At 38.4% G+C, this 71,852-nt stretch overlaps 2 protein-coding genes and 2 long non-coding RNA genes across 7 annotated transcripts; 3 read left to right on the forward strand and 1 right to left on the reverse strand.

The window, feature by feature from the left end:
• Positions 1-1,141: 1,141 nt before the first annotated feature.
• LOC136286039 (interleukin-5 receptor subunit alpha-like) lies at positions 1,142-15,123 on the forward strand. Its single transcript, XM_066177479.1, has 10 exons — positions 1,142-1,244; positions 1,582-1,736; positions 1,871-2,018; positions 2,645-2,753; positions 2,839-3,026; positions 5,036-5,172; positions 6,494-6,638; positions 10,407-10,491; positions 11,692-11,779; positions 13,999-15,123. Exons 1-10 carry the CDS (start codon positions 1,142-1,144, stop codon positions 14,119-14,121), a joined length of 1,281 nt encoding a protein of 426 aa, XP_066033576.1. The 3' UTR covers positions 14,122-15,123.
• A 6,947-nt stretch (positions 15,124-22,070) lies between these two features.
• LOC136285387 (uncharacterized) lies at positions 22,071-39,911 on the forward strand. 2 transcript variants are annotated; one of them, XR_010719439.1, is made up of 6 exons: positions 22,071-22,575; positions 27,108-28,923; positions 29,411-29,583; positions 29,863-29,949; positions 38,222-38,476; positions 39,842-39,911. It is a non-coding gene; the product is annotated as an uncharacterized lncRNA (long non-coding RNA). The 2 variants fall into 2 exon arrangements; XR_010719438.1 differs by having other exon boundaries at positions 38,222-39,842.
• On the reverse strand, positions 25,581-49,913 carry LOC136285388 (uncharacterized). Its single transcript, XR_010719440.1, has 4 exons — positions 49,848-49,913; positions 29,841-29,999; positions 29,248-29,310; positions 25,581-25,771 (listed from the first exon to the last, which is right to left on the reverse strand). It is a non-coding gene; the product is annotated as an uncharacterized lncRNA (long non-coding RNA).
• Positions 43,663-59,742, forward strand: CRLF2 (cytokine receptor like factor 2). Of its 3 annotated transcripts, XM_066176484.1 has the most exons (10): positions 43,663-43,715; positions 44,637-44,770; positions 46,592-46,687; positions 50,524-50,635; positions 51,322-51,494; positions 53,089-53,228; positions 54,008-54,170; positions 56,194-56,308; positions 57,342-57,426; positions 58,630-59,742. In XM_066176484.1, the coding sequence occupies exons 3-10, from the start codon at positions 46,612-46,614 to the stop codon at positions 58,900-58,902; spliced, it is 1,137 nt and encodes a 378-aa protein (XP_066032581.1). In that variant the 5' UTR covers positions 43,663-43,715; positions 44,637-44,770; positions 46,592-46,611; the 3' UTR covers positions 58,903-59,742. The 3 variants fall into 3 exon arrangements, with proteins under 3 accessions (XP_066032581.1, XP_066032583.1, XP_066032582.1); XM_066176486.1 differs by lacking the exons at positions 43,663-43,715; positions 44,637-44,770 and having other exon boundaries at positions 46,576-46,687; XM_066176485.1 differs by lacking the exons at positions 43,663-43,715; positions 44,637-44,770; positions 46,592-46,687 and adding an exon at positions 49,925-50,002.
• Positions 59,743-71,852: the final 12,110 nt, after the last annotated feature.

The following is a 71,852-nucleotide window of genomic DNA, read 5'->3' on the forward strand; positions in this document are numbered from 1 at the left end:
TGATTTGCATACTGTAGCTGCTGCTGGTGCTACAGCTGAAATCACTCCAGAATGACACAGGCAGGGAAACCTCTGCTTTAGAGCATTTTGTTATCATTTTTTCATAGCACTTCATAAATGAGGGCAACGTTCCTTAAGTGGTCTCTTTTTCACTGCACTGTGATAAAATAGCATTATAAATTAATCTGTATATGTATGCAATTTAAAGTGTATGTGTATTTCTTTTTTCCAGGAAGCCTCATTGCAGATTTTTTTGATGTGCTGAACCTTCACACATTTTCCACTATGTGACCAGTGCCACTTATTAGCCAGTGTATTGTGTATCTTGATACGGCTCCAGGTGCTGATCCCTGGCTACAATATATCTGAGAATTTAAAAGCAAAACCAATGAGAGACAAGATAAATCAGTTAGTGAGTGAACGTCTCTGAACACGGAGGCATATGAACACAGAAGGGATCAAATGTTATTTTATATTAAAGCAACCTCTGAATGAGACCCTTCAGAGAAATAGCAATGCTGTTTTGCTAAAACCAACTTTGATCAGTTTGAATCTGTTTGCTCACTGTATTCCAAATTTAGCAAACACCTGAAATTCTCTTGCTGATACTTTTTCAAATGGCAGGATTCATCTCTTCTTATGGTTCATATCCTCCTAAACCAGGTAACACAAGTCATAGTCTATAAATGACAGTTCTCTATGGTCACAAGAGGCCAGAAAACACATACAAGTAGAGATACTAGGCTTAAATCTAGTCATGGTTATGTCAGGTGGGTCCTACCTAAACCACTTTCAGTGTCAGTAGTGTCATATATGTGGTGTTGGCTTGCAATCAAAGCTGTGCTGTCACTCCAAACCAGTGATCTGTGGCACATGTTCTCTCCAGCCCTGGCACCAAATTAAAGAGTGGGCTTGAATGTAAACTTCCTGGGAACAGCAGGCACCAGTCAACAAGACTTGTCAAACATATGTAATTTCATATTTACTTTTTGTACTTTAGACACATTTTAAGCATCTAGGTGACCCTTTCCTAATATTTCACAGATGCAAACTGAAAACATCATGTTCTAGCTACTTTTTCAACCAAACTTGGAACTAAAGAGTCTCAGTTTCCTCAGACCTGTGGCCCAAAATATTTGTTATGGCACGTGTTACAGTCATTCCTGTCCTGCTGATATTAAGCTTTTTCCAGCATAAGACACGGTTTTCCACAATCCTGGCAACTGGACTGGAAGACATAAAGGGTAAGTAAAGTATTAACAGTTCATCCTATGCTAACCATCCCAGAAGTCTAATCTAAACTTGTCAAAGCACTTTCTACAGCCCCAAGAGAGAAACAGAGACCTACAGTAGGAGAAGTGTCCAAGACAAGCAAAAGTGAATCAATTAATTTTGAGAACTGCAAAGAGCAGCGTGATTCCCAACACTGAAAGTCATATTCAGCAAAGCTCAGAAATTCCTGCTCCATGCAAGAACAGAGGTCCTGGTAGAGCTACTGGGCATGCAAGCCTTGCTGAGAGATAATTCCTTTGTGTACACAGTGGAGGACCCTCTCTCTATGTAATATCATTGTAATTGCAGATGCACTTAGGCTCCATAATGTTCTGTGGACCACCAAGAAAGATTCAAGAGTTATTTTGTCCTGGAACAATAACCTGACAGAAGAAGAAACCAAGAAATACACTGTGAAGTATATTTTGATTTATAAGTTCTTCAATACCACCAAGGAAAGGAAAGTAAGTTCTTCAGAGGTTGCACATAGTGTAAAGTGAAATAATATATTGTATCATTCAGTAGATGAGTTTGCGTAATTTCTCTTTCAATACTTAGAACTGTCTACCTTCATGGAATTTCTTCTTCCTCCTCTTAGGAAAGACTGCAGGAGAAGGAAAAGATAATACATCTTAGATTACACTCTGGTTTTAATGCTAAAGTTAAGACACAACTTTTTGCAAAAGAAACAGAAAACATAATTAAGGAGAGTGACTGGACAGAATTTACTTACAAGGCGCCTCCAGGTCAGGTATTTCCTACTTGTTGTTAGGGCACCCAAGCATTTATGATAATGTCCTGTCTCACTTGGAGAATTTCTGAAATCTTATTATCTTCAGCTCCTTTTGTTTGTTTGGTGTTTTGTTTATTTGGTTGGTTTTGGGCTGGGTTTTTTGGGTTTGTTTGTTTGGTTGGTTTTTTGGGTTTTTTTGTACAGGTATGTTAAGAATATGGTTCATAATACCTTGAGATATTGCAGAATTATTTGCTTTATTAGACATATGCAGATTCAGAAAACTCCAGTTCTGCTGAGCAAGATGTCAGTATGACCCAAACACTCTTTTCATTTTCCCTAACAACTCGTCTCATGAAGTGTGCTTTCTGTATCATTCAGCTTCAGCAATTCTTAAAAGATTAGAGATTTTAATTTATTTTTAAGTGGGTTAGTAAGGCTTTGGTGCTAGCAGCAGATGTGCTTCCCAGTTTTCACAGTCTAAAAAGCAAAAAAACCTATTTTTTCTCACATAGTACTTCTTCATGCTTCTAGAAATAAGCCAGTATAATGGGTTTGTAAAGGCAACCATCATGTTGTTATTAGGAAATCAATATAAAATAAACACAACTCTTTCTTTTTACCATTTATTTGTTGCAGTCTACATTCAGAATCTTTCGTGCATCATATATAACATTTCTTTTTTCAATTGCACCTGGGACATCAAAGCAGAAGCTCCTGAAGATATCCAAATCTTTGCCTCATACAGGTAAGGATGTTTAGCAAAATAAGTATGAAACCATGATTTTCGACCAAAGTCTTTGATTTAAAAAACTTATATTTCCTTCTCACAGACATGTAGGAATAGATTTTTCATGCCAGCAATATATAAAAAATGCAAGGAAGAAAAATGTTGGATGCTATATAAAAGAAATACATTTCCAACCATCAAGGAAAATAAATTTAAATATAACTGTGAGAAGCTTGAGAAATAGTTCAAGAGGACTGTCTTATTACAAAGCTTTCACACCTCAGACAATAGGTAGGTATTGTCTATTATTTTATATTATGAAAACTTTATTTATTGGTTACTTGATGGAAAGCTAAAAAGGAAATAGGTGTGACAAAGTCATAATATTATTTCTACCTCTTTAGGCATTCATCTCAGTGTGAATGTTACACAAAGATTAAACAAAATGGATTAGGGCTGAAAGTTTTTTAATTTTTTTTTGTCTGATTTAATAACATTGTTTATAATTTTAATTAAAAGAAAAGATAAGCTAATGTGAGAAAACAATATCTAAAAGCATTATACCCTTGTTTCTCCATTTTTTTTTTCTTTTCTATCCTTTTTTTTAAGCGCTGAGCAAGTGTGATTAAGAAAAGGAATATAAATAGCCACAAGTCTCATTTATAACCTGAATTTAAGAATATGAATGTTCTCAAACATTAGTCGCATTTTAATTTATTTTTAAGTTAAAAATATCTTGGCAGTTATTTTTAATTATCAACAGTTTTGAATGATCATATAAAATTACTTTTCCTAGCTTCTCTGGGAAGTTTGAATTAATCTCATGGGTAAGAAATTCACCTGAATTTCAGCAAAAATTGCAGATTCAAATGCCTTTTAAGTCATTAACATGTTGATCGTCTTCCATACCTGTAACCTGGGAATCAGTCATACCTCAAGGGACAGCAGAAAAATTATTCTGAGTTAGATCTCATCTAACCTTTTTTAAGACATTAGAATTGTTTGCTTTACACTGCAATCAGAGCCAGCTAAAATCTGACATATGACAAAAGGATGAAAAGAAACTTCTGCCTATTCTTGACATCCTTTCAGAAAGGAGAATGGCCTGGTGGCAGTACTTCTGAAACCAAACAAAGAAACCCCTGCTTCTCACTCTTGTCATGGCTCATGACTTTAAGGCTCATGGTGTGCCCCCACCCTCAAAGGCTGCTAGAGCAAGCAGAGCAGCTGCATGCACCAGTCATCCAGTCATGCTGCCACTCACCCTCTCTGCCTCTCTCTGGCTTTTCTCACTGGCACCACACTGCAGATGTGTCATCCCCAGACCTCGCTGACCCTGTCTGCAGACACTTGTCATGCACTTCTGCCTCTGCCGGGAGGGCTTTTTCAGAAAACTCCAGCTACAGTTCTTCCTTTCATAGAAATGCAGTCCTGAGAAGGACAGAGCCTGTGTGGGTATGGAGCACACACTCAGGATCAGTGCCCTAACACTTGTCATGCTAAAAAACAACTGTAGACTTGCTTATATTAATCTGAGGCTGAAATCCTGGGGACCCAAATGTCCCTTGCTTCCAATCCTGTATTTTCTCCAGAGTGAGAGCTTGTTTGCTCCTTTACAGGAGGGAGAAAGAGAGATATTTCTTAAGCATCTGCAGAAATCTTCATGTATTGAATCAGACAAATTCTCTGGGCAACAGGTTGTTCTGAGAAATTGTGCATGCCCCATCCCGGGATGTGTTCAAGAACAGTTTCCATGGGGATTTGAGCAACCTGGTCTAGTGGGAGGCGGCCTTGCTCATGGCAGGGGATTTGGAGCTAGATGGTCCTTAAGGTCCCTCCCAAACCCTTCAAAGATTCTGTGAACACTTTCTAAGTGTTCCTTCTGTAACCTCTCTGTGAGAGATGAAATTCCTTCTTATTTTTTTAAGTAATTATACCACACCTGTGGGTAGACAAAACACACATATCCTACATGACATGGAGCCAGTAGAAGACTCAAGGTTTCCTCGACACCAACACATACTCTGGAGAGGGCCGCCTTCTCCTGCCCAGTCTTTCTGCCTTTCCTGGAAAGATGTGTGAAAAACCCCAACTTAGTCCCTTTATTTTGAGACACTTACTGAACAGCAACTTCAAAGAAAATGTGTCACTCACCAGAATGTCTCCTTTGGGTGTGGCAAGCTCCAAAACACTCAGCGGTGCATTTTAAGGACTAATGTACTTTTATTTGTATAACCTCAGTTTAAATATGAGAAAGCGCCTGAGATACAGAAGGTCTCACTCTGCACTTTAATTTTCAGAGAAGCTGAACCCGCCTATCAACGTCTCAGTTTCCCTTGAAAACAGAAGCATTAAAATTCACTGGAAACCTCCACCTACTATTGGTTCGGCAAGGAAAAAGTGTTTTTTGTACCAAGTGAAAATAACAGATCATAAGGTAATCAATTTCTCTGGTAGTACTTAGTCTTAGTACTTTGTATAACTTCTCTAAAACTAAGGCATCCCTCGAAATTAACAGAATTTAATCTCAAACAAACTTTAAAGAAATCCCATTGTCTTTAATGAATAATCCAACTTGTCTTTCTGGTAAAATGAAAAATCACTACATTTATGAAATCTTTCAGAGTCAAGCTAGCATTGAAGTGAATTGGAAGTTTTTGTCTTCTATATTAGATTTGAGTTGTACATCAGTATCACATAGGCTGCATTTACTTTTTTGTTATAGCAAAAGTACTGTCTGAAAGCTAGGAAAGGTTGTCAAGTACCACGGGAAACAAGATTAGAATTTGAAATGTTGGTTAAATCTGAAATCAACAAGGTGAAACTCAGTAATAAGGAAAATCCTATGATTGGAAAATACAGGTCCAATATGTCAACACAAAATAAGGAATTAAAACATAGGAGTCAACACAGAAGAAAAAATTTCTGTGGATTACATTGAACCACAAACTGAGTCAGTCGTTCTGCGTTCTTAGGCAAAGGTCAAATGTTATTCAAGTATATATGACCACACATACATGTGACCAGCATGCCACATGTAAGATGCAGGTTGTGACTAATTTTCCCGTCTAGATGCTGAGTCTCACCTCAAGTTTCATACTGTGCTTTGGGCACCACAAAATATTAATAGACAGCAGAACTGGAAAATCCTAAAGGGAAGGGAAAGAAGTGATGTGGTGCACAACATTGTTTGTTTACAGAAATTTGCTTCAGTATTTAAAAGTGGTCGATGATTTAGAGATCCCTCTGCTTTAAATTCCATCACTCCATGTTTGGGCTTGATCTTTTGAAGTGATGTGCCTTTTTTCATAGGCACAATTAAAGATGTTTCAGGATAGTCACAAAAATAGTGGACATCCTTCAGCTGAAAAATGCAAGATTTTATTCTACCAGAGAAGCAAGTGTAGCACACAACCCACACCAAAACCTTCAAACTTGCTGTTCTACAGTTACTGTGTTCAGTCTATCTGTGGTGTGATAAAAAATGAAAGGGGAATCAGTGTTTTCAAATTCCTAATGTCCCGCCATAAATGATATCTCCTTCCATCTTATCAGTTCCAGTCCCTCTTCATGTTCAGTTCTGAGTTTTCGCACACATCAGATGAGAGCCAAATTGTATCTGGACATAAGAACTTGTTCGGAAAATCTCTTACTACTAGTTACAGATGTAAATAATTGCATTTGACATCCCTAGTTTAGATCTGTTTGAAATGCAATGCAATATATTTTTAAATAATCCCCTAAATCTCTCTTGATAGATTGTAAATGTCAGTGCAGAGAACTATAAGTATCCATTTCATAAGCCAGCAAAAAAGTGTGCAGCACAAGTGAGGGTAAAGAAGGAGGTTTGCATAGCAAACAAGCTCTGGAGTGACTGGAGTGAACCAGTATTTATTCATGATGGTAAGTTTTGTACTTACTATTCATAACTGTTATCATGGGTTATGCTATTACCATTCAATATATTTACTTCATTATTGCCTCTCTTCTTGCTGTTATTGGGTTGTAATTGTACCTAGGAGTCCATGGCCCACACCAGGCTCACATGGCTCTGCTGCAGGGAAAGAGAGTCCCTAGTCTGAGCTCTACTTCCCTGATCTTTACAGAGCTCCTGTCCTAAGTTACACCTGACTATTGACAGCCTTTAGGAAATAATAATGGTCAGCAACTGGCAAGGTCCTAACTCCACCATCCCTCCACCCTGCTGCCTTGCTCTGCAAAGGACAGCCCACACATCTCTAAAAATACTTTCAACTAGAGTTAGTAATCCATAAGAAATCCATAAAAGTCCTAACATTCAACAAAACACATACTCTTTAAGGACTGAGCTCAACATGTCCCTTATTACACTGGTGGAATAATTTCTTATCTGAGGAAATGGTTTAGCTCTCATTTAAGTACACGTGCTCTGGCCCCAACAGTTCACTTGAGCACAAAGTAAACAAGAGCCTTGCAGTACTTTTCCTTCAACCTCTATGAAGAAAACACTAAACATAGGTGTGCTTACAAGGGAAACTTGTGCTTTCCATGATGATAAAAATGCCTCCATATGCAGAAGCTTCCTGAGATCAGGTTAGACAGAAGGAAAGTGTCACAATGGTGTGATGCTGTGTTTGTAGCAAGAAACTTGTGTCTGTATGTCCACATGCAAAAAAAAGTACAGTACTATGGGTACTAAAAACAAGAAATGTATCATTATTTAATACAACAGACTGTATTTTGGAATAAGTATTTTTGATCTTTGAGCTTCAAATATATATTTATCTGAGGACAGGAAATGTCAGGCATTATTTTTGAAATGGATTGAATGTAAACTCAGTTATAGAGTTTACTGGATACTGGCTGCCTACGCTATCAGACGCCTCATTGTATCCCACTGGTCTGCTGAAACATTTTTTGACCTAAATTCATTCAATTTCAAAAGCATTCCACTTGTGAAATATCTGGAGAGAGAAACCTAATCACCTTCATGTTCATTGTGGTGAAGGAAATAACTTTTCAGGCCATAAGAGTCTTGAATTACTCTTTAAAGATTCCCCATTCTTCTCAGTAAAGACAGAGAGAGTCTAGGACCAGGGCATGGCCTAGGAGGGGTCTGTCTGGTCTGTCTGCCTGGCATCAGGCCAGATACATCTGATGTGTAGATAGGGGAAATCAGAAGAGGTCCTCTGGGTGGAGGCATGTAGATTCACTTGCTCCCTGCCAGCCTTTCATCAGAAGAAGAAAAAGGATTTGAGCAGTCACCCATTCTGCTTCCAGCCTACCAAACCTTGCTTTCAGCATCTGCCAGTCTCCTTTAGCTGATTTTCAACACTGCTGCTTTCCCAGATACCTCTACAGTTTTCTCTGAGGTTCAGTAACCACAGCATGTTTCTCCCACTTCAGAAAAGTTTATGATGGACAAGACCACCATGGCACACAAGCTGTAATATTTGCATGTGTTCAGTGCAGTGTGATTTACCCTGGAGTGTACTGCACATGTGGTGCAGCAATGCCCCTCCTTCCCAACTCAGGAAGGATCAGTGGTTTTATAAAATGGATCTATGGATATATTGCATTGGAGGGTCAGGTGCTCAGCCAAATCTCTTTACATACCTCCTTTGATGTGAGAAAAAGTTTTCTGTCCATTTTATTCTGTATTTTGTGGAAATTACTCTATCTGCTTCTAAGTGGGAACATATATAAATGGACATTATGCAAGTAACCTGAAAAGTAAAACATCCATTCAATATTTTTATTTTGAAATATGTCAATTTTTCTGGTGTTAGACGATCTCTTTCTGCTGGAAGTCTTGTAGAAGCCTGGCATGACCTGCTTTCTGTTTGCTTCTCCATGACATTCTACTGTTTCATCTAGAAAATGTGCAACATTTCTTTAAGAATGCATTTTAAAAAGGCATTTTAGCCTTCACATAAAAAAAGCTGAAACATCAAAATGAAATAACATAATTCAAAACATAACTAAAATATTTGTTCTGAAATGTTCCTTTGACATGAAAAGACTTTGCTAATTTTCTCAAGAGGAAAACATTAATTCTCCTTTGGAATTAGCATATGCCCTTGAAAAAAACTCTCACAATTTTACCTGAACTGTGCTGTTTAGTATAGAAACTTTCTGCTAAAAAAAAGAAATGTTTAATCAGCTTTGTTCATATGTAGAAACTTGAAATAATTGGTCTAATTTTTAGAGCTGATGAGCATTCATAGATCACTTTGAAGTTTGTAGTAATTCAGAAGAGTTCTGCATTTTTGCAAACCAAGCCACTTGTTTTGGTTTCAAAGTTCTGTTATTTCTGTCAAACTTAAAGAATTTGCATCGGAAAAAAACCCCCCACCATGAAATGGTCTACCCAAAAGAATATATGTACTTCTTTTTCTTGATGCTTTCCAAAATGCAAGAAGAAAGCAGGAGAAGCAAACCTCTTTGTGGTTCAGCTGACGATAAGAACAGGGCTTCCTCTTCTCCTGGGTGTGTGCACGATTTAGGGTTAGCAGAATGATGCAGAACAATTACCACAAACTAAAAAAAAATTCTACTACACAGTCTAGACGTTGTTCAGAATAAGTTTTCTGAGTCCTCATCTCAGAGAGCAAGAAGAAAATCATTTCCTTTCAATCTTAAATTGAATAAAGAGTAGTTTTGTACTTTAAAGAAGATAAGACATATTCTTATAAGTTCTGCCCACAAGTTTCTGAGTTTTTTCTTGGTTTCATATGACATTTGTGGAAATGAATGGGTTCAAACTTAGAACTTTCATTCCATTCTTTTATACTTTGATTTTTAATCAGATCCTAAAACCACTGTTTAACTGGCCTCAGACCATAAACATTTTAAGAGCTGTCCTTGCCTGTTTTACTTCAAAGTACTTAGTTAAAATCAATCAAAACTAGTTATGGTTCTATAGCTAGATATTAAACAAAAAAATAAAATTTCCCAGAAAAAAAACATTTCTGAGTTAACCAAATCATTGCTATTTTGGTATTTTGGAGGAAGAAAAGCAAGGTACAGAGCAGTAGTATTTGTTGAACAGTATAAATATGTATTGATGCCATTTCTTTAGTACTATGCCAAGCAGGGTTAAAAAGGTAAGTATAATAGAAACCAAATGCCGCTTCTTGAATCAAAGAGAATATTTTGTTTGACAAAATGCTTTTATTTTCATTTTGCCTTAAATCAGTTACAGCTGAGAAGTGCTGAGGAGGCAGGAGCAGGGGACTTAGGGTGTGTGGAGATGGGAGGCAGCAGCAGTAGGAACTCAGGGGCAGCTGGAGCAGCAACAGAAAAAACAATAGCAGATTGACAGAGGGCTTGATATCCAGAGGAATCAAGGCTGTGTAGAAATATGCCGTGGCAGGATGGGCCATGCCCAGGATATGAGAGCAGAATTCCAGGAAAAGGAGGGAATGGAATGAAGAAAGAGGAAGTGCTAGACAACAACAGCAGCAAGGCTGTGGGCTAAAAGGAAGAAGGGGAGGAAGGAACAGTCCTGAAGTCAGAAGCCCTTTGCCCTAAAAAAAATCTTCAGGAAATCTTTCTTTAAATCTGTGACAGTTCAGGAATAGAGCAATATTTATGAATCCATATGTAATTCATCCATTTATTAACTACCCTAGCATCTCGCAAATAATTAACATTACTTTTCCCTCCTCTATTTTTTTTTTTTTCTTTAAGGGAAGACAGTGGATATCCTGCTGCTAAGCCTCACGTTTTGTCCTCTGGTTGTCCTTGGAGGTTTGGTGATATATGCATGTAGAAGGTAGCGTACATTACTGGATGGTTGTATAAATTTCTGGTAGAAGAGGGGTCAGGATGAGAGTAAACCATAAAATGGATAGAAGTCAAACACAGATTTTCTCAGATAAATTATGCTTACAAGATGCAGTTAATTGTGCATTTCCAACTATTGTTCTAACAAAGTAGTGCTTGATATTATGACTTAGTGTTAGAGACTGGGAGTTTTAATTCTTCTTCTCTCACAGCTCCTACCAGAGTCCCCTGCAGATCCAGTCTCACACCTTACTCTCTGATGTCTTTCTGCCACTATAAATGACATTGTTTAATCTTACTCTGACAGCTGTCTCTCTATCCTCAGTGCAAATTTATCCCATGCTTTCACAGGTTCTGCATTCAAGGCCACCTAAATTAACCAGGCCAGACATTAACTGCATGTCATGCTGTCAAATTTCATTTCATAATCCATGGGTGTTACGAAAACAGTCTTTCACTCTAAGCTGGAGAGTATACGAAATTCTTATTATTAAGAAATAAATCAAAAAGGGAAGTCAGGCTGATGGAATGAATTTCCTTTACTGTACTATTAGTATCATTAGTAAAGCAAAGTAACAACAGTGGCCCTACACCCAACAATAGTTAATGCTGCTAACTCTCTCATGCCACTACTTTTCTGCCTGGTAACATAGCTTTCCTACTGACAGCTGCCTATGGCAGCAAAGGCTTTCTTGAACTGAGAAAGAAACTTGTCCAGGATAGCATGATAACTCAAGATACCTGGAAAATGCAGAATGTAAGTGGAACCTGTATTAAAAGTAAACTTATTTAATTAATGACTAATCATTATTCCTGATTTATATATAAGAAGTTATCAAATTTTTATTATGGAAAGAACACATAGGAATTATTTTTTAAGCTACAGACACAGTAGCATGCCACAAGTTCTCTTTGCTTGGAAATAATATTTGCATGGAAATTATAAGGTTTTTTATATCTATCCAGTCCTTTTAAAACTCTTGGAAGTTAGAAACCAGTCAGGCTAAAGAAGAGCAAGGGAAAATGTTGAGAAAGGTGTCTAGAGCGAAAAGAAAGAAAAAAAAAATGTTTAAATGGTTTAGAAATAGTAGATGCCTGTCTTGGAACTGGAATATATATTAGAAAGCATTAATGTCTGATCGGTTCCTGCAGACAAGAATAGTCGCGTGCCTGTATCACTATCTTGCAGGTATAGATGCCTGGAAGTTATAACCACGCCTGTTCCACATCCTTCAGATAATATCAAAACATGGTTAGCAGATGAGACTCAACACCAGGTAGGGTGGCTGTCTTTTTTCTCTCACCGCACTGACACGCATGTTATCCCTTGCAGTTGGAAAAGTACAACATTGCATTTGGAAACATATGTAATTAAAAAAAAAAGGGGGGGGGGAGGGGGGGGGAAAGGTATGTACAGCATTTGTGGTGAAGCCAGAAGAGAACAGAAGACTTGTGGAGATTACAGGACAATGATGTCAATAGATAGAATGGAGAAAATCCTCAGACTAAAATGTCTAGTGTGTGTGCTCCAAGGTGGTTCAGCATATCCACACTCAGTGGGTCAACATTTTAAGGAGTGATCACCCTGAATTCCTGAAGAATAGTCAGTTATGGGATGTTATACATGTAGTAAGCATGTGGGCCAGTTATCAAGGAAATTTTTTTGTGGCGATCTGTAAGCCATTGGCTTTGCAGCAGTAAATGTGCACACCTTTATAGCAAGGAGGAGGCTGCACAATGCATGCGATATAAACTACCCCAGCTGTGCCTCTGCCTCAGGACAAAGCCATATGCAGAGGTGTTTATTTTGGAAGAGCTGATGTGCTATAAGTTCAGATGCTTGCTTATCTCTTATGCCAGATTACAAGTCCTTAGTCAACCTGGCAAAACAAAGACTAAACATTTACAGTATTTTTTTGACTGCCATTAATGGAGCTCCTTGGCTTTCACAGTGTTTCTTATTGCTGTCACTGTGTGAGTTGCAGGAAAAGATGTGCTAGTCAGGCAGTAGTTTAGATCTGTGTAACTCCAGAGAAGCTACACAGTGAACTGTGTACTAGAAGGCACAGTAAGATTGCTTTTTATCTGGTTATGCAACACACAAGGAGAAGGCACAGATTATGGGCCCAAAGTGCCCAAATTATGGGTTTTTTGAGGGAAAACACCACTGAAATAGAAAACTGTAATGAGGATTTTCTCTGCTCTGTGTGCTCAAAATATTTGTTCAGAGCCTCTGCAGAATTTCGGTTAATTCTACTCTATCCTACCATATTGTTGTACTTACACTGCAATTATCAAAATATCTTCTAGTAGTGCATTCAGCAATTTAACTAGTAATTCCCAGTGTGTTCCCTTATGCTGTTTTCTTTCCCAAGAGAAAGATGTATGCCTTCCAATATTGTGTTCTGGGGTTTTTTAAATAATATATCTACGTGATAGCAAACTGTGACAGAAATCATAAATCATCTCAATCCAGGAATCATAATTTGAGTAGTGAGGCAAGAGGAATGGGGTTTTTTTGTTTAATTTTATCTTCTTAAAACAAATTTATGGGGAAAATTACGTGCATATTCTATGTAATCAAACGACAAATTAAAAGATTGAAGTGTTTTGAACTTGCATCTGCAGTTCATTCCACAAGCCTTGGGCTAGCTCCAAGAGCAGACTGTGCTCCTTCTCTTCACTACACTCATCTTCTCAGAAAAGTTCAAGAGCTCCAGAACTGACCTGAGGCCAAGCCTCTTACTCTCAAGATTCAGAATAATTTCTATGACACTTCTGGTCAATATAATTTGACCAAATTTGATGCTAAAGGTGTCATATTGACCCTGAGTTCAGCTGATTAAAGAGGATATTTATCACCTCTTCTGTGTAAAAGTCCTTCTCACCCATTTTTCACCAGTAATTGTGAGGAAATTAACTGGTAATACCCATTGTGGCTATGAATATGGGCGGTCAGAATACAGAATAATCACCATCAGGTTTATATTCTGCATTTCCCTCTACATCAGAACGGTGTAAACTGCTATGTAGGAGTCTTTGTATTCAATATATAATCATCACAAAACCTATATTCAACATTACTGACAGAGAAAGAAGCAGTTTCTGTCCCCAAACTATTACAAACACTGAATAAACCTGTGACAGAAGACTTCAGCACAGCTGGGTAGTTACTGCCTACATAATAGCAACAAATTACTGAGACAACAATGTGAACTTTTGATTCAAGTGATTGTTGATGGCACATTGGTCATATCATCCTGGAGAGTGCCAAGCAATGAAGTTAAGGCTCAGAACAACCAAGCAAATTTGCCTGTGAGCAATTTGTAGATTGAGAGAGTAATTAATATAATCTTTGTATTCCAGTTGCAACAAAGTAAGTAATCTGTACCAATCCCGGATATATGCCAAATAAATTGAGTGCTTGTAAAAATAGATAGAATTTTGAATACCAATGAATGCAGATTTTGTGCATAATGTAATTTTTATCCAACAGCAACATATGCCAATGCAAATGGAGATCGACTCAGAGGTTACACTGGGAACATCAGAAGAGAACAGAGATGAGAACATTCAACTACAGAAATGTTTGAAGGAATTCATGTTAGAAGATCTATAGAGATGATATGCCTTTTTTATCTGCATGCAAATGCACCTTTCCATGAGGTGGACAATATTCTAAGAAATCAAAGAACAGCTAATATGGGAGTTTTTCTGAGCCAAATAACTTGAAGTACTTTGTGCTCTGACAACATGCAACTCTTAAAATTAGCTTTGGATCACAAACACAAAGGAGAATCTTGCAGCTTGAGTCTAAAAATCCTGATCTTCAGCCCAGTAAAATTAGAGCATCTCAGAAAATATGAGCTATTATTGAGGTCCACTTGGGTTAAATTAAATTAGTGTTTCATAATGCTACAATAGCTTCTCCAAGTACTGTCTGATAGATCAAGACCTTTTGAAGACTGGCTGTTCATACAAATCTCATACTAGCTGTTCAACATCTGATTGAAGTGGTCATGGGAAGTAATGGAAGGAATAAGTGTTTCTGGAAACAGCAGGAGAATCTCACAAGTATTCTCTAAAACTCAAAAAAAAAAAAATCGCTTTCTGAGTCACTGCATTGCGTAAGCACACATCAACCAGAAAGAAGAGATATGTGTGAAGACAAGGTCTATTAATGTTGTGGACTTGGCAGTTAGTAAAATAAGTAAAACAAGAGAACTTCAGATGAGGTAACGAAAACAAAGTTTTGCTGCCGTATTGTGATTGTTTCAATAAGTTTAACTCAGAGGAGTTAAAGTTCAGAACTGACTGACCAGTTTTTGCTATTTATTTTTCCCTGTCCTTTTAAAGAACCTTTCCTATTGATTCCATGAGGTGATGAGCTATGCTAGTCCATTTTCAGGTACACAATCAGGGCAGATTATTCTGACTCTTAGCTGGGACAGTTTATGTGACTAGGAGAGAATGAATTGATCTTGCAAGGAAGACATCTCTTTTTTGAAGGTGGGAAATACAAATCAATGATGGACATAATTTTCTGGAAGGTTTGGAAGATACCTATAAACTACTTACTTTCATTATTGGTAATATTTTTCCACGTCACAGAAATATTTACTGGAAGAAATAACAATATAAAAATTTTGTGCTTTTGAAACATGAAGTTTCTAAGATACACTTTGTTGTCTAGTCTTGATTGATCTATATGTGCTTTTTGTTTTGGTAAAAGGTCCACTTTCTCCTTTATTATTAATGACTGGTGACAAGTGGAAAGCTCAATCTAGAAATGTCTGAACAACAAAAGGACTAAAACTGACTTTGCTGTAAGATCAGGTTAATGTCCTCAAAAAGAACAATCAGCTATAGCAGGTAATGTTACATTTCCTCTTGCATTGTACTTTTCACAGAAAGTAAGGGTGGCCTTACCTTTGAACACCAGTGCTCTCGCCTCCATAACGGTCAGTCTTATGCCCACACAAATCATCAGGGAGAAGGTAAATTGTAGATATCAGGTACTGAGTCAAGTTTCAGTTAGACAACTCCTGTAATATCTCCCCAATCTTGAGTGCTGGGAGGAAAACCCTCAGTCAAAGTAATAACTTTTCTTTTGAATGATCTGACACCATCTCTGTGGGTAGACAATACAATTTATCCCATTGTCCAATGTTTAGACCTGTTTTCTCAAGAAGAGGGGAAAGAATTCATACTTTCTGATAAAAATCATTAGAGGAGGCATTTAGAAATCAGCATGAACTTACAGATTCCTTTCTTGGTGAGGATATAGAATGGATAAAATGAAAAAATCACAATATAAGTGACATAAGAGAGGTAGAGGAGAACTACACTGGTGACTCACATATGGAACACAGACTTCATAGAGAGAAATCAGGCCACAGTGAATATTTTATTGTTCCTTAATATATGTATATATTTATACATATATTTTATATAGTTTTGGCTTGCAGTGCTTGAAGCCCTAAAGCAGTGCCAGAGTTTAAAATAAGACAGAGAACATACAGATTAAAGGATTTTTTTTTTCCTGAAAATAGAAGAATTAAATAGAATTCTTTCAGATTAAAATTGCTTTTCTTACAACAGGCTTTGGTCAATACACAGAGCTTGCCAGCATGAACATGACAGCCTCCAGAGACACATCACATAAAACATGATAATATCAGTTGTATTGAAAATTATTCCTAAAGTGCAAATCTGATAAAACAAAATCCAGTATCTGGAACCTTCCAAGAAATATTTGACCAATGTATTCACAAAATGGTACAACTTTTCCTTAAAATAAAACATTATTCTAAACATATCCAACACCTCTTCTCCAACAGTGGATTAATCTGCAATACATGCAAAAAGAAAGGTAATTATCTCAGAGCAAAATTATACTAAGCTAAGTGTGACACTAACACCTCAGTCGGTACAAAGTTCTCAGCAAGTTTGCTGATGACACCAAGAGAAGTGGTATGGTTGACACATCTGAGGGACAGGATGTCATCCAGAAGGACTTGGTGCACCTCTAGCACATGGCCCATGGGAATGTCATGAGGCTTAAGAAGGCCCACTAGAGTGTGCTACACCTGGTTCAGGGAAACCCCTGTATCAACACAGGCTAAGGAACGAACTGACAGAGAGCAGCCCTGCTGAGAAGGGCTTGGGGGTGCTGGTGGATGAGAGGATGAGAGGCTGGATGTGATCCATCAATGTGCACTTACAGCCCAGAAAGACAAATGTGTGCTGAGCTGCATCCAAACCAGTGTAGCAGGGCACACCGGTGCACAGGTTGTGTTTCCCCACCCTCTACTCCCTTCCTGAGAGACCCTACTGAAGTCCTCTGTCCACTTCTGGAGTCCTCAGCACAGAGACCTGTTGGAGCAGGCCCAGAGGAGAGCCACCAAAATGATCAGGGAGCTGAAGAACCTCTCCTAAGAAGACAAGCTGAGAGGGTTTGAGTTCTTCAGCCTGGAGAAGAAATGATTTCAGGGAGACCTTATAGCACTTTCCAGTACCTAAAGGGGGCTGACCAGAGAGCTGAGGAGGGACTTTTTACAAGAGCATGTAGTGGTAGGACAAAGGGGAACGGAGGTAGATTAAGACTGGCTATTAGGAAGAAATTCTTTACACAAATTGTAGAACGTGGCAAGGCAATGTAACAGGTTGCCCAGAGATGCTGCCGATACTTCATCCCTAGTTGTCTTCAGGTCCAGGTGGGGTGGGGCTTTGACAAACCTGACCTAGTGGAATGTCCATATCCTAGTCCGGATCCATACTGGAAGGTTTGAAGTAGATGGTCTTTAATGGGCCCTTCCAGTCCAAATGATTCTATGATTCTCTGAAAATCCTACTCAGCTTGGCTTGCCTTCTCCTGTCAATGAAGCTCTTGCCTTTACCTTACTGGTAAATGACACTCCTGTGTATAAGATTTCACCTTCTGGTACTGAAGTGGGGCCTGATGAGACACTGGACAGTGCATTGCACATAGACTGCTCTTCATCTCCATTTATGCATGCAGAGAGTCAAAATCCCTTTGCTGAGGTCATAAAACCTGGTGATATGTCATGGCTGTCTGGTTTTATGCTTTCAACTGCAAGTCCCCATTTCAGTCAGGTATATATAGCACACAGGAACTCAAGGCTAGGAGCATTATTTAGTGTTTGTGTTTCTTCCTGAGTATTAGCGACTATGTAGATATCAAACATACCTTACTGAAGCTCCTGAAGGGAAAACAGCCCCTTCTCTTTTCTTTTCAAGGAGAATAGTTTCAAGAGGATGATGGGAGTCAGCAAAGCAACCTTCAGCCTTGGGACTCAACATGAAGGCTGATCTAGTTGCCCATCACTGCTACCTGCTGTACAAACAACCTATTTCCAGTCAGAAATGTTCCTCAGGTTCTCAAATTGGTTTAATTTAGAGCAAGTCTGTTGCTTTAACTGCACTGAGAGAATTAAATAAATACACCTCCTGCTCTAACTTGAAGACCTGGTCTTTATTAGGGCAAGACACACTAGAAGACACAAGTTTCTAGATTTTGCTTCCTCAAGTTTGGGTATCTAATCAAACAGAACTAGCCACAGCACTGGGATATTGAAAGATCTCCATCGATCTCAGTCTAGAACAGGTGTCCAAGACAGGATGACCACCTCTTTCTTATTAAACACTAGATGATCAGACTCAGAGTACATGCCCATTTATTCTTGACCTAGTTATTCTGTCTTTCTCTGCCCTAGTGAAAGGAGATATTTTGGCCAAACAAGAGCTTGGCAGTTACAGCCTTTGCATTTGGGAGTCTTCCCAGAATTGTAAAAGATGTCATAGTTCATATCTCAAAATATTTCAGACCAACATTATTAAGCCAGCAATAGCAGTTTTGATCAGAAACACCCTTTTTCAAGAGCAAGGGCAGAGAAACTTGGGCCACAGTGTTTAGACTGAAGCCTGGGATCACAGTTTTATTCTTATCACTAACAAGCAGAGGAGCTGGAGAATGCAATACTCAAATGTAGAGCACAGGAATGTGTGGGTGTATTTGTGTGGTTACATACGTACAGTCCTTTGCCATCCAAGGAAACGCTATTTGTATGGAAAATGGAACCAACATTCCTCAGGGCTAAGTGTATGATGCATGTGGTGTTCTTAGCATACTGCCCTGTATTTTTCCATTGCAGATGTGCAGGTTATCTGCTGACATTTGATTAGCCAGTGCCAGCTGACTGATACAACTTGGTCTACGTATATTGAAAGGAACCAGATGGGTCCTACAAAGTAACTTTAAAGATAAAGGCGACATTGGGAGATAAAAATGCTTTGGAGACTGATGGAGCACAGGGTTGTGCTTAGAGTTATATTACTGCATCTCGTCAGAATATATGCATCAGCCTATTTTTGGTAGTCTCAGAAAAAAATCAAGGTCACAGCTTTGAATGCCAATTGCATATAAAGCCTGTCACCATGCTCTGGTTCTCCTGAAACCTGGCAGGTGATCAAACCCCTACTTGTTGGATAAATAGTTAGAGAATATAATTTTGGTATTTAGTTCAGAAAGACACTTGGAGTGACACAGAACCAGCAAAGCATTTGACATCTTTGAGTAAAAACTACCATAGCTTTACTCAACTTTCCTCTTAATATTCTCTAATTTTGTAAAAGTTTCTAAAGAAATCATAGTCATATGTATCTAGCTCCAGTGAAATCAAAACATGCAAGGATTAAAAAATGCAAAGTGTAATAGACAGGCAAAGCAAGACATTAACAAAAAGGAAAGAACAGATGAAAGTCGGGGGGAAGAATGAAAAGAATTAGTTTTCCAGACGGTACCGCACTACTATTATGTTTTCATTAACTCAAAAAATTAGCTTGGATTCAGCAAGTTGTCACTTTGCATCCATAAAGATGAAAAAAAATTGCATTTTAAAGCTTGTTTTGGCTTCTGACTGTCATTTGGTTTTTTAACCAATGACAAAAATGAGAAATAGGGTGATTATGTAAATATTCTAGACCACAATAGCTAAGAAATATTCATTTCATCCTTGATTTTTGTGCAAAAGGCTTCTATGTGGGGAAACTTTTCTCCAGTTTTTAAACTACTTGCTACAGGATACTGAAAATGTACATGAACTCAAAAGGAAACTTGACAAAACCATGAAAAAATATCTATCAAAGACTTGTTAGATACAATGTCAACTCTTTCTGACTCGTGATTATTTGTTCAAAAATTGCAAGACACAGGGAGAATATTGCTGTCCTACTGTTGCTTTCCTCCCAGGCTCCTGCTACAGGCATTACTTGAGAGAAAATGGACCACTGGTTAAGGCCAGATATGTATTTGGAGCAGTTGGAGGAATGGTGGAGGCATTGTATGTGTTTCCAGACTGAGGGATTAATGAGCTCACTGCTTATTTCAAAACCAAGTGTGCAACCTCTGTCTTCAGGAGAATAGCAAAACTTGCCACTCAGCTAACTCCTAAACCCAAAAAACAGCAGAAACCTGTGGCTTCAGAAAATCTTCCAGTTCATCTTCCCTGATGAACATCATCTTCCAGGCAAACTTTATTTGCCCATTCTTGCAGTGATAGTTTGGCAAGGGTCTTTATCCACTTGCATAATTTCAGTAGCATCTTGATTCAAAAGGTGTTTTTTATAGAGAAAAAATGTTTTATTTAAAACACACAGGATGGGAAAGCTTTATTCCTGATATCTTTTGGACATTTAATAAAAAGAAATAGTGATGCATATATCATGTATATTTCAACATCTGGGAACAACAGAAAGAGATGGACACAAGCAAAATTGTGCCCACTTCCTGCAGGCTGGGGAGAATTTACAGTAACATATACCCATTATATTGTTAATATAGTCAGCTTTGATTCATTATAAACCTGCCTTACTTGACTGAAGAGTCTGGAAAGTATGAGGCCTTCACGGTTATATACAAATTGTAAGTTATTTGCATCCTTACGTCTTTCAATTTATATTTTTGTGAAAACCAATAAAAAATAAAATAATAGAATACCTGTCTCATACGTAACACATATTTTGTGTTCCTTGAAACTGAAGATAGTGTCTGTTGTAGGAAAGGGCTGTGCTTGGTGAGAAGGCTAGTGCTGGTAATTTGAAAATAAGAGGCTTCAAGATAACTTGTCTGGGGATATTTTCTTGTTCATCTTCTTCTCTATTTCTACCCCAGGGACTTGTAATAAAAGCGTTGATGAAACCACTTTCCTGCAGTGGAAAGTAGGGCACTGGTGGGCTTTGTGGGAGCATGGAGTTGCCAGGGCCACTCCACTAGTGATTGATACATTGCTTCCCTCCCAGTTCTAGAGCAATGGGTTACATGCACCAGCACAGGGAGATTTGGGGTAGAGGCAGCACACTTCAGATGATTAAATTAGTGGAAACTTGATGATTATCAGACCATGGTAATTATTGACTTAGTAAGACAGTATGTCATGTGGTCTCTTTAAATACTGCTTTTCTGGAACATCTCAGCCCTTGATTTGGAGCAATGCTGATGAGGTGGTACTTTGAAACAAATGGGAGCTCTTCTTGCTAGAAAGAACCCTTTTTGGGTTTGGGGTTTTTTGGGGGGGTTTTTTTGTTGGGTTTTTTTTTTGGGGGGGGGGTTGCAGGAGTTTTTTTGTGTGTGTACCTTTCTTTATTAAGTGTGACTGAATTTTAAACACTAGGTGTCAGTCAGTCACCTCTCAAAGGCATGCTCTCAAGAATGAGCACATTTTTCTTTGGCAGAAAAAACTTTTAAAGGGATAATGTACAATAATGTACACATTAAACAATTATTAAAATCATGCCAAAGTCAGGTGATTTAATTATTCCATATGGCTGTTTAGCAGCCAGAGAGATACAGAGCCTGGAAATGTCAAGAAAACCATTTTGTAGAAAGAGCCTTGCAGACTCTTCAAAGAGTATTCTGTCATGATAAAATGTTGGGTAATCTGCTGTCTAATGCTACAGATGACAAATAAATTCCTCTTTCGTTCACCCATTCTACATCAGCTCCTGTACCATTTCTAAAAACCTTACGTTTCAAAAGAAAGCACACCCATCCTGACCTGTGGACATTGCTTCCCACAGGGCATCATTGGCATATACAAACTTATGCCTGCAACAAAGCTGTTGTGACAGACGAGGGCTATTAAAGAAAAATTTTTATGTTGACAATAGTTTGAGTATTGCTCTTTTTGGTAGTTCTCCAAACGTGACATTTTCACAGCGTCAAGCTGCAACAAGAGCCACGGGACTTAATAGATCAGGCCTCTCAGGCACCTTCCCGCTGAGGGTCTCCAGTTTTGTGGATCTCGTACCACAAGAAATGCTGAGAGCAGAGCTGTCCCTGCAGAATGATGATATACAAGAGGAACTGTTTGCTTGAGCGCTGCTGTGCGACCACAGACCCTCTGCCCCAGCACCCAAACACCAACGCCCTCAGGCAGCTCCCGGCTCGGAGCTCCTGGAGACCGCAGGCCGCCGCGCAGGCGCAGAAAGGGCTTCGCCCTCCAGCGTCAGCAGGCGGGGCTGCTCGGTCCGAGGCCTTTAGGGAGCGCGGCGACCTGGAGTGCGCAGACAGGGGCGGGGCGCGGCAGTTCGCCCAGGCAGGGCGAGCAGAAAGGGCTGGTGATTTTTTTTTCTTTTAGTTTGTAGTTCTGTTGGTTAGTTTTTGGGGTTTTTTTCTTAGTAGTGGTTTATACACGATCCAGAACTGCAGTTAGTGAAAATGTATGTAGCCAGGCAGAATCCTCCAAGAAGGATGTGTCTGTCCAGACCCATTCCTGTGAGGGGTGTTTAACCTTATCAGGGGGAGTTGCAGAAGAAGTCTGCGTGTGGTCTGGACAAGTGAATGATCTCCTTTTGTTGGTGGCTGAGCTTAGGGAGGAAGTTGATAGACTAAGGAGCATTAGGGAAAGTGAAAGGGAAAGCGATTGGTGGGGCTCTGCCCCTTCCGTCCTTAAGAGGGGCCCACCAAGAGTCAAAGGACTCTCATGCCTCCCACTGTCAGGCAATGGGAGGACACCCGGTGGATGAAGGGGAGTGGAAATGGGTTCCTGCTCGGGTAGGTAATGGTAATTTCCCCCAACCCCCATCCCCTACCCAGGTTCCTCTTCAGAATAGGTATGAGGCCCTGGATCTAGAGGGTCAGCTAGATGACATAGAAGAAATTGATCTGCTCACTGAGCCTCCCCAGTTAGGCCTCATCAATCAGACAGATTGCTACTTTTAACATTAAAAAAAAAGAGAAGAGTAGTCCTCATGGGTGACTCCCTTCTGAGGGGAACAGAGGGTCTCATATGCCAACCAGACCCATTCCACGGGGAGGTCTGCTGCCTCCCTGGGGCTCGGATACAGGATATTAGTGAGAGATTTCCTGGGCTGATTCAGCCCTCTGATTACTACCCACTGCTGATACTCCAGGCTGGTGGTGATGAGATTGAGAAGAGAAGTGCTAAGGCAATAAAAAAGGGACTTCAGGGCATTGGGTCAAGTGGTTGGTAGGGCAGGAGTACAGTTAGTGTTCTGTTCAGCCCCTTTGTGGCAGAAAAGTATGATGAAAGGAATTGGAGAACTCACACTATCAACAAGTGGCTCAAGGGTTGGTGTTATTTTAGCAGAATTTTGGGTTCTTTGATCATGGGGCAACTTTTTCAGTGCCTGGCCTCTTGGAACCAGATGGGTTTCATTTCTCTGAAAAGGGTGGTAGGTTTTTAGCTTACGAACTGGCAGAACTCACTGAGAGGGCTTTAAACTAGGCTTGAAGGGGGAAGGGGATGGACTATCTGGGGGCAGGCCCAAGGGTAATAAGCCTAAGTTAGGGGTGAAATCATTACCTAACTGAGGTGCATGTATACTAATGCATGCAGCATGGGTAATAAATAAGCAGGAAGACCTTGAAGCCTTGGTGCTGCAGCAGAACTATGATGTAGTCACTGTCACAGGAATATGGTGGGACAACACACATGGCCAGAGCGCTGTGCTGGATGGCTACAAACTCTTCAGAAGACACAGGAAAAGGAGAAGGGTTGGATATTATAGCTAGTGATGACGAAGTTGAATGCCTATGGGTAAGAATTAAGGGGGAGGCCAATAAGGCTGACATCCTATTATCATCTGTTATCGTCCACCCAACCAGGAAAAAGAGGTGGATAACCTATTCCGTAAACAGCTGGAAAGTGTTTCAGGAACACCAGCTATTGTTCTTGTAGGTGGCTTTAACCTACCAGACATCTGCTGGAAATTTAATATAGCAGAAAAGAGGCAGTCCAGGAAGTTCTTAGAATGTATTGAGGACAACTTCTTGTTGCAGCTGGTGAATGAGCCCACCAGGGGTAGGGCTATGTTAGACCTGTTGTTTACAAATAGAGATGGGCTGGTAGGAGATGTGGTAGTTGGAGGCCACTTGGGGGATAGTGATCATGAAATTGTAGAGTTCTCAATATTTGGTGAAGTTAGGAGGAGTATCAACAAGACTTTTATATTGGACTTTTGGAGAGCAGACTTTGACCTTTTCAGGAGGCTTGTCCAGAGAGTTCCTTGGGAAATAGTTTTTAAAAACAAAGGAGTCTGGGAAAGGTGGGCATGCTCCAAAACAGAGATCTTGAGGGCACAGGAACAGGCTGTCCCTGTGTGCCAAAAGACGAGTCGACAAGGCAAATGTCCAGCCTGGATGGGTAACGAGATTTTGATAGAACTTAGGAATAAAAAAAGGATGTATCATCTTTGGAAGGAGAGTCAGGTTTCTCAGAAGGCATTTAGGGGGGTCACTAGGGCATGTAGGAATAAAATTAGGGAGGGCAAAGCTCAATTTGAGCTTAATTTGGCAACTTCTGTAAAGGATAATAAAAAATCCTTTTACAAATATGTTAATGGTGAAAGGAAGGATGAGACCAACCTTTGTTATCTATTGGATGGAGGAGGGAACTGCAGATAAGGAGAAGGCAGAAGTGCTTAACGCCTTCTTTGTTTCAATCTTTAATGGGAAAATGGCTTGTCCTCAGGATAATTGTCACAGTGCATTGGTGGACAGTGTCAGGGAACAGAGTGGTTCTCCTGTTATCCAGGAGGAGGCAGTCAGAGAAATATTGAGCTGCTTGAGTGTCTACAAATCTATGGGCCCAGATGGGATCCATCCCGGGGTGATGAGGGAGCTTGCAGATGAGCTTGCAAAGCCACTCTCCATCATTTACCAGCAGTCCTGGCTCCCTACTGAGGTTCTGGATGACTGGAAACTGGCCAATGTGATTTTCATTCATTAAAAGGGTAGAAAGGAGGATCCTGGTAATTATAGGCCAGTTAGCCTGACCTCAGTACCAGATAAGATAACAGAGCAGTTTATATTGGGAGCTATTATGCAGTACTTACAATACGGCCAGGGTATCAGACCCAGCCAGCATGGGTTTAGGAGGGATACGTCATGTTTGACCAACCTGATCTTCTTTTACAACCAGGTGACCCGCTTGGTGGATGCAGGGAAGGCTGTGGATGTTGTCTATTTGGACTTCAGCAAAGCCTTTGACACTGTCTCCCACAGTATACTGCTGGATAAGCTGGCAGCCTGTGGCTTAGACAGCAGCACTCTTTGCTGGGTTAAGAACTGGCTTGATGGCTGGGTGCAGAGAGTGGTGGTGAACAGTGCTGCATCCAGCTGGCAGCCAGGCACCAGTGGTATTCCTCAGGGGGCTGTGCTGAGGCCAGTTTTGTTTAATATTTTTATTGACAACATGGATGAGGGTACTGAATATTTCATTAGTAAATTTGCAGATGACACCAAGCTGGGAGCCTCTGTTGATCTGTTGGAAGATAGGATGGCTCTGCAGAGAGATCTGGAACAGTTGGATGGGTGGGCAAAGTCCAGTAGGATGAAGTTTAGTAAGTCCAAGTGCCAAGTCCTGCATTTTGGCCACAATAACCCCCTGCAATTTTATAGGCTGGGGATGGTTTGGCTGGACAGTGCCCAGGCAGAAAGAGACCTGGCGGTACTGGTGACAGCAGCTGAACATGAGCCAGCAGTGTGCCTTGGTGGCCAAGAAGGCCAACTGCATCCTGGCCTGGATCAGGAATAGTGTGACCAGCAGGAGCAGGGAGTACTCAGTGATGGTGAGGCCACACCTTGAGTGCTGTGTCCAGTTCTGGGCCGCTCAGTTTAGGAAGGACGCTGAGATGCTTGAGTGTGTCCAGAGGAGGCAGTGAGGCTGGTGAGGGGCTTGGAGCACAAGCCCTTTGAGGAACGACTGAGGGAGCTGGGGTTGTTTAGCCTGGAAAAGAGAAGACTTATAGGTGACCTTATCACTCTCTACAGCTTCCTGAAAGGTGGTTGTAGTCAGGTGGGGGTTGGTCTCTTTCTTCAGGCAGCAACTGACAGAACAAGAGGACACAGTCTTCAGCTGTGCCAAGGGAAATATAGACTAGATATCAGGAAAAAGTTTTCTACAGAAAGTGTAATAAAGTATTGGAATGGTCTGCGTGGGGAGGTGATGGATTCACCACCTGGATGTGTTTAAGAAAAGACTAGATGTGGCACTTGGTGCCATGGTTTAGTTGAGGTTAGGGTTGGGTTGGACTTGATGATCTCAGAGGTCTCTTCCAACCTAATCATTCTGACTCCTCTGCTGTGTGACTTGGGCACACGGCTTTACCTTTGGATTGCAGCATGGACCTGTCCCAAATGCTCTCAACTTCACTAGATGTCAGGACACATATATCCTCTGGGTCATTCAAACAGTTTCTCCAATTCGACTTTGTCTGTATTGAGGTTTTTTATTAATCTCTTCAGCTACAATTTGATTCAGTAATCTCAATAGTCCTCCAAAAATCTATTATCTATTCCTGAGACACATTCAGACTGTCTTTCTTTCCTGGAATTATATGTGTGTAATTTCAAATACTGAACTATTAAGACAATGCCACTGTATAGCTTGAATGGAAACTTACTCTAGAGTGCATGAAGAAATGTACTTAACAATTATGGTCTTTATTCTTTTACACATATATTTAAAATTACTACATCTCTGCTCTGAGGCTCTGAGGAGAAATGTCTTTTATCATCTGCTGATTCCATAAAATACAATTTTTTTCATCCAGCTTGTGATATCCTAGGTTGCTATGTTTATACTGCTCTTGACTATCTGATCCTGGAGTACTAAAAGTTGGGTTAGTTGGATTAGTCTAGCTCTCTTTCTCCATATGTCAGTCCACAGATTCAAGGACCACTGCGGGCATTACACTAGAAAAGGCGGGTAACGACTGCCATGCTAAAAGAACAGAGCTGGATTTTTCAGTGCTCTGTATTTTGTGAGAGAATACATCCATGTGCAGGGCTCCCCCATGAGAGCAGTTGCCTTTCAACCCACACTTCACTCATCCTGGCTGAGCACAGGTCACTGCAGAAGGTGAGGGGACTGGAGAACCAGCCTCTTGATGTCTAAATCATCACTGGTTGGGTCTTTTTTATTTTATTTAGTTCATTTGATCTCACATGAGGCTTTAGTTATATTTTTTTCCCTGGTGATAGAAAGAAACAACAATGAATGAGTTCCTCATCTGTGTGCCTCTCTGCCTACTGTGATCACTTTCTTGTTCTCTTTACTTCAGGATACTTTTGCAGCTACACATCATCATGATGACCATGTCAGCTCCTCAAATCAATGAAAATTAGACATGTTTGTATGACAGTTTTCGACCAAGATAACAGCTGCCCTGTGTAGAGTGACAAGCAAACACCTACACCCAGATTCATTCCACGTAAGAAAGCCAGAAACCCCCATATCCCATGAAGAAAGACAGGCACCACCAAAGGATGGCTCATGCCACATGAGGATCTTCTACTCTTCTCCTTGGATTTGCAAGCCCTCCCTCTTGCTCCCACTCTACTGCAAGAGCTCCAGCGCATAAACTTTGTTGAAAATAAATAAGGGAGAAGCACTAGTTATTACATCAAACAGCATAAATAGAAAATATAGTTGAAGTGTAGAAAATACAAAGATGGAGGAAACATTATAGTGATGAAGAAGAAAATGGCTCTCAGGTGCCCTCTGTCTTCAGACCTGTCTTCTTACCATAAATACCCACTAGTTTTCGAGTGCTGTTATTTTTATAATTCTTTTGTGAACTTGCAAGACTGATAACCATCCCCAAAAATGTCCACCTGAGTGCTTGAAATGGCCACTTGGAACTCTGTCTGAAGTCAGTCCAGAAAAGTGGATGAATTTTGAATTCATTTTCTGCTTGAAGCCTAAAAGTGACCTGGTGTCATGTCACAGGTGTTGTAACTGCCCTACCTGAAACCAGAGCATGTGCTACTAAGCTGATTTGATCTATGAGGTGCAGTCATAAGCAAAAATTATATCCTTCCAAATTATTATGTGATCTTTTGTTCTAAAACAGCTATGCAAAGCTCAAATTGGTGTTTTACTGCTGAAGTAGAGCAAAAGAACTCTACTGTAACAAAAGGACTCTGCATTCTTTGCCTATGGGGACCCTTTCATGGCTATGAAGGTTGAATGAATTGGCCTGTCCCAGAGTCTGCCCTATCCCTTGATGACTGCTTCTTTAATGTTTGTGAACACTGAATATTTATCAGTCTTTTACTTTCAGTCAAACTGTAGCTGAATCTGGCAAGTAGGATTGAGAAAAAAGAGGTGACTAAGAGGCATAGGTCTGTATCACAGCAGCATCAATCCAACTTTGTTTACCTAATAAATCAGGCTCAAAGTTCTTGAAGACACACTATTATGAAAAATGAAATTATTGGAATACTAAACACATGCATATGATCTGTCCTGTAAATAGGTTCGTTATATTTATTTAATTCAAATCAGTCTCATGGCAATCTTTAGCTAATGAGCTGATTGGTATGTTTCATACTTCTTAGCTTTGAAGATTAAATTTTATTTTTGTAATCAGTAGAGAATAAAAGAATTCACTGATTTTTTTTTTCTCTGTATAAGGTCTTTCCTTAAGAGACACTGAGTGAAAGGGCTCTCTGAAAAAAAAAAAAAAATCAATTGTTTTACAAGGCATCTAAAATCAGGAAATTGTCAAGGAAGCCAAATGAGATAAGCACTGAGCTGCCGGGAAATAACATGGCTTTGTTAAATATCTGCTTTAAAAGCATGTAGCTCATTACTGTGATAGCACACATCCTAAAGTTGTGTTCAGCTCTGTCATTAAAATATAATTTTTCCACTTGTGCTGAATGCAAATCAAATAATTATGAAATCTTTATGAGGGCACACCAACCTTGCTCTCAAAGAAATTCGTAGCAAAGTTCTCACTGAGTACATGGAATTTCTTTTTTCCATTGACACACTGGAAAGTGCATATAGTTATTGCAGAAAGTCTGGCTGTTCAGTGCAGCAAGGTAAAAACCGGTATCAGAGTCCAGTCTCATCCACAGAAGGAGGGAGAGGTAGGTGCCACCTGAGCATGACATCAGAATGAAGATGTATTTTTCTTGGCTTAAAAAGCCAGTATAATTGTGCAAGCAGGAACTATTTCAAAACAAATCTGAAGTTCTTGAAACAAGTGATATTTAAACAATGCAGAATCACATAGAAAACATTAAAGTCTATTAGTTTTGGTTATCTGTCTGGGGTTGGTTGTCTGGGTTTGGTTTTTGTTTTCTTGCTTCTTTTTTTTCCAAAGCCAGATGATAATGTGATATAAAGCAGCGATTTGATTTGTTGAATCATAACACAAACATCCTGTCAAGACAAACTGATGATCTATCTACCTTTTTCTGATGTAGTTGTATGGGTACGCTTTATTTTCTTGTTCTGAAGAATTCTTGGAATTACTGTGGTAAAAAAGAGAAAACCAGAATATATTATAATAGCATTGTAAAGCTTAATGATGTAATAGTGGCTCAAAAACTGCCTGCAGGTTTGTTTTTCCAGCCTAGAAGCATAAAATACATCTAGAAAAGTGAAAGGCAACAGAGGTAAAAGGTATGAAGCAGCTCTCACCTGAGAAAGAATTATGTGGCCTAGGATCCTTCGGCCTGGAACAGAATAAGTGGAAGGACAGCCATACTGGTTATAAACTCAACAACTGGCTATCAGCTAAGCAGGTCAGATACTTCTCTTCCAACAACTTGCATTGTTAAGTGCCTAAAACCTTTTCCAAGGAGTGCTATGAATGTTGAGAAACATGGGTTCAGAAGGTGATTCAAAAATCTCATATAGTAAGCCCTAATTCACCAACAACTCTCAAACACACTTGTGTAACCCAACAAGCCACAAGCTACTGTCCTGGTTTTGGCTGGGATAGTCTTACTTTTCTTCTTAGCCAACCAGAGAGGAGGAGGTTGCATGCTACAATTCTTACATCTTTCCTTTGGCCTTTCCAGGTATGCCAGCTGGAGGATCAGTTGGTTCAGCAGTGCCTGGTGTCCTCTTCACCTGTACTGGGACCTCAGCTCTCCTTGCAGCATAAGGTGGGTTTCTTTGATGAAAATACTGTCTTTCATAGTTTCATGGCTGATAACTGATGGATGGAGAGAAAAACAGAAAAATTCCACTTTGCAGGCTTGCACCAAAGGGCACAATTTACATCAAAGACAAAACAGAAGCAATTCCATTATAGTATTGCTTTCCACTCATGCAGAAGAGCAGGGTATCAATGCCTGTGCTGAAACACACAGCATTCAGCCTCACCCTTCCTTATCTGTGAACTTAGGTCCTCTTGTCACATAAGTGAACCAAGAAAGCCTCTGCTCTGAAAGCCACTCAGATAAAAAAACATAAATGGGTTTATACGGGAGAGGGGCAGAGGAGCAGTAAAGGTGGGAAGCCTGTATTTATTGCATCTAAATCTCTTAAAGATAGGATTTTGAAGTGCTTCTTAGCTAGCTTTAGAAGTGCTTTTAATTGGCAATGCAAACTGATAGACATGTGACATTCCAACCTTTTGTGAGCGTGTGATCCCAGGAAGCTCTTTTTAGTTAGAATCTCCACAACTAGTTTTTATGACTACTCCACATCACTGAAATACCTTCTACTGCAAGGGACTGGGATTGAGCAAAGAGTTGGGTCAGACAGTATCTCCTTGCAGTTATCCATGGAGTCATTAAATTCTCTGTAGCTGAATGGGTTTCAGAAAGGAAAATCATGGAATAGAAGTATTTATTGAATATCAAGGTAGCATACTTTGCTTTCTTTCATGTGCACAGTGAACTCTGTCAGACCCAAACACCAAATCAAAAGAGAAAATTTTTGGGAAAAGCAGATACAAATTTTCAGCCTGATTTTCCATACCAGTATCACATTTTAAACAGAAGTAAATAGAAATTATAATCTTGAAAAGATGTTCTTTACCAAAAGCAGAATCCTTCTTTCCAGATCCAAAAAATATGATCTTTCCATGAGCCCGCTACTTGCCCTTTCCAGATTTCTTTCTTAAAAAAATACCAAGGAAAAAAAAAAAAGACCTTAAATACATGTTCTTCCTCTTTAGATCTAACTTGATAAAGACCACCATCCTCCATTCTCCATATGCCTGCTGGTCATGGCCATCAGAAAATTAATATTGTTACCAGAAATGAGCTCAACTTAACTCAAAACATGTGTTTCTCTGTACAAGAGCATTTTGAAATCTTTGCTTATATTTCCCCTTCCTCAACTTTTCTATGGTTTGTTTGTTTGAAAAAACATTTGAAATTTGATTATATTTGCTGCAATTCTGAGAAGAGCCCTTGCTTCCTTTTTAAAACAACTCAAAGAGAAAATAAAATGGGAGCTGATGAGAAAAAAACCCAAGCTTCTACTAGTCTAAAAGACTGTAGAGACTGTATTTCTCCTTCCTTCTTTGAGCAGATTTACCCATTTAAGCATATTGTTTTTTGCTCCTTTCTAGTTAGTTTTGTACTGAAGGTTCTCCTTAGCAGTCACTAGACACTGAAGCTGGATCAGAGGATAACAAAGCAAAAAAATTTCCAGGCTAAAAAGTCCCCCTCCAGCCCCCCCAAAAGAGGCATTTGTGAAAAAATGGACAAAGACTCTCCCTAGACACAGTGGCCTAAGATACCACATTGCTTTGAGTATTCTTCTATCCTTGCTCTTCTAGATTTAGGCAATCTTCAGTGTGGTCAGTCATTAAAAGGCACAAGAACATTTTGTTCTTATTATTGGTTCAGATGACAAAAGATGAACCATGGACCTCATTCCTGAATGCAAACTTATCTTCCTTGAAGGCAGAGGATTGCCACATCTCCAGAGAGATGGATGGCATCTCCGTCCTCTTTACTGTAGGATCACCTATGGAATATATAAATAGTTCCCTTGACTTAGCCTCCACACCTGAGCTGCTCTTCCCTCCAGACCTGTTTAAAATCTTCAGTGCTACTTGGAGCACAAATCAGCTAAGAGTAACCCAACAAGTACCTTCGGAAAATCGAGATTCTGATACAGTTTTTCAGAACTACAGACAAATTGGGACCTGAGGGAGTAGAAACATATTTAGCTAGCTGATGATGGGCAGCCATTTGTTCAGCACCAGGGAGTATCATTAAATATCCACTTATCACCTTGCTTTCTTTGCCACTACAAAGTCTTCCAGTTGCAAAGAACCCAGACTCTCCCCAGGCCATTATATCCCATTCTGCTACATTGGACTGATGCCTGGAAGGCAGACCTGAAACAGACACTGGACAGAGCTAGAGAATAAAGTAGGTATATATTGAAAGGCCTTCAGGATCTACCTTGGCCAGGACAGGAGCCTGACCAAGGCTTCACCCAGAGTCCACTACAAATCGCCACACACCAATGGCTGACTGGTCACAAGGTCTTAAATTTTTATCAGTTTTGGTCCATTTGCATATTGGGGTTTAATTTTCCAATTACAGCTTCAGGTTGTGAGGTGTCATCCTTCTTGTTTCTCCCTTCAGTTCACCCGTTGTTTATACTTTTGGACCTGAAACTTGTCTGTGGTTCTCAGCAGAAAAAGGATTTGTTTTGTCTACCTACCCTGTGAAGAGAGCTTACTAGCACTTAATATGAGGCTCAGAACTACATCCCTAGGCAACATAGAATCTACAAATATGAAAGCTAAAGCTTAAGGCATCAGGACTAAGATAATGGTAGGCAGGATGGAAAACTCCCAAAGTGTCCAGCACCATCTGTTGAGTATTGGGACAGAATCATTTTTCAGGGACCCCAAACTTTGGATGAATATGAGATGGGACTCCTTAGAAAGTCTTGGTGGGTAGATGTGAGGACTTTATACTAGAAATTCACCTTTACTCAACACAAGAAAGAAAACAACGAAACAAAATTTTAATAAATAAAACACATATATAAAAAAATCATAATTAAACCCATAGTCATAAAATACAAATATTGAATTCCAGTATAGACTTAAAAAATACATAGTATTATTATGTAATCCACTCTTCATGACAATGCATAAAAAAATATGTATAAAAAAAAAGTTTAAAGTTCTGGTGTTGAATTTTCATCATAGTTTTAATCTTCTGAAAAAGTTGCATTTTGATACCATGGCTGAAACAAAGGGAAACAGTTCAGGTTACAGTTGGTTGAAATTTCTTAGTTCAAAATATAAACCAGAGGTAAGATGGAATGCACAGCGTTAACTTTTCTTTCCAACCTTATGTTCATAAATTTTTACATATATGGGTTCACTTGAGACCAGATGAAAGAAGTTGTAAAACACCACAAGACTGACATGAATCAACATAATTCTAAATCAGCCAATAGTATGTAAAATAGAAGTCTGGGGTTTTTAAAACCTCATGAGACTGAGACGTATTTCACTAAATATTTCAGTTGTTCCTGGTCTGTTACACTAAATTGTACTTTCTAGAAATATAGAAACAATTAAAATATATGACATAGATAAAAACAACACCAATCATAGCTCTTCAAAAAGCGAGACACAGATTTTTACATGTTATTCTTGCATATTTTTATGAAGGCAGCACTTCTGGGTAAACATAGATGTCTGAACTTCTCCAGCCAAAACCCAAGTCCAGAAAAGCTGCCAAAAGAAAAACCCAAACACTATATATTGTATATACACACTTACCAGAGTGACATTTTACAAGTATTCAGAAAGTTGACCTGAAATCAGATCTTACTGATTTGAAACATTTCTGTCTTTGTGAAAACCACAACAATGCAAAGCACTTAAAAAAAAAAAAAAGTAGATTTCATATTTTTTCTACAAGAAAAGTAAAAAAATGGCAGTTACCCATAAAAAAGATTTCTGTCCTGTTTCCATTTTTTGCAGGAAGATTTTTATACTAAAATCTTTTAAGTCTATGCAAAAAAGTTTGTCAGGAAAGGGAAACTCACAAACCTGGAAAAAATCACAGAGAAGCTTTTACACACTGAAACCTTTTGCTAACTTGAAGTGGACACAGGAATACTGGGGCTTGACAGAGGCTGCAAACAATTGCTGTGGGTTTACCGTAAGTAGGTTAATCAGAATTCTGTAGTAAACAGACAGGCGGAAATGATAAAGTCTTAAATCTTGCCACACAGAGAGGGAATTGATGTTAAATATGAATTTGAATGAATAAAATTGACTCTTGGAATAACTCAAAACAGATGATTAGAATTTTCTGATCCAATTGTAGACAGGGTGACTTCTTTGCATACAAATGAAATTAGAATTTACATTGATCAGATCCACCATGTTTTCCTTGGAGGACAGGGGAAGGGACATGAGGAGAAGGAAAAGGGGATGATAGGGAGTTTTAGGACTTTGTTTTGGTTTTCTTTGTTTTGTTTAAAGGAGAGAACTAAATTGTTTCCACATCTTTGCAAGCCCACCAGTATTAAAAATATAATTATGCAACATGAACCTCTGGTGCTGATATGCTGGAGTTTATGGTGTCAACACCAGGGGCCAAAAGAAGGACACCATAGGTGATATACTTCAGGTTTCCGCTGAGCTTTCCATGGGGGTAAAGGTTTGATCCCAAATCCATACACTTTGTTAGAGATTCCAGAGACTTGGTTTTTGCCAACATATTCTCTTGGTTTTACAAACACAAAAAAAAATGAACTTCCAGTAGCTGAATTAATTCAGATATAATCTGGACCTCCAGGCAATTTCCGAAATACTTGGTTGATCCTCATGACTGGCACACATAGTCTTACACATGCAAACAGCTCAATTGAAAGGAACGATTTATCCTCAGTGGAGAAAAAACCAACTTGTGATATTGGGTCTCGAAGAGATATTTTGCCAGTTCTGTGGCCTTCATTTGAGGGTTCTTTAAAGAGTACTACATTATTGATTTTATAATTTGGAATAGATATAAATGTTTATAAAATATCTTGTTTGTAATTTTCAAAGAATGTGAAACACCCATTTTAAAAAAAATTATCTAGAAATAGGTTATAAAGTATAAAATAAGTTTTTCTGAATTTTCTCTTTATATTGATATCTTTGTACTGTAATAATCAACACCTAATTTGAATTGAGACTACACAAAAAAAACCAAAAAAATGCCAAAAAAAAACCACCACCATGAGGAGCCATTAAATACAAGCTTTTGTTTTTCAACTTGACAAATGCATATTGTGGCTTCATTTGCAACAAATACTGTAAGAGAATTGAGTTTTTAGATATGTGTGACATTTTGAGACTTAGAAATCACCAATGAATCTATCTGGATCAGCCAATGGCCAAAGCACTCAGAAGGACTCTGGATGATCCAGGAGTCATCACCACTCTGTGAATGATGTTGTGGGGTTGCCTGACAGCATATCTCAGACTGGGCATCGAAATGGCAATTTAAAGATGCCAAACATCCAGGGGTAAAAAGCATCAGGCATTGCTCTGGCTAAAAATTTGGTTGTAGGGTTTTGGCTCTTCACTCCCTCCTCTGCTGGGCAATATGTGGGACTGTTTACTGTCCCAGTGGTGCAACCACCGTTTAGTAGAAAAATAAAAGTTCTTTACAGATAACTCTGCTTCCACAAGATTTGCGTGAAAATTTCAGGAGTGGCAAGGTAATGAGAATGAGAATACACTTAGCTAGGCATTGTGTCTAATTTTACCGAGCTTATTTATTTTCTAAATCACTTTGGGGCATAGGCTGGTATAAATGCAAGAAATTCATATAATGAAACTAGAATTTTATTCCTAGGAAAAATGCCAAGATTCATAACCATTCCCCCAGCTAAATTCGACTTTGCCTGATTTTCTGAATTAAGTGGTGATAATTTTGTGCCTAATATGCATTCCTAGTTAACATGCTTGTCTCTATAAATTCTGTAATTGCTTATTTAAACAAGGAAACAGGCATATTACACATAATTGGCGTGCACAATTACCTCATTTGCATCAGCAGTCACTGTAATTTCATGTCAAACCTATTATGCATTAAATCACGAGTATATTTTGGAAGACATCTGAAACTCAAATGCAAAAGAGAGGTGCAACATAAGTTTCTAAATCAATAATCTTTTTCTTTCACCTTTATTTTTTTTTCCCGTGGTGCTATTCTGGATTGTTGTGCATTTACTTCTGTTTGTCTATTTATTTTTGCTTTCATTAGCTCACTGTCCTGTAATCAGTTCTATGGAAGGTTGTTAATTATCCCATGAATAATTCCTGTGGTCCTCCTGTGTCAGCTAAATGGTGCTTGTGTACTTCCCTGTGTGTTCAAAGAAGCCTAACATTTTCAGTAAGCAAAGACTGCAGTGTTTTCATCCAGGCATGGCTACCTTCTGCAGAGGAAATTTTTCTCTATACAGAGTTGATATTTTTGATGACAATGTATTTGGCCCTCCCAGCTACTGACATTCTTATTTCTATCTCTTTTAATAAAAAACATTTAAATCTGTTATTGCCATTATAATTTATTTTTTTCATTTAATGAAATCAGAACTCTGGAGAAATTAATAGTTTGACCTTTGAAAGCTTTCCAGGTGGTGATTTAAATGCTTTAAAATTTAATATGTATAAGTTTGAATAATTTTTATGTGTTAATTTTGTTTGCTGATCGAGCATATACAATAAAATTTTAAAAAGAGATTGAACCCCTTTTGATGAAATGAGTTAAAGGAAGCTGAGCTTCATTTCATTCTGAAATAAAATACAGGACAAAAACAGAGCACTAGAGTAATTTAACAACGTGAAATACAGATAACTGTGGCTTTGCTGCTGTTGATAAAATGGGAGAGATGGAGCTGATTCTGCTTTTTCAATGCCTGTGCCTGGCTGTATCACACTTCTCAGCTCAGCTCTGCATGAATTCATATGCTAATTTTAAAAAATTATCTGCTTTTTAACTTTTCGCTACTCAGGCATTCAAAGCCATCTTATTTCCCTGTATTCCCCAGAGCATCCACACTTGACATGCATGAAGTTGCTACTCATTAGTCCAACATCTTAAGTAGTGACTGCAGAGTATTAACTTAAGTAAATTCTATGTTCTCTTGAGGAGTTTGTGGAGGACTTTATCCCCACACAGTTCATTCTCATTCTCGCACTCAAATTGTGTGTTCGCATGGCTGTGTCCTCCCATGGAAGAAGCTGAGTTTGAAGCCTGAGTGCAGAGCTGGAGCTGTCGCCCACACAGAGCTGCTCCTGACCCCACGCTGGCTGTGGTCTCAAGGACCACGGGGCAGAGGCCATGTCAGTGGACAGCACTGCCTCCCTGAGACCTCTCTTGGCAAAGCCAGGATTCTTGTCAGCCAGTGCTTCACATCTGGTCACACCCAAGATAAAAAATACCAGTTTTGGGTGCAACCTGTGATGCTTATGGTATAAAGTCCATCATCTGAAGGCACCTGAGAATAGATGGTGACTCCACCTGCTACGAGAGTTTTTTCACTTGCTGTGTGTGTATAATTTACAAATGTAAACCAACACATTTGGTTGTGTTCAACACTCTTACATCACAAGTGGGAATGAGCCCGGAAGGCAGATGAACTGCCATATTAGACTTTCAGGACAACAGAGGGTATTAATGATGCAGTATTCTGAGGGGTGTGCTGAAATCACTTTTAAAATCTGATTTTCTTGGATCCAGAAAAATGAACTATAAGTGTCTGATTCATCCCAGGGTAAAATAATAAAATACGTGAGTACGTTCATATGTCTACGTAAAAATAATCTGTCATGGAATATGGTTACACATGTATTTATGCATCTATTTATGTAGAAGCTATACATAGAGATGTGTGTGTGTGAGTGCACACACAGACACACAGACTCACGTAATCAAGAACATAAAAACACTTTGAAAGAACTCAGAAGTGAGTTCAGGAAAGAACTCAGTAAGATCTAAGGATAACCAGCCCCTGAGCTGAAAGACAGCAACAGGGCACAGAATGAAACCCCCAAAATCCAGCAGGAATTGGTCAGTAGGAATACAGCCCAACACCAGGTGACACAGTTGGCTTGTTTTCCCTCTTCTATTGTCTGCAAGACACAAATAACATTATTATGTGTGTTTGCAAATGAAAAATTGGCATGATCTTGATACAATGTAGAAAGACAGGTGTGTAGTTCAGGATGCCTTAAAAGATCCTATATTTAACACATAGGGGACAATTTCTTGGGTACATTATAAAAACTGGTCATTTGGTGTTTCTTTTGTGAGTATTAGAAAACCTCACTTTTGACATTTTAGTTAATTTATATCAAACCTGGCAATTTTTCAGTAATTCTCATTTATTAAAGCCCCACTGAGACCCATCAGAGTCCAAACCTGCTTGCATTTATCTTGCCAGATGCTGGAGGCTTTCCCAGCTATTGCTCGTTGTTGGAAGACGTGATTTCCCTTGATCCCCCCAGCATCGACAGCTCTCACACCAGCCTGCTGCTATAGAAGAAGCTCTGCTCCTTCCTGGACAGCCTCAAGCAATGCTTCATAGAGCTGGACACTTGCTAGGGTGCCTCGACTGCTCATTTTGAGAATCACAGCAGGTTTTCATGGAAAGTGCTTGCTGTTAGTCAGATCTAAACCACCCTTTGTAAAACACAGGGTAAGTTAAAGTGGAAATATGCCTGTTCTGGAGGGCACATTCAAAACAGTTGATGCTAAAATAATTGGGTGAAGAAGTGAAGAAAATAAACAGTACAATCTTCCTAGAGCAAGAACAGAACTTGAGGGCCTTTTTTCTCTTTTCAGACTGCATGCTGTAAGTGTCTCCTTGGTCTGCGAGGTCAGGGATCTCTGCTCCCTGTTTGCTGAGTGCAGATAACAACCTTCAGAGCAAACCCATTCTAGACAAACTTTAACAGCTAATCTGTAGCCCTTCTTAGTGTCCTCCAAAGTTTTAGCACCATTAAAAAGCCCTTCCCACGCCTTATACTCTGGCAAAATCCATTAGTCTTCAACACCCTGGAAAATTAAAGACTATTGCCACCTGTAGCAAATGCTTCTTGTGCAGCACTTCGTGCTGTTTGCACAAAAGGATCTGTTTGTATTTCCTTGATTCAATCAGGGGTACAAATCCACCACAGTGACTGAGGTGTATTTTTTCCTGAGCAACACCAGCATAAGGAAATTCTGTTCCCTTCATATTTCTCCTTCATGGTTCCTTGCTCTCAAATTCTGATTCCTGCACTGCCTTGTGACTGGTGGAAAATATTTGCTGATTTTAATCTAAATTAATTAGAAGTACCTGATTTCAAGGTCAAGGGAACACTGTTCAAAATATTTTTGATTTTGTCATATTTTGTGCAGGAATTAAACTGAAGAGCACTAAAATATATTTAAACAGTGATTACAGTCTGGAATATTTTTAGGATGGTACCAACCACAGTGGTGGAATATGGAAGTTTTCTGGAGTAGAAAGTTCATGAGAGATTTAATCTGTTATGAAAATGAGAACGAACTGTTCAGTACATCACAGGTTCACAGGGCTTAGTTCCAACTACTGGCTATGCAGATCTTTCTGTGATTGAATTTAGGTGTTGGAGGTGAAAAGTGATGATTTTCAGTCAAAGTCCATGAGGGATAAGAATTGTAATATGAGAGAGGAAATAAAAATTCTCAATAAGAAAATACCAACAGAGATCAGGTCCAGTTCAAAAATTAAAATCCTATGTTTCCAAAATTCCTTTCTCAGTAGTTTCAGAAAAATGGAGTTTTTAGTATGCTGCATTTTTGGGCAGGTTTTTCTTACCTAAAAAAATATAGAAGTCAATGTAATAAACTGTGTGAGGAATAAAATGAATATGGTACTTGCGTCTTCCAAAACACATACCTGAGACGAGGATTAAAATGCATTCCACAGATAAGAATCTGCAGTCATTTCAGTACATCCTGAGATTCACTACTCAGTCTAGCATTATTTCACACTGTTATGTTCTCTTTTTTCAAAAAATAAAATGTTTTCTTCCAGATGCCACAAGTTTTTTGCTGTTAAGCTGAGCACAGACAGTAAGTGTGGAAAGCATTTAGCCTATTTCAACACACCTTCCACCTGGCAAGCTTCTGAAAGACCAGCATATCAGCAATGGGTAAAATCTGGTGGTGGTTGGCTTTTTCAAGGCTGTGTCAGTGCATGTTGAAATTAACATCTCCCTGAAAGGCTATAAGCATTGGTTTGCTGGTGCTGTAACTTGCATGACTGTAGTCATACAAGAGGCTGCAGGAACAACCTGTTACTTGCCCTTTTCCAATGAATATCCCAAACAGTTGTAAACAATGGAATAGATCTACTTCAGTAATCTGACTCACAATGTTAAATTCTGCACTTGACAGCAGAAAAATCCAACAACTACATTTAGTCATATTATATGAAAGTTACTGCATTCATAAGAAACTAAAAGTAATGTGGAAAAAATAATTCTTAATGTCCTTGTCTTACTTTCGCTATCTCCTATGTAACTGCATGTGAAGGTGCTCTCTGGAAGAGCTCTTAAACTGAATCCTTATCTCCTCCCCATCACTGTCTGCAGCAGTCAGGGGAAGAAGGGGAGGGAACCAGGGTGCATTTCATGGAGTTTCCTGACCCTTTGGGACTCACCAGTGTGTGCAGAAGCCTTCAACACCTTCAGAGAACACAAGCATGAAATCAGTGCTTTTCTGATGCCCCATTTTCTTTGTGCTTAGAGGTGGTGTACACGTTGCAGGCAAAACCCTTTTGGCTGTCTACTGCTTTCCTTGCAGTCTTAACCCTCACATGTCACCCTTGGGGACAGTATCTGTTCTCTACAAACACAGAAGAAAATCAAGATCAAATCTTATTCTTTCCCTCTCATATCCTTTCCAACATCTCTAACTTTCACTGGAGTCAATTTCACATGAGCTTGCTACATGAGAACAGAATGCCACTGTGGACTCCAGGACCTGAAAAGGTGACAGTGACAGTCATGAATCTCTTCAATAGATAGGTCAGTGCATAGTGTGTGGGACTTAAAAGTTGATTTTCAGAAACAATGCTAATTCTCTCAGGATTTGAAAGGCAGGCCAGGATTTCCATAGTGCAGCCCCAGTTGGTAAGTAACTTACGGGAGAGGCTATGATCTAGTTTTGAAATGGTTATTTAACCATCACATTTTTTCCATTGATGCTGTGATTTCTAAGAGGTGTTTCACCACTTTACCTTGCATATTTTGTTGGATGTATTCCAAAGGAGTTCAAACTCAGAAAGATTAAATAATGCCCGGACATATTCCCAATGTGGTCTCCTGCCCATTTCACTCAGCAGGTGAGGACTGTGGAGAAATGAGATGCACAGGATGAAATAGCTTTATGGTGGGAGAAGGAAAGATGACTGGCTTTATACCGGCTTCGTTAACTGTTCTTTCTTTTTAGCAATGGAAACACCACTGACTAGTTTTAAGTTTCGTGTTGTCTCGTGTTTTGCCTTTTATTTAAGTGTGGGAGAGGTACCTAGATAGAAGGATGTACTTTAGTAAAATATGTTTTCTTCCAGAAATGTATTCCAAAATTAATATTTAGGTTTTGTCTTCCCCCATGTAATCTACCATAGTTTCCTACCTATTCCAGCTTATATATTCTTAAATCAGTCAGACCTTTTTCCCACATGTATGTTCACTATTAGTTCCTGTTGCATCCCTCTCAGCTTCTTTACCATTTTAGGGAACATGAATAAAGCCCCTCACTTGCAATGCAATTGTTCCAGGATGACAGGAGCCCCACCTTTTACCAGGAAAGACCAAGGGCAGATGTGTTTGGTATTTTGAAAATGAATATGCCAGATTTTGGAAATCTCAAAAATAGGTCAAAATACTCCATCATGGCAGAAGAAAACAGCAGACTTCTTCAAAGGAGAGTAACTAAAACTCACAGAAATTATATTTAGCCTCTCATCTTTCCCAGCATTACAGGACTTTTTAATTGTAATACTGCAATTATGTAATTACATCGTCTTATTTATTACTAATGTATATTAAGGTATATTAAATCATGAGAATCCTAATCTTACATAGTTTTAAGGATTATGCAATTAAAAGGTCTTCATAAATTTATTTGTACACAGCTACTCTTTCTTCTACAGATTGTTTTATAAACTGTATGGTAAAATTTACTTTGGCCATTTTGACTCTTAATTGAAGGACCCAACATGTGACATTGGTTTAAATACATGGGAAAAGAGAAAGAGAATACAAGTGTAAATGACTGTCAGGTTTCCATTTGATGCAAAATACTTCCAAAATTGAGGATGCATCCCTGAATTTATAGTTTCATTATTTCCTTCCCCAGAAAACAAAAACACAACTTGAAGAACAAAAATGTATTACTTATTACAAATGTTTTTAAGGATACGCCCAGCAAGGATAAAATTTTGCAAAGCAACGTAGTAAAAAATAGAACATGCACCATTAACTGGAATAATGAAAGACGTTTTCTAAATGAAACAGGTAATCCCATCCAATAAACAGATTGTTGTATACTACCCATTCATTTTTTCAGTTATATTTCAGTGCTATATAACTTCAACTATTCATTATTAGCTTTTTAGAGGGCCTTGCTTGTTTCTGATTTTTAAAAAGATGTTTAACTTCAGCCAACAGATTTCTTTTTTTTTTTTTTTTCTTTTAAGTTCAGAGTTGACATTGAGAAATACTTCTTTACTGAGAGGGAAGTCAAACACTTAAAAGATTCTTCCTACAAAGAGGTGGTCAATTCTCCAAGACTGTCGGTGTTTAAGAGGCATTTGGACAATGCTGTTATAACCAGGCTTTAATTTCTGGTGGGCCCTGAAGTGGTCAGGCAGTTAAATTAGATGGTCATTCTAACTAGGTAGGTCCCGTCCAACTAAAATATATTCTATTCTGTTCTATTCTATTGATACCTTGGGTCTATTTTTTAAAGACTGCTTTTTTTAGTTGCTAATGGAACCTTTATGTTGATACTTTTTTTTGTTGTTGGTTTTTTTGGTTTTGTTTTCTTTTTTTTTGTAGTGACCAGGCATGCTTATTCTTTTAGGTAAGGATTTGAAATTTATATAGGAGCAGTTAATGTCAGTATCAGACGTTAAGAAAGAGAAGAACTTCTATTGTGTTGACAAAGGCCCTGCACAGCATAGGTTTCAATCAGCAGCAGGTCTCTGTCTTCCTTAGTCCTCCTTTTACTGTTTATACACTTGTGGATCCTTTCTTGTTGCCTTTCATATCCCTTAACAGATTCAACTCTATTCTGGCCTTGATTTCTCTAACTCTGTCCCTGAAAAATCAACCAGATTCTGCCTCTTGTGTGTGGAATCCATTTCATGTCTGATTTTAGGTAGGAGCTCCTTGCTCATCCATGCAGTCTGCCTGCCATCTTTGCTTGGCTTTTTCCCTTCACTTCTTTCCTGTCATTCATAAAAAAGATTAGGAGAGGCCAAGCCATGATGATGCAAGGACATGCCACCAAGTGGCAATTTTGAAGTGATTGTATAAGAATGTGAATTTTAAAAGTTCCAGGAACACTTGAAGATTGCTCCCCCAGGCTTTTCACATGGGCAGGTATGTCCTAAGCATACAGTAGAGATCTTTACACATGCTCTTTGCAGCACATTAAAACAGGGAATCAGGTTCTCCTGATGACACTGTCTCAAGCTGACTAAACTAATTTGTCATGGAGTGATAGGACTCGTTATTTTATATGAATGGTTCACCACTCCCTTTATCCCACTCACTCAAAGCACACTGAAATCGCATCCTGTTAATGCTAAAAATTAAAAGGGGTCACTTGTGCAAAAAGAGAGAATCTTGCTATTTTTCAGGGCTTTATGTGGAGGCTGTGAGCAAGACCATGAACAAGTAAGTAATAATAAATGAAAATTACTCACAAATTATTGATTGTTTTGGCTCTAAGTGATGAAAAAACTAAACTGGGACAATTTACTTTGCTGAACTATGTGGTGATCCAAGACTTGTTTAACACCACCAATGAAATAATAGAAAGGGGAATAAAAAAGAGAGGAAGGAAACTGAGGAAAGTTAGCAAGGGTGCTGGAAGTTGCAGCTGGCAAGTACAGCCACTCAAGAGCTGCTGCTGTGGGTAGAGGAGCTGGCAGAGGGCCAAGATCTGTTTGTGTGATTTGATCCAAAATGAAAAATGAAGTCAAAAGGGCTTCTTTTAATTCGCTTGTACCACTTGCACTGTTCTTATCCTCTTTGTGTCTAACTAAGAATTTTCTCTTCCAGCAGTCAGCATCAGAAGCCCTTGCTGCTACTTTTCAGCTCACCTTTACCATTTGCTTTCCCTATTCCTGCATGAAGTTGCAGAATGAATCTTGTTTTCTCAGGCCAAACAATTCAACACTGCACTGTGTGTGAGCCCTGAAACTGGGCCACATTGTGACAATGCTCTGTCCTTGTCCTCTTGAGAGCAATGACCCAGAGGACATGGGCAAGTTAATCAAGCACACTCCTGCAGGCAGATAGAAAAAGTCCTCCAGGAGAGCAGATCCTATGGTATCACTCGCAGCTTTTCAGTTCATGGACTAGGATCATGAAAAAATATCAAACCATGTAATCAGAGCTGGCTTCCAGTTAACAGAACCTAAGGCAGATGGTTGGGCCAGTATCTGCCTACGTGGGGGCGAGGTGGGAGGTGCCAAACTACATCCCTCTAGTGCCAAATCTGATATTTCTCTCAGCAGTAGCAAAAATAGCTCAACAGTGCATCAGCTTAATACAAGTAGGTTTTTTGACCTAGATGTCATTTTTGTTACCCAGGACCTCAGCCCTCGGTTTGGGTTCCAAAGTAGTAAAAAGAGAGATTTTGTTTGACCTCCATATACAAGAAAGAAGACAAGATTGGTGGGAGGGATAATTACTTGTGGTGCCAACACACATGGTATAAGGAAAAGGTGAGTGAAAATGTTGTGTTGTTGCTTGAGAATTAGACCTTGTTTTAGATGCAGTGTCTCAAAATAATTATAATCCAGAAGTTATTTTAGATATTTTTACTTTGTTTGTTCACTTCCTCTATCCCTTTCCTCCCAACAATGAACTGCCTTAGGAGCTCTGCAGTCTGGTGTGTTTTACCTGTGTGAAAAGCAGAAAGGGACAGATTTGGCTCCATCACACTTATATGTTCTCTAAGGACAGATAAGACTCATTTCTTGGAAGAAATATGTGTTTTGAACCCAGATGGGGACATGTGGGAGTTACCATGTCCTGAGGAACCAGAGGATTTTGGACCTTTGCTTTTGTTTATCTCACTGAGTTTTGCAATGCTGTGGAAACCATGAGTGATATTAGTTTTCCATTAACTATCAGCTATGACCTAGTTTAGTATTTGACTTTTGTGTTGCTTGTTACTTTAGTTCCAGGAATTAATGGCTCCCTGGAGGAAGTTGGTTAGAGCAGGGACCAGACAGTTAACAGAATGCTGTATGTATGTCAGAATACTGTATGTATGTCAGACAGTCGTGCTGGGGTTTCCAGGAATTACTGAGATTTGAATGGGTCTTCTTGGGACATGCAGACTTTGATGATGTGACTAAGCTGAAAAAGGTCTCATTGGACAAATAGTGCTGTTGGGTTGAAAAGGACAGTGAAAATTTTAGGTAAGGATCTAAAAGGAATGAAAACAAGCCTAAAAAAATCATGGCAGCACTTCTGGGTTTATTCCCAGCCCACCTAGTACCAGGCATGGTAGAAAAGCTTCTAGTCTTGAGAAATTTGCAGTAAAATGTAGTTCAGGGGTCTCAGGTAGCATGGTGTGTGTGCCCAGGGCATTTCACATGCACTATGACTGACTTGATCATCTGCTCAAGAGAACCCCTGCGTCAGAAGAAGGTTACTGTACATTTTCAGATGCAAGCACAGAAAAAGCTGAAGACCAGATAGGAAAAAATTATCTAATTGAGGTCTGTCTGAATGGCAGATTCCAGAGCGTCATAATCAATGGTGCAGGGTTTAGTTGGAGGCCTGTCATTAGTGGTGTCCCCCAAGGTTCAATACTAGGCCAAATATTGGGAACATCTATCTTGGGAGGAAAGGCAGAGGGAGATGGGCCTGTTCAGCCTCGAGAAGAGATGGTTGAGAGGGGGCCTCATCAGTGTCTATCATTATCTGAAGGGATGGTGCCAAGAAGACAGAGCCAGGCTCTTCTTGGGGTGACAGGCAATAGGACAAGAGGCAATGGGCAGAAACTGATGCACAGAAAATTCCATCTGAATATGGGGAAGAACTTCACTGCATGCAACTGCACACTGGAACAGATGGTCCAGAGAGGGTGTGGAGTCCCCCTTTCTGGAGACATTCAAGAACCATCTGAACACAGTGCTGTGCCTTGTGCTCTGGGATGAGCCTGCCTGATCAGGGAGGTTGGACGAGATGACCCACTGTGGTCCCTTCCAGCCTTGCCTGTTCTGTGACTGTGATTGAGTCTGTGATTCTATGTGGTCACACCTCTATACAGCTACCTCGTCCTGGTTTTCATCAGAGCTATGGTCTCCTCTGATTGACACAGCTGTGAGAAGATAAAGCTGGAAAAAGAGATACTCATATTCTGAGGATTTTTTTTTGCATTGTATGAAGGAAGTCCTGCACTTCTGATTTGTTTGTAGCTATAGATAAGCCAATTTTATTTCCTGTAGTCATCTCCTCCACTTCCCTCCAGCATCTGGTATAAAGTGATCGAATAGTAAATCCAGAGATTGTGATTACTCATTTCTTCACAGTCTATTGTGTCATTCCAACCATGAGACTCATCTTTCAAGCATATTTGATGGTCTTCATACTGGGCAACCTTGTGGCTTCTCAGTCACAATCTTCTGGTAAGTTCAAGTCCCCATATATTTATTTAGAAATTTATATACCAGCTAACAATATTTCTGTGTATATTTTACCTTGTGTGTTCCAATATTCAGTGCTTTTTCTGATTAGAGGATTGAACCAAACAAAAATTAATATCCAGCAGAAGTGAAAGTGGTCTTCTCAAAAACAAAAGGAAACAGATTTCTGTGAAAGTTTTCTGACAGAGTAGATTGCAGCCAAAAAAGACTAGCCTTCACTGAAAAAAAGAAGGATAAAAAACATTCAAGGTAAGACTTCTGCACTTAGTACTCTGAAAGAATGAACTCCACGGGAAAAGATCAGCAATACTTTGCTCCTGAGAAAGCACCAAGATAAAAATAATATTACACAGCAAAATCATTAAAGACTAGTCATTTGGCTGCCTAAGAATATCTCTGTTTTAGGTATTTTTCTGCAATACCATTACTTATAGTTGTCAAAGATAAATGCATTATTACAGAAATCAAACATAAAGCTCAACACCTACATCACAAATTTAATCTTCATTCTAGTTAATTTCCAACAAGTTCTCTGTCATTCATTTTATAAGGAAAAAGAAATTCGTTAAAGTTATGGTTTCATTCTATCAACCTATAAGTCAGCTCTCTGTTCTGCCAAACATATGGTAAATACCATTTTTGGCAATGCTGCACCACCTGATTCCCCAGGGTTAATTGTCCTTGTGAGTCACTGGCTGTCCTATGGGGGAAGGTGACTTCCCTGCCCTGAGATGGCCATCACCTGTGGCCATGCAGTGCTGATGGCATGCCTTTGTGAAACAAAATTTGAAAGTTAGAGTTGTGAGGCTTATTTTATGCAGTGTTGTGATGCCTGGCAATGGTCAGTGATCTGAGAAAAACCCCAAAGCACTCCATTTGGTGGATTTCAGGAATTATGCCATAAGAATTATACCTCGTCTCAAAATGTCTGTAAAAAACTTTCACTTGCTGTCTTTTTCCCCTTCTTGAAAAGATGTTTTCTATTCATTTTCTGCCCTATGTGTTCAATTCAGCAGTCTTGTGCACAAATGGCATGTTCACTTACATTTGTTCCTGTAAAAAAATGAAACTGTCCTTCATTGACCAGTACTATTAAGGGTAACTAAAGAGTATAGGTTCAGATCTGGGTTTTGTTCTCAGGTAGTTCCTGTAAAGTGTACTTCAATATGTGGAAGTTCAACGTATGGTTAGTTATCAGGTTTCGTCAATGTAAGGAAATCAAAAGTGGTTTTTCTTCTTTGTTATGCATGAATGAGGTTGCAACTGTTCCAGTACAAGCATGTTTCATTCTGTTATCTTTGAAGACTGATATTCTGCCTCTCCCTTTCTTTTTTTAAAATTTGTTCCATGACATTTAAACTTTTTACATGTTCCCTTTCAGTAGTATTTTTTTCTCAGTAATAGACTTTGAAAAATAGAAAGGAGGTGGAAAGTACTTGATCATATTCTTGCTCATGGTTGTATTTGCATAATTTTTTGCTCAAGGAAATTTCTTTTCTTTTTCCCCTGTAGTACTATTTTCTCCACACACCATAGTGCTATTTTCCATGCTTCTCTGTCCTGAGAAGAATTAGATGCCCAGCAGGCCTGTGAGGTTCAAGTCTTGTGCAGAACCTTACCAGTCCCTGTCTGGTTTTATGGAAAGTGTAGGCTTGGATAATTGTCTCTGAAGCCCTTGCTCCAGGGCACTGGTATGTGTCCTGCAGCACTGCAGCATGCTGCAAACCTAGGTAGACTAGCATGGCATCCTCAGACTGAAAGTTGTGCCACCTCTTGTAGCCCAGGGACTGCCTATTCATAATATTTTTTGACCTTTTCATCTATCCATTATTATAATAGAATAATTATGAATGTGTGGCTTTGGTGCATTGTATGCCTCCAGGATCATAATAAGAAGGTTTTAAATATTTACAATTACCGTGGGAGAGTGGACATACCAGCTGAGAATGATCTGTAATGTCACAGCTGAATTAAAAAAAAATTCCATCAAAGGGAGAGAAATGGTCTCCTCTATTTTCTTTCTCTTTCCACTAACAGAAGATCCAAATGATTCTGCCTGCAGAAGTATAGGTGCATACTTGCTTAAAATCAAACACCTTTTCAGTTAATGGCAAGGGAAACATCATCAAAAAGAAAAAAGCTTATTTCAGATAAACTGTATATATTCTCAGAGGATTTGATGTCAATTTAATCTAAACTTTAAAGAAACTCACTTAGGTTATGCATGCCTTCATATTGAAATTTAAATGATGAAAAATATACATGTTATAATTTGAAAAGATACATGCAAATACTTACTGTACAATTACAAAAAGTACAACTCATGCTACACTCAAAAAGGCTTCAAAACTCATGAAATTGGGAAGCACAGAAGAAAATTTGTCTGACTAGAGCTCTGAAAACAAAGTCTTTAATGATAAAAGATTGGTAAGATTCTGTCATACATACCTACTTCATTATGCTGGAAATGATTTATGAAATTCTTTAAAATTGGAGCACAGGAAATAATATGTATATATCACCAGATGGTTTACTACAATAACTATTCCATTTCAATTAACTTTCTATTTATTGTTAAATAAAGTATGTCCTGGATTTTTGTCATAACTCTTTTGAATGGTTTTGACAGAACTACATGTTACACACAAATACACCTCTATGAAAATGTTCTAACTCTAATTAGAGCAGTCACAAAGCACCTAGACACAGAAGTAGGCATTAAAATAGGCAAAATATTTACTTGAACCCATGTCTCACATTCTTTGTGTTGATTACAGAGCAAAAGATAGCCACCATGAGAATAGTTATTCTTGATTCCTATGAAGTAGTCAGAATGACTGAATATGATGAAAAGCTCATAAGAAATATTTTAAAATTTTAAACCCCTCCAAAAGTCCAGAGGAGCGTAAAATGTACACAGCAAAGCTAAAATCCTCTATTCTCCTTCTAGAAAGGAATATTCCAGGAAAGATTTTGAATGGTAAACAATTCCCAGCTGGGGAGAGAAGTCTGAAAATTTTACCTTCAAGTGGTTTCTCGATAATAAATTTTCTTCCTCTTAATTCATTCAAGTAAACACAATTTCACATCTTATAGAATGAAAAATAATTCTTGATATAGAACAGATTTCTAATCATTTTACCTTCTAAATTTCTCCATTTCTTCAGTGTCAGGTTTATCTTCAGTGTCTGATTTTGGAATCCTGTGTCCCTAGCAAGAGCGGTAAAAAGGAGGTGATCAGAGAGGAAATACCTGCGTGCAGTCAGAGGACATTAAATGTTTGTGCTTGTATTTAAGGTGGAGTGGGCTATAGATCAAATATGCAATACATCTGCTTGTGCTGATCTGCTCTGTGGTCCTCTGGGTCTTGACTGATCTGCATTTCTGATGATAGTTCCTTGTTTCTAACAGCAAACAACTGACAGTTTACAAAGACATTCCTTATAGTGTTAGTTCCCGAACAGTTTTCCTCATCAGGGGTTATGGGGGAAATTGTCCTCAAGGTGTGGGCCTTAGACAGTGCATGAATGAGCCCAGTCTATGCTTTTTGGTCCTGGGACCACGTGGCCAAGTCTCTCTCTCCTGCCGCTGTGCATGCCTTCATTTCATTATTTTGAAATTCTAATTTTAACCTCTCTATGTTATTTTACTCTGTTTCCTTGTATTTTGGAAGTTCTTATGTCTTCTTATTTTGCAATCATTGGAGCCTATTGCATAGGTATCCTAGAAATACTGATTGCCTTCTAACGTCAAAGGATGCTTTTCATACTCACTCCTGAAATCATATTCTCCATATTCGCCATAAATGTCCTGAGCAGGTGGGAAAGATGCCATCAACATCACAATAATCAACTTCAATAATGAGAAGATGCAGATCACATGGGCAACAAGGGAGCATTTTCATAATGAGAATGTATCATTTTTTTACACGTGAGTATTGTTAGTACCTATTCCTCGCTTGTTAAAGGATTTACCTAGAGAGAATGAAATATCCAAGTCCATTTGAGTCTTCTGTGAACTAGAAATGATTTTAACATTTATTAATATCCAGCTTGAAACCTGTTTATATCCACAACCTACAGAAATATATAAATCAATAAATCAGTCATAACAGACATGATATGAAAGATTTGTCCCACCTCCATGATTGTGCTAAATGTTAATGCTGTTTACACCATTGAAAGTGTTTTTTCCATGTATGTGTCTATATTTTCCTTATGAACTGACATCATTAATGACTAATGGAAGTGTAATATTTTATTTAAAGACAGTGCTTATTTTTTCTTTCTGGGTTGTATATGTGGAAGAATTTTTCACAATACAGTCTTGAAAACAGGATCATGAGAGCATCTCTTTGAGCAAGTCATTCTCTTATTAGAAAACAACAGCATGAACGAAACTTGATTATTTCAGACTGCATCAAAACCCAGGGCTGTAATTTTGGTGAAGTTTGTGATGAATTCCCTCACACAACTATGAAATTTGTGACTTCAAGAAAAACCATGCTCAGACTTTCCTCTGTGTGGTATTTGAAAAAGAAGAAAAAAAGAGCTGTAAAAAAATTAATTAACTTGTGTTGTTAAGTTTTCCATTTACCAATATTATTTTATTTACAGATTTAGTGAAGGCAAGCACAAAGTTTGGAAGCCATGTACCACCTATTTATTGGATCAAGATAATAATTCTGGATGTCTTTTTAAGACAGAAGGACCTACCCTTGCCATTTCTATCAGGAACAGCAATGGAAGTGAAGAGCTTTTTTCTAAACAATTAAAAGTTGATTTTTACAGTAAGTATGAAAAAATCACCACTTTGGCAGATTTTCCAGTTCTCTAAATTTGAGAAGAGATCATTTATATAGCATATAAAATGGTTTTAGTGTGCACATCAAAGCAAAACTACAGGTATTTCATTCTGATTTTTGTTCATTTTCATGCTGATTTTTGTTCCTTGCTGTCACCAGTAGTTATGTAGGCTTGTGTGCAGCTGCAGTAAAATGAGATAACATAAGGCAGTCAGACTTGTCCCAAAATACAGTTTCAAAATCCAAATGAAAATACTAAATATATATATTTATGGGTGTTCCTTGTTTAGTGCAGGCCTGCTGATCAAGAAAATGAATAATAGTTTTTTTTTTCTTAGTGCTGACTGTGTGATCTTTCTCATAATTTCAACCTTCATTCTTTCGCCATCTTTCATGCAATGCAAGGCAGCGAACTGCTTCTTGTCAAAGATGCTGTCACAAAGCCATCACTGGATGCCAATAGAAGTTAGCTGAGTGGCTATGATATAGTCTGGCAGAGTAAAAGGGACATCCTACTACTAGTAAAGAGATGATGTTTCTGTTTTTATTAAACCTTTCCTGTCCCCAAATACATATTCAACATCTAGTGTGAGATTAGTTTATAAAAAACTTCTGGAATTTCACATACCTACATCATTCAAAGTGGAGGGATTTTTTCTAATGGCAATCACACAAAAGATACACAATGGAGGATTATCTGAAAATATATATATATATTCCAAATTTATTAATAATGTTTTAGCAAAAGGGTTTAAACACAAATCTGTCACACAAGGCATCAAACACAAGGCATCAAATTTTGAGAATATTTTCATATCTCATAATTTTACCAATTTCTCTTAAATTATGGAAATGTGCAGCCTGATCCTTAAATTTTCACTATTAAACACCCACTAATAGCAAAATTAATTTCAAAAGGGTATGGTAACAAAGAAAAAATATCAAGGATCAGACTGAAGTCTTTAAATTAGGAAGGCAGAGTTTTTGTAGTACAAAAAGGCAACTAGAAGGATTAAGAATGCAGGTAGCACTCTTCACCCCTTTATTTCCCACTGCTGAAGACTTACCAGCTCTGTAGGTCAAACCATGAAGTTCTCTTTACACCCTCTGAAAACAAAGGAGGGGCGGGTTCAGTTGTACATAGATAGGAACCCAGGGCTTTTGCAGATGCCCCACCATATCCCACATGGCCTCCAGCAGCTGCAAAAGTCTGTCTTGGGGGTTTTATGGCATTGAATTTGTCACTTCATTTTTCATGAGGAAGCTTGTTTCTTTGTCTGGATTGCAGGGAGCGTGAGGAGATGGAAGTCCTTTCCTTAAATAGCTACAATAGGTTCCTGACGTGGGACAGTTACAGCCTTTGAATGTGGCACGTCAAATGGTGAACAGTGTCATGGTGTCAAGCTCCATTTTGATGTTTAATAGGGAGGTCAGTTGCAAAAGCAAAACCTCCAAGAAGAAAGACTACCTTCACCTCTCATTACTCAGTGAAATATTGAGCCAAGAAAGGAAGAAAATTATTTCAACTTTAAAGTGCTTTTTAGTATGCTATAACTAAAATTGTTTCTCTTCTTCTCAGTAAAGCCCAGTCCACCAGAAAATGTGACCTTCTTCTGGGAAGAGCACACTGTTACTGTAAGCTGTAATAAACCAGAGAGAAATGCACACTGCTTGAGACTTGAACTTCAGTACAAAAGCAAGTTTGACAAAGAGTGGCAAGTAAGTTGTATGTCACAATTTTAATCAACACTGAAAGCAGTTGGACATCACACTTTTAATCAACACTAGAAGGAGTTGGAAGTAGCATATGCATAAACTATAAAATACAGTTGTTTCCAAATTTTCTCCCATCCTATATTTTCAAATATAGCTGCTAGCAGAAAACATCTAGATTTTTAGAACCCTGGGTTTCTTCCATGCCAGAAATAATTTACAAGTTAAAGGCAGTTCCCACCCTAACAGCGGAGGGCAATCTAAGGAAAAGGCATACATTCAGAATAGAGACGTTTGGAAAGATAGAGGCAGAAAACAGATTAGGGAAAAGAAGAGAGAGAAAAAAAAAAAAGAAAAACTAATGAAATAGAATTTAAAAAAAAAAGAAAAAAGAAATTACACAGGATTTTTATTTATTCTAAAATTAGCTGTTAAGTATTTCCAAATATTATTTCACTAACTTAAACCTTTCCATTCTCAAATATAACTTGTAAATATTTTGTGGATTAGAGTGTCTTTTTATATTGAAAATTTGCAACTGTAACATAGTACACTATGCAATGATTGCTAGGACCTTCAACTCAATACCATACAACAAGGAATGGATATGAATAGTCAAAACTCAGTCAAAAAACAGAATTCCTGTAAACTCAGAGAAGTTAACATTTGATTCTGAGGTTTTGCATCTCCCTATTCCTTGTCCTAGCTGTGATCATGACTGAGTGAAGCATTTTGAAGTACTGTCTTGAAAACCAGAATTAACAATGATAAACTTCCTTTCTCAGTCCAGAACTGCTAAGTGCTGCAGCGTTAGGGAGCAAGGCTTTGATCCAAGGAAGTGCTACTCTTTCCGGGTCAGACTGAGCAGGCGAGCACCACAATGCAACATAGCTAATTACAGCAGTGACTGGAAAGCTGAAACATTTTGGATGAATGGCACATTATTAGGTAACAGCTAATATATATGTATGTATATGTATGTGCGTATGTATGTATACACATAGATATTGTCTAAGTGGAAAAGAAGGAGGGGTGTCCGCAAAAGAAGCTGAGGACATGCAGCAAATTAATATTGGGCTATTGTTCTCCATCTTGAGTTATCAAAGAAAGTTTACATGAATGTTTAATTGTACCTGTTTAATTTAACTCTGTCCACTTAGTTCATGATGGCCCCTGAAGCTATAAATATATATCATAATCAGCAGAGTTAAGAGTGTTATTATTTGTGTTACAATTGCATAGAGGATCCCTCATTGACAGTGATGTGATGCATGAGGGTTTGTGGGTGTGAGTGTTGAAGGGGGGGTGCCCATTTATGATATTTGGACATCAAATATGAACTCTTAAGAAAATCCCTGATGTCCAATTTTTGAAGGCAGTTTGTTTTGCAAGTACATCCAGTTGAACTACAGGACCAGAGGTCACAGAAGTCTGATGCTCAAGGGTACTGGATTGATCAAAATGAGGAGGATGGGGAAAAAGAAATTGAAGGGAAGCAAAGCAAGTTACCAGCACTGCTTTCCTACCAGACAGTTGCATTTAACTGGGGGTGACTGATGTTAATTAGATTGTCAATGTAGACAGTATTCTTACTGCTTATCAAAACCAAACCCCAGATTTTCTGTAGGAAAGAAAAGACTGTACACCATACCAACACATTTATATGCACAAAATGCCACCCACTAGGCTTTATCAGAATTATGAAGCCCTCAGTTGTCTAGTGTAACAAGACCTGGGTTCTGTAAAATGCAATGGGCTATTTATTAGCTCACTTGACAATCTATGTACACAAAGCTGGGATGAAATCCTGGACCGTAGGTAGCCTGTGAACTCATAGCCACAGTGCTGACCTACAGAGAAGACTCTTCCACTTTGCAAATTGTGAGCCTGCAAGCATGTCCTCAGATGTGGCTGGCAAATGCCCTTAAGAAATAAGGACAATTCTTCTGCATCTCTGAGAGCAGACAAGTTATCAGCCTTACCTCAACCATTTGACCAGAAGCTGTCAGCAGGTACCTGCAAGGAAGGACATAGCAGAGGAGACAGTCTAAAAGTGGTTAAGACATTCTTTGTGCCCCTGGATCAGAAGTGACATTGACACAGCCCCTTCACTGGGGCAGGCAGTTTTCTTCAGGACTTTATTGAGTTATTGACTCCAAATCTATAATGACATGAAGCCATGAGGCTTCAAGAAATTTCATAAACTCTGAAGATCTCACTTAGCAGGGGGTCATAATTTTTAATTTTTACTTGTTTCCTGGCAGCTAAACAGAATAGGGAGGTGGAACAGGCTGGACAGTTGCTCCTGTATGAATAATCATTCAGGGCTTTGGCATTTTTATGGGGACCAGAAGGCCTGTAGTAGGAGGCAGAGGTTTGAGGTTGCATTACAAAAGTTGCAGGAAGAGCACTGAGAATGCAGAAAAAATGCGCTAATTCATTAGTTTTAAATACTTGCATGTAAGGTGTTAGCCTGCCACTAGTTACTTTCTGGGTATCAACTCTTGTGATTTGCTGGCTCTTCGTTTGTTTGGTTTTTGTTGGGAGATAAGACACTTGGGCTACATGTAAACTTTCATTTGCGTCTTTAGTGACTGTAAGTAGGTGTATGTAATACAGATCATGGGACAAAGTTGCTTTATCACTGTCAATGCAATGTGATGAAGGTGAGTAGAAATACTTGATTCATTCAAAATGCATCTACACTGCCTATAAGCCCCCTCTATTGTCCTGTACCAGCTCAATTTAGATAAATAAAAACACACTTTTATTTTGTTGCAAGATTTGGGGAAGCAAAGATTTTCTTTTCAATCTCAATTGAACAATTAAACTTGTTTTATTTGTCCTTAAAATTTTTTCTTGTTTTTAGTTTTACTTTTTAAAGAAAAGTCAACATTTTAGAATAATTAGGAACATTTACAGTTAAAGCAAAAAAAAAATTATGACATATTCTTTTTGTAATTATTCTTAGATTCATGTGATGATGATGTAACTCCTCAGTCAGAAACAGAAATTGTTTTAAGTTGTTCGCTGGCGATACTCATAATGATGCTTATCCTCTCGATTCTTCTGTGTAAATGGCAGAGGTAAATAGAGTTATTGATTACTGCTAAATAGCCATGTCATGAAAATAGGGCTATCATTCAGGATGAAGCCTCTTAGTGATGAAAATTCTTACCAGTCATGGTGAAGATGTAGAAGTCAGTAGCTTAATCACTGTTTGAGGAATAATACATCCAGGCCTTCCAAACACCCAGGACTTTATTTTGCAAAATTGGAACAATTCTTATAAAGGACAATATTTCAGGATAAAATTGTGTCTCTTTCACTTAATTTCTTCTCTTTTTGTAGAAATCTAGTTAAATCCTGAGAAGCCAATTTTTCTAGCTACTTCTTCTGAAACTATGTTCTTTTGTGCAACCTTCATCAAGAAATGAAAATATCTGTTTGCAGTAGGATAAAGTAAGCTTGAGTGTATTCAACTTTAATAAGACTATATCAATATTTAGATTGGCAGTTCAATAATGCTGTTCATGTTTAGAATTTACAATTAAAAAAACCCCGAACACCTACCAAACAGCAAGCAAACCTGCAAAGGCCCCAGATTTTGGCTTTTTAGTGAAGAAAAAAAGGCAAAAATGGCGTATTTTCACAGATGAAAGTATTTGTGACTCTAATTACCCTCTTAGTTCATAAATTGAGTTTTTTCTCTTGCACTTCTCTGGTTCACATTTATGTTTGTGTTCACTAAGTCAGCGAATACAGCTGGTTGCTACACCATCTTCCCTGTGTAAGGGAAGGTAACCAGAGAAAGCAAGCTCTGACAACTACAACGTCAAGCAGAATGGCACATGCTGACTAGCTGGAAGTTTGTATAAAGTCTGGATTTTGCTAGACTGGGGTTGGGTTGAAAATTCATTAAAAATTTCTCTTAGCCTGACAGTGCTATCAGACTGTTATAACTGCTTTTTGACTTTAGAACACATTTAAAAGAAATCAAGAACTGAGTACTGTCACGTAAAATATATTTGTGGGTACAGAACTGTGCTGAAGGAGATTTTTGTATGAATAACTGTGCTATAACAAAACATCGATTTGTATTTTTCTTCCTTTTTGCAGGGTTCGGATGTCAGTCCTGCCTGCTATACCAGACCCAAAATACCCATTTGCTGATCTCTTCAATGATCACAATGGAAACTTACAGGTAAAAATCACCTTCTTAGCAGGCTGTAAACTCCATAAAGTTGAGAAGAATTTGTAAGTAGCTACTGATTCTTGCTCTGTGTAGACATTACCACAAGGAGTTTCCAACCCAAGATAAAATTCCCCAAACCCTTCCCCTTGTGCATCACCAAGAGGATCCACAGAGCAAATGCCAGAGCTCATAAAATCAATGTAGTGCAGCTTTGAGACTGTGAAAAGGCACTTGCTGTAGAGACAGAGAAACTGCTGGAGAAGAATTTAAGGGTGTCAAGAGGCACAATATCCACCAAAGGTGTTTGCATCCTTTTCTGCACATGAGATAGGTCAGGGTGCTTGCTTCAACCTGATCTTGTCCCTTATGTTTGTGAAGTGCTGAGTATGTGAGTGCTGGCACAGTGATGGCACTCACACCTTTGGAGGCATCAATCACAGTAGGAAACATCCTCTGTTAGCCATAAAGGTGCATGTTCACAAACCTTTAGACATGGAATGGCTATCAAAATAATAGACTACAGTTTTTGCTTTCGTTTTCTTAATGCTTCTTATGAGTTCCTGAAATCACATATGTTGTGTATTTTCTGTATTAGCCATACTAGGATTTACCTTAATTGCTAGTAAGTTTCTTCTAAAGGAGAAACAGGTTAAATATTTACATTTTCAAACCCAATGGAATATCAAAATCAGTAATAATTTTTCAGTGACAAGCTAATAACATTTTATATAAGAGATAGTTTTAAACTCAAAGTGAAGAAAATAGATACAAATTCAAATTAGTACTGAAGCATTAATAAAAATATGCTACGTTGCCTAAATCTTTGTCTAAACTTAGTCCTAATTTAGATTAAGGCAAGGCTTGGGTCAAAGAAAGCATGAGTCTGTCAAAGAGGGAACATCAGATATTTTACACATCCAATGTTTTCTAAGGGTCCTAATTAAATACTAAAATGTATTTTATATGGTCTCAAGAATAAGTAGGAGTTTATATGCAGTTCTGGAATTCTGTTTGCTTTTCTTTCATTCTGTCTTTCTTCTGTCCTGCTATTTTATGTTCTGCTTCTCTACTTTGCTTCCTTTTAATCTCCATTGTGGCTTATCATGGAAAGATGCCAATATGAAAGGAAAACTGGTAATTGGTATCTGTACAACCAGGTTTCTTTTGACAGATAACTGATCTCTGCCAACATTAACATTTTAATTTTTCTAGGAATGGCTAGACAAAAATGACCATATGGTGTTGCAAACCAAGCTAGAATATGAAGAACCGGAGTCCATCACTGAGGCAGAAAGCCAGCAAGAAGATGGGAAGAACAGTGAGAAACTGGGGCCTTTGGAAAAAATCTTCACTTTTCCAGGAGCAGCTGAAAATAATGACAGCAAAGCAGCTGAGATTGCCTGCTTGATACCAGCATCCAACACTACAGCTCCTTTTGCTGGCTTCAATATTTTAATGAATGACGACATGTATGTGATGTTATAAAAGCTGCATAATGCAGAAGGTGTCAGGAAACTGCATAAAAATCCTGATGAGTTTGGGAGTGACTGAATAGAAGAAAGACAAGAAAGACATTTCACATCAAGAAAGACACTGGGCTGTGTTTTCAGATCCGTACTTTCCCAATAGTTAGGATGTCTTGGGAAGACTTAAGTGTTTGAAACAAACTCCTGATAATTTATAAAGTTAGGATTTGTTCTTCTAATTGAGGTTTATCCCTAAGCCCCTTTTCCTGCTGTGGACAGGAGAGCACAGGAGCACCTCCATAATATATGTCAGCAGAGCTGAGATTTAGTCCTTTGGCTTATGGAGTATGTAGACCAGGGCAAACTACACCATTGTTCCTTCCAAATGTTGAGAGAAAATAAAGAGATTTTGCTGTCTCACATAAAGAGATTTTTGTTGCGTAACTTTGCATTTCATGGCACTCCTTAAAGGTTTTTGAAGAAGGAGTAAGGCCCACGTTTAAGAAGAGAAGAGAGAGGATGTACAGTATTGAATCACATTTTAGCTCACAGATACTTCTGTGTAGGCAGCTTCCTCCAGAACAGCAGGGCTTCAAGTGTTTCCTCTGAAGGTCATGTCCTCTGTATCTTACAGTCTTTCAATAGTCAGCATCTTACAGCCTTTATTTTAGAAAGCTGAAGTTCATTTTGAATAGTATTTATGTTTAACTGAGTTTCATTTGTTTCGAACTGGGGTTTAATGCAATCAGCAGCTGTAGACACAAATTAGGATTTCTTGTTCATGTTACATTTACTAGTCTCTTGTTTTCCTTTACGAAATGGGGGGGTTTGGGTCTTTTTTAACAAGTTTAAAAAATAAGTTGAGAACAATATTCTAAAGTTTTCTAAACATACCATCTTTTAAAGTATGTTTAATTTGAAATTTAAAATGCAATATACTAAGCAGTCAGACTTGAGAAAAAAAAATCTTGACTATTCCGAGTTTCTCCATATCATTTATGTTACATGCTATTTGAAACCAAATTTTGTAAAAAATATTAAGTGTTAGAAGTATCTATCATCTGGGTAAGCATATATAGTGTGATTATATGCTGAATTAGCTACATTTATTCACCTGTATATCAGTCAGTGATTAAATGGCTTTATCAGTTGACTAACCCTTGCCAATCACATGCTTTCATTATGTAAACACTATAATTTATTATGCAAATTGGAAATTACACGTATCAGAAAATTACTGTGATAAGTATTATATTTTAATTCAATGCTTTAAAAACTTCAATTTCAGATCTTTTCAAGAACAGTAAATAATAATATGGATCATTAAGTGTCAAAATCTTTGTCCAGGTGTTCTAGTTTGTTTTACAAGGAAAAATACAGAAATTTTATGGCTAGTAAGTGGGAAATTTAATTGGCAGGACAGTTCCGCCACATCCCCCAACTTTTTTTTTGACATTGCCACATAGTTGACTGTTCACTAATAAAGTTAACATGCTAGCAAAGGATTTCCCATAATCCTGAAAACAATTTTGCCTTGTGTACAAGTTTTAGGGGGCCTTTTTTACACTGTGCACTTCTTGAACTTTTTCTGAAAGGTAACTGTGCAAAATTTCAATAGCACTGTAAGAATGCAATGAATTTTAAACTACTTCAAGCTCTGTAAAAATTTGATGAGCAGAAACTATCTCAGCTCAGCTCTTCTTACATGATATAAACTGGCATTATTGCATAAGAACCAAAGAAGTTATAGTGAATTACAATGGACAAGAACCTGCTTCAGTAATGATTTTATGAATAAGAGGGAAGTAAAACACAAAATACATTGCTTAGTTGCTTGCTCTTCAACCCACATCATATGGTTCCTGCAAAGCCAGCTACTCTAATTAAACCATTATTTGTTGGGTAAATACTTATCTGTCTGAATTCAAAATGTTTTAGTATATTTCCCTGAAATTGTGAAAACTAAAGAGGAGAAAATCATGTTGAATTTTTCTGTTTAAGCAGCTTTCCGGAAATGTTATAATAATATTAGTTTTTAGTACAAGCTATATCTCGTATTATGTTTTATATAGAGAAAGGGGTTTTCTTATGCTTGTAGGCAACCATGCTTACATTTTACATAACATATCAGAAATAAAACAAATAAAACACACACATATCTCAAATATTTATTTTTAAAATATCCCCCAAGAAAATAAAACCTAGGGAATTGCCCCCCCCCCCAAAAAAAAGCCTTCCAGTCCATAGAAACTCCACAAGAATGTCTGCAGAGTGATGAAGCACACAATTTAAGGAACAGTAGCAATCTTCCCCCAAGTACTGATGATAATTCTGTCAAACATGGTAGAAGACACACACCAGATTAACCATGCTCATTGTTTGAGGGTATTGGAGGCTTCCTTAATCACCCCTTTCCTTCTGCCATTTTCCACCATTTTGTCATCACTTTTTCTTCTGTCCCCTCCCCTCCCTTCTCTTTCTCCTCTCCCCATTTCCCAGATGGTCACACAAGTATGCATTCCATCTCTCAGAGCAGACTTCTACAAATTAGCAAATTAAATAGTCAGACAGGAAACGGCCTGTTCAGTTCCCCACAGTGAGAAGAAGAGTACACAGTAACTTTCACATCTTCATTCTTATTTATTCAAAACTTGTCATGTTCTTCAAAGGCAAGAGTCCCTCAAATGCCATATCTTGTTCCCTCATTATATCCCAAAGGAAGGGAAAGGGTTCATGCGGTAGTCCAGACTAATTGAACTGTATTTCCTCAGCAGTGGAACAAACACAATGTATATTTCTTCCTCATGCAATTTATGTGCTAGCTAAAGCAGTACCAGCCCAATTTATACTGATAGATTGAATATCTATTGTTTGCTTTGTTTTTCATGTTTGATTTTCAGTGAAAGGAAGAATAGGAAGAAATAATGTTTTTGCTAAAGTAAATAACAGAACTTCCTGAAGCCAGTCTTGTAACTTTTTTCTTTTTTTGTTTGCCTTTTCTTTTTAACAATAGGGCTTTTACATTTATTTGGAAATATGCTTTGCCCAACTACAAAATGCATAATTTTCTAATTTTGACCAGAAAATTGTTGCTTCTTTTGCAATAAACCTAGAATCTTCTTAGAGTGTATTTAACAAAGCTTTCAAAACATTCTTGCTATTTTTTTTTTTGGTAACTCACATTTTTACAATTGCTGAACTCAGCCATGCAAAACAGAGTCTATTTTGCTCATCCCTTTTTCTGAAAACAATGCAAACTGTAAAGTTGAAACTAGAGGGTCATACTCATTAAATCCTTTAAAGACTGGACTATATAAAATTTTTTTTTTTTTTTTTTTTGAAAAGCCACACGGGCCTAAGCCTGTCAAAATACCGAGGACAAGAAGTCAGCATTTTCTGTGGGAAAAGAGGACTTGACTCTAACTGACCTTTTGTCATCAAATATTTAAGTACAGATCTATCACTGACTAATCTTGTGACCGAAACAGCAGTATTGGGTAACAAGAGAAGAAATGCAACAATAACGCCTCCTCTCCTGGAAATTTCTTGTAACTCTTATGATTTGAGAGCTGGGTTACCGCCAGCTGCATGGTTTGCTCCTGCCTTCCTTGCTGGAAACTGCTGGCACAAGATTTTGTGGGTGGGAAATAGCAGCTGTACACACCCTGTATGCGCCCACACTTGCCATGTTGGAGAGGATCCCTAAACTTGTAACTTGAGAAGTTACATCTGTTGGGGGTTCGTCTCTCCTCCTTACTGGGGTGCATTAGGGCCACGGGCAGGGGCAGAGGCAGAGGCAGAACCTATCTTCCCCTCATGACCTGCAGCTCTGAAGGGAATGCTCCACCATGGGTTGCAGACAAAGGAACCCTGTGTCCCTTCCCTAGTGAAATTAAACAATTTCTTCTTCAAATAAAAAATCCCCTGATTTAATGATAGGTTTCATGTTTACCTGCTCTTTGTCTGGGGCTTCTGATTTCCTAGTCTTCGAAGATAAATGTGAAAAAGAAACAATATACACCGTATTAAAGAAATCTCTCTACATATATCTAGGCAGGCTAAAAATGTTGTCAGAAGATAGGCCAAATAATATCTTCACATTTCTGAAGTACTTGATATTATAATTGTATTGAATAAAAGAGAAAAAAACATTGTCTCATGACTCTTTTATTACTTTTCCTTTCTCTCTGTTTCTTTGTATCAGTATGCCCTGGTATCTCCCTTTTTTGATAAATGTTTTCCTGTTCTACATTGGTCTACAAAAGCCTTTGCTAAAAATTAACATTTATCACTGTCTTCCTGGAAGGCTGTTAAAGGCAAGAGAATATTCAGTTTCAGGTTTTTGATGAGAAAGCTAGATGGGTTGATAAATTGTAGGCAGTAAGTCTTGCAGGGTCTACAGAGAGAATGAGCTCTCTGCATAAACTCTCTGCACTGCTAGGAAATTTTGTGAGTAAGAGGAAGCATTTCAGCCCAAGCCCCTTGAAGGATAAGAGATCCCTAAAACAGTTAGGAAGTGCCATTAGTATATTTCTTAACTATGGAGGATGTTAAAGTCACCACTAGCAAGATGGAGAGGGACATGTATTACCTTGCTGCTGCATGTGGCACAAACAGCTCTGCTTTGTTCACTGATTGTTTTAGTGTGATGAGGTTTATGGAAAAAGCATCAATCCCCTTTTTGGTGGGCATCTGCATCCCTGGGCTGTGTATCATATATTTTTTTACGTCTCTGGCCAACCAGTTTGGAAAAGGGGATTTTTTCTGTGAAAGAGTTGAGCTTCCAAAGAAGGGTGGGAACAGCACAGACAAATGCACATTAGTTTTTAATGGGTATGGGAGGCCCTTTTACTAAAAAGAGCAGTGATATCCTGACTTCTACACATCCTGTGAATTCTTGAAATGCTGAGCTATAAGGTTAAGCAGAGAAAGGGAGAGGGAGAGGGGAAGCCTGGGTAAGATGGAGGGAAAACTTTAATTCTGCATGCACAAAGGAAGCTTATTTAAAGCTGTGCTTGGTCAGCAATAATACTTAATAATGCTTTCCACCCGAAATTCCTAAAGCATGGATTTTCAAGTATTCTACCTCAATTTAAATGCATTCATAGAGACAGTGGCAAACCAAGCTACTCACCAGATTACACAGGCATTGCCCAGAATCTCCCCAATATCCAAGAGAAATACAGACCAGCACAGCAGAACCAGGCACACTGGTCTGCTAGGCAAACAAGCACATTTCCAATGCATTCAGTTATCACAGACCAGATGAAACTAATCAATACAGACAAAAGTTCACCTCTACTTTACAGTAAATCTTGCCATGAGCAACGGTGTTGCCATTAGAAAATGGATGTGTTTTGGGATTTCTCTCTCTTTAGTTAGCTCAGCTTTCATTTCCATATGAAAGACTCTTCATCCAGAAGCCATGAAGTTGATTCAGGCTTACTCTGTGCCGAATAATACCTGCTCCACTTTTGAGTGTGTTACCTTTGTGTATTGAGTTTGCCTGGGGTTTTTACATAGCAAACAAGGAGAGAACGCCCAAAACAACCCAGCTTCAGGTTTGTGTGTGAATCAATAGAAAAGCAGAATACAGCAAAGCCACTGGAAACAGATGTTTTTGTTTCCTATGATATTCTGCAGATGTTGTTTATAAAGAAACTAAAGCTGAGTTGGGGAGCTACTTGTGCATTTTTTCTCCCATTAATTCCAAAATATTTGAACTTCAGTACAAAGAAAGGCAGTAAACAAAGGGTCTAGCAGATGGTTGATACTGGAGTTATCGCTCATGGCATCTCAGTGCGTGCAAATGTCTCCTGTCTCTTGCATGCTATTTTGCAGAAATAGCAGGTGTTAGATCATAATCAACAGCACAAAGGATTCAAACACCCAGGTACTGGAGAAAATCTCCACATCAGAAAAGACTCAGGGGTTACCACCCCCTAGACTAAAACAGGTAGCACAAGTAGTATGCTATAGATTAAAACAAGAGGTAAAAGAGGCAGTCAGAAAAGAGTCTGTATTTCCTCTCAATTTTGATTACATGAGAACTGTGAAGTTATTCTATATCTTGGTCTGAAATGAAGTCAGAATTGTTTTCAACTTTAGCACCCTGACTGAGGTGCTCCTTCTGCTGCTGTGGCACTCAGTGGCAGGACTGTCCTCAGCAGTAAACTCAAGGGAATGAGGACAAAGTGGGAGCATTTAAATGCCATAGCACTGACAAAGCTTGGACAATTAAATGATGGGTTTCAATCGTACAATTTAACCTCAAATGTTAAATATCAACCTTGTACGGCACCTTTTGGTGTGATGTGAATGGATGTTTAAAGAGACCATGAAAAATATTTTGCAGCACACCATAAATATACTTCACTATTAATGGGCTTGGTTGTATGTCAGGGAGGAATTTAGCATTGTTTGTCCATATTCTGCTTGGGAGTTGGCAGAATCTGATATCTGTTGAATGCAGAAAGAAAAAATGGTTGATGTTTATTCTGTTGCAAGATATTTTGATGTGGTTCTTTGAAGCTGAGGAACTAAACAAACTGAAAGACAGAGAACCTAAGTAAACTTTTGTTCCAGTTGATTATACAACAACAGGGAAATTAATAGAAAAATTAAATTACTCCTTTAAGAAAAGGAAAAGCAATTCTACTAGAAGGACACTTTTAAAAGTCATGACTAGATGTCTTGATTATATAAGGGTGTTTTGTGATTCTGTACTTCAAGTACCTTAACTGCACCGCAAAGTCAGAAAATTTATAACCAGTGCATTATAGACATCCTCCATTAGCTGTTATAATCCAATTTTTATTCCAGATATTGTTTGAAAAATATTGTTTAACCCTAGACAGAAACTAATTACCATGCAGCCATTCACTAATACCTACACTCCACACTCCCTGGCGGAGTGGGGAGGAGAATGCAAAAAAAAGGGTAAAATCTGTAGCTTGAGATAAGATAAAATTAGTAGTTGATTTAATATATGATGATGATGATAATAATAATAAAGATATTCATAAAAATAAATGACTACAACAAAAAGAGAGATAGGAATAAAATTTATAAAAGACAAGTGATGCACAATAGGGTTGCTCAGCACCCATTGACCAATGCCCAGTCCAGAACAGTGTTTGGTCCCTCTCATCCAATTCCCCCCAGTTAATATACTGAGCATGGCATTCAAAGGGTATGGAATATTCTTTTGGCTAGTTCTGGTCAGCTGTCCTGGCCATGCTTCTTCCCAACTTCCTGTGTAGCTGCTCATTGGCAGAACATGGGAAACTTAAAAGTCCTTGACTTAGGGTAAAAAGTGGAAATGCTACCTAGAACAGTTAAAATGTTGGTGTATTTTCAACATTATTCTCATGCTAAATCAAGAACACAGCACGGTACTAGCTACTAGGGAGAAAATTAACTCTATTGCAGCTGAAACCATGACAGAAAAAAGACAGTCATTCCTAGAGTTGAGCAGAGGGAAGGATCACCTACTTTTATGTGCTGGCAAAGCTCCGTTTAATGCACCCCCAGATGTCACTGGCCTTTTTTCCTGCAAGGTTGCATTGCTGGATCATGATCAGCTCGTTTTGTACTAGCTTTGCTTTCTCTGAAAAGCTGCTTTCCAATGGTCATCCCCAAGCCTATGTTGCTCCCCAGGTACAGGACACTGCATTTGTTTTTGCTGAACTTCAAGTTCCCATCGCCCTGTTTCTCCAGCCTTTTAAGATCACTGTCTAAAGGTACGCATTTTATTTTGCACAGGTGACACTTCTATGTCAATGCCAAAGGCATGGTTCATCCACTCCTTGATCAGCACTGGTGTTAGAAGTAGTACATTGTGGAAGGTGGTGGTTGATAGCACCAATATTATAACAACAGCACAATCAATTATTGTTTAGCATGTTATTCAGGGGGTATTTAAGAGAAAACTTGCAACAGAAACCATGCAAAGAATGCACAGAATTACAGACAATATCTACAGAGAGGAAAAACTGAACTAAAAAAGAAGCTAAAAACGTGAGCAAAGGATAGTATATGTTGTAGTAAAATTTGCTCTCAAACAATAGAGAACAAATCTTTTTGATGTCTTGATGTGTTATGGCTTAAAAAAAAAGTTAGTTGAAGATGAAATACAAATGCACTGACATCGTTCACATATTCTGTCAGCATTTCATTGGTGTTTGCAGCTCAGTCTTTGAAGACACAAAAGAAATTTCACAAACAAAGTCAGCCTGAGGGGCAAAATGATTTAGTAAATCTAATAAAAATTAAGTCCTCTAGGACACAGATAAGCTATTGGACCACACACCAGTATAGAATGCATGTTACTAGGATCAGATGTGTTTCTGTTCTTGTAGTACTCTGACAATACAGTCAACTGCCTCCGGGTATTTTGGAAAATAATCACAATGTCCTATGTTATTTTGAATACAAGTTCACTTCAACTCTTCAGTATATTGACTTTTAAGTGCAAGAAGCCTTAAAAGTTCTTGTAGGCTAGATAAGCATGCAGATCATACTGAGGAGGCCTATTAAAAGTGTTAGAGGTTGAAGACAACCTTGCTGGTCAGAAAAACTGATGCAGCAAGTTATGTGTTTGATGAAGATAAAGGAGTAATTTTATTTCTGTAGGTTTTTGCTTAAAAATCAATTCAATAACCAACATGCACATCAAATATTCTTAAAATAGGATACTATTTTCTCTCCAGTTACATAATGAGAATATTTTGAAGCACTCAGTATTTCTTCCACCAAACCTTGTGAAATCACTCAAGACACTTTCATTCAGAACAGGTGATTCTCCATGGTGGAACAATCCCACCGAGTACCATGACATCTTCAGGGATAAAAACTTTCACGCTGCTTATGTTTATAGTCTAGTGAGACATACAAGAGTACAATAAAAAAGTATTATCTTTCAGTTTCTGCCAGGCAAAATACTATATACAAGCCATATAACACATGAAAGGATGTCAAAAGTCATCACAATGTGTTCTCAAGACAAATAATGAAAAAAAAAGGCCAAAATATTCTCTCAGATGTTTACAAATAAAAGAAAAACATGGTCTCCATTTTGTATAGCCTTACTTCTGACTTTCTAAAGGGAGAGAACTATGTTTGCATTTTTATTCCATATACAATATAGATGAGTGAGTATAGCACACTCCAAGAGAACATTTTTTATTTCTGGCTCTCTAGTACTTGTTTTCTTCTCCAAAGTCTCCAGTAAAGAGGTCTCATTTAAATCATCATAGTATCTGAAAACAGAATGGTTAGTATAAGAAATTGAAAGCATATAAACTAAGTTTCCACTGCCTATTCTGAATTCAGATTAAAGCCTGAGTGCTACCCCATTAATCAACTTGGAAGATTTTCTTCACCTTTTATAAAGTATATACTGGTAATGGTAGACCAGGATAGCAAAATTTCTTGTTTGATTCAGCATGATAATTCCTATATTCTTGTTTCCCTTTAATGTTGAAGTTTGGAGATGTTCAAATACCCCTATGGATGTGCATCGGTCCTACAGGACCCCATGCCATGAGCAATGAGCTTTCTTGTTCATTTGAAATTGCCATCATCTGAACGCAAGATAAAGAAATCTGACTGAAGGAAACTACAGAAAGATTAATGGGGATTCTCTTGTACATGGGGAGTCCATACACAATCAAGGGTGAGAGAGAATAAGTAGTGACAAAAGGTAACAACTGTTACTTGAATTAGACCCTACTGCTTCCTCCTTTGAAAGATTTAAGGGTGGGCAAGTAGAGCAAGTCCAGCTTTTTTGCTAAGCCAATATTATAAATTTAGGCTGCAGAGAGAGGGCAGCTGTCACAGGCTCCCTACATCACTTTTGGGATCAGTGATGCCCCTGCACAGTAGGTTTTCTTTCAGAAACCCTTTGCAAGAGGGCTGCTGGCTGGGTGGTGGTCACAGCCAGAGTGGTTCATGCCACCAGATATATCAGCTCTAGCATAGACATTACCTCAGAGCTAGTCACCCTCCCTTCTCTTCATAGCCAGTGCAGAAAACCCACCACTTTCAAGGGTCTATTAATTTCATCCTAAAGAAAATATAAATAGTAGGACAGGTGAATTATACCCCCAAAGTCCTTCCTCTCTCTGCTGATGGTAAAGTAGGCTCGGGACAATTAACTTCGATGTGAGCATGCATTTAAACTGAGCTGGAATGAGTTCTTCCTGAGGTTTCTTTTAGTGTAGTATCCCTTTTCAGTGATGGCTGGATGTTTCAGTGGACACATACCCCACAGGTGAGCACTGCAGGTCAGATTGAGCATCAAACTGCAAGTAGTTAAATATAAGTATCTGAATGCAGAGATTGGATTTAATTGTACACACATAGATGCTCATAATGTTATTCCTGTTCTCCAACTGTCACACCAGACCTCACAGTTCTTCAGCAAGGAGGAAATATTCTAATATCTAGTGAAAAATGTCACTAACTGCCCATGAGCTGCAGTAAGATGGGTCTTTGGGTAGAACTTTCACCTTGATGTCCAAGGAGCAATGTTCTATGCAAACAGTGTGATATCCTTAGCAGTCTCTCCAAAAGCAAATTGGTATGAAAGCATGACATCTATTTTGCTGAGCTGACCAAGTGTTGGTTGTCTCATACCCAGTCGAGAAGATTGTCAAGTGATATCCCCATGAAAAGCAACAGATATCTCTAGGGAGCAGTCCACATCATCTGAGATACCCATCAGGTTGAATAACTACTGGGCCTTCCTGTTTTCTTTCCACTGACTAGAGTCTAACTAAAGCAGCCAGCTCCTGCCTGAATTGCCAAAAATCCAGCTGTCGCTGGTTACTGTGGTTTGCTTTTTACACAGGAGGGACTGAAATCTTGCATACTCAGGTCAAATACTTCTTGAAAATGGACCCTTATAAACTAAGATGTTATCAGAGGCTTCTAAGGAATATGCACAATTAATGTCTAGAGCCATTGCACAGATGTTTCAAAAAAGACATTCCCATACACAACAGCTACTCATTAAAGAGCATTTACCAATACTCATAGGCAAAATAGCAAAGAAAGCATATGGAGATGTCAAGTTGCTCCAGGTCTGTCATCAGGTTTTTCCATTAGAAACAAAACTTCTTTCCAGCAGTCACATGAAAGTAGTTCCCAAGTAATCATTCACACACAGTGTATGTTTTGCCTCCATCCCATCTTCAAAGCATACCCTGGTGGTCCATTCATAGGTATGAGATAGCATTTTTCTTTTACCCTCACTTGAAACTCAGTCCTGCATCTCAACCAATAGTTTCCATGTGAAGATGGAACTTGCCATGGGGAGTATTAGCAGAAAAAAAAAAAGTTTTGATTTTCCAATAAGATAATAAGGGACCACACGGACAATTGTCCCTATGAAATAGTAAATGCAGATTCTTTTGATCTCAAGATATTAGATACTATAGTAATTTAATAAAATTTTCTGAAAAAAGAAAATAATAGTAAATGGAAACATACCTACTATTAATATTTTTAATATGGGTAGAGACATTCCACATTATTTTTACTTATGTTCTTTTGAGACACAACTTTTCTGATCTGAGTTATTACAAATATTTTTATCTGGATAGTTTAGACTTTCAAAGCTTTTATAATGATTCAGAAAAATTTAAAAGCCAGATATCTTCTTTTATGAGTCTATCTCCACATATGGCCATCTAAAACTAGGTCCATGACATCAGAACTGGGATATCATTCAAGTTACTTAAAGGCATTGATGGCCAAAACTAAGACCATTAAGTCTACAAAATCTCACTTGTGTGGCAGAGCTCACTCTTACAGAAGCATAGCATGGTTGGTTATAAGTGACATATTCATATATTGATTATGATTTCACTTAGTCTATCATGTTGCCGTGACAAAGGAAGCAACATAGTTTGTTATGATGGGGACATGGAGCATTTTGACAAATAGAGTTCTAAATATAGGAATCAAGAGCATGCCATCAATAGATAGGTCTTCACAGAGTAGTTACTTAAGCAAAAATTTGTCACTGATATTACTGCATGATTTGTGGGAACGTTGCAAAATACAATTGAAAATTCTTTTTTAGTTTCTGCTGGGAGTCTGGTAGTGTTCAGAATGAGTTTATAGTGCAGGAAGTTTACCACATAAATTATGTTAGCTAAAATTCCTATCACTCCACAGCTTGGTACTCAATAGATGTTTAAACCTTGGCAAACTTCAACTACAGAGCTAAAAAATCCCATGCCATAGAACTGCTGGATTCAAAGGTTTTGCTTCTGTTATGTTTTTCCATTTTAGTGTTTTAGTAACAGAGTTTATTTTCTTGTTCAGTATAAATGGCATAGCTAATTCTGAGAATGATGCTGCATAAAATATACTTTAGATCCCATTACAGGAAAAAAAAAAAAAAAAAAAAAAAAACCACAAGAAACAAAAAAAGGAAAAGAAAAAATTGTGTCTTGGACACGTTCTGGCCCCTAAAAATTTCCATATGAATTCATATAGGGACTGTGCTTTGTCCTATGCAAATTTGCCCAAATCTGGCCAATTATAAATTCTTGAAAAATCATACACTTCATACCTCTCTGAAACCTCGTATACACTTTGAAAACTCTCACCAGTCTCACAACCAAATAGGATGCTGCTTGATCACAGAATCACAGAACCACTTAGTTGGAAAAGTCCTCTAAAATCACTAAGTCCAGCACTAACCTAGCAGTACCAAGTCCACCATTAAACCATGTTTCCAAGTGCTACATCTACACATTTTTTTAACGCTTTCAGGGATGGTGATTCCACCATTTCCCTGGGCAGCCTATTCCCATATCTGTCCACCCTTATGGTGGTCCAATTTTTCTTAATATCCAATATAAAGCTTCTCTGGTCCAACTTGAGGTCATTTCCTCTTGTCCCTGAAGGATAGAGAACACTTCTTGTGCTCCATATCCTTTAGCCAGCCATATAGAA

Source organism: Chamaea fasciata, unplaced genomic scaffold (genome assembly GCF_029207755.1).
Source record: "Chamaea fasciata isolate MVZ Bird 193981 ecotype frontalis unplaced genomic scaffold, bChaFas1.0.hap1 SCAF_2, whole genome shotgun sequence".
In the NCBI taxonomy this organism is placed as follows: domain Eukaryota; kingdom Metazoa; phylum Chordata; class Aves; order Passeriformes; family Sylviidae; genus Chamaea; species Chamaea fasciata.

Excerpts from the sequence above, each read along its gene's own strand:
- LOC136286039 (XM_066177479.1), top strand. The coding sequence starts at position 1,142 with ATGGCACGTGTTACAGTCATTCCTGTCCTGCTGATATTAAGCTTTTTC. Across the intron at positions 2,754-2,838 it reads CAAATCTTTGCCTCATACAG|ACATGTAGGAATAGATTTTT; the intron begins GTAAGGATGTTT and ends TCCTTCTCACAG. Across the intron at positions 10,492-11,691 it reads GTGATATATGCATGTAGAAG|GTATAGATGCCTGGAAGTTA; the intron begins GTAGCGTACATT and ends ACTATCTTGCAG.
- CRLF2 (XM_066176484.1), top strand. The coding sequence starts at position 46,612 with ATGAGACTCATCTTTCAAGCATATTTGATGGTCTTCATACTGGGCAAC. Across the intron at positions 51,495-53,088 it reads ATTAAAAGTTGATTTTTACA|TAAAGCCCAGTCCACCAGAA; the intron begins GTAAGTATGAAA and ends TCTTCTTCTCAG. Across the intron at positions 56,309-57,341 it reads CTTCTGTGTAAATGGCAGAG|GGTTCGGATGTCAGTCCTGC; the intron begins GTAAATAGAGTT and ends TCCTTTTTGCAG.